The following is a 72,089-nucleotide window of genomic DNA, read 5'->3' on the forward strand; positions in this document are numbered from 1 at the left end:
TTAAGTAATTTTTAAACAAATACGTCACACGATATAATTTTTATAAAAACTGAGTATTACAAGTGAAAGCTACCATTTATACTACAAATTAATCTATTTAATTTAGGGGTCAGCAAACTGCGGCCCTCGAAGTGTAAATATGTGGCCCTCGAGCATGTAAATTTGGTCAACTAAACAAAACAAAATTTAAATTGAAATTTTCAAAAAAGAAAAAAAAAATATATAATAGTTTGTTTTTAAGTTTCTGAATATCATTTAAAAATCATTTATTATGCTTAAGCCTTAGATGTGAAAAAAGACAGATAGTAAATCTAGAAGTTTTTCTTTAAAGTTTAGACTTTACTTTTCCTTTTAAACAACAAAAGCTTACGTACTTGGATAAATTACTTATATAATATTGCAAAGTTTTTTTAATTCTTCTAAAATGTCAAAATTAGTAAAACCACCTGTAATAAAAATTCTAAAATTAGCAATATCTGTTGTATCGATACTCGCATCTTAACAGATTAATTTGAGTCTTAAATTGGTTAATGCGGCTTTATAATCTTCAGACATTTCCTAAACACGACTTCTTGTTGATATTGAAGAAATAAACTAAGATATTTTACTAACGCAAACACAAATTATCTAAATAAGTTTTCTATTCACAACGGTATCGATTTTTATTAAATAATTTTTCTACTTTATAACTTACCTAAACATATTTTTCTGATCATTCTGTAGTTACTGAAAATAATTATGTGCATTGTTGAAAATGACTTTAGCAATTTGAGTTTTTTCGTTTCTCGCAATAAATCCAAAATAACGTCTTATAGTTCTTATCGTTCGTCTTATAATTCACATTTACTCTTTTTAAATGCAATATTTTTCTTGCAGATAAAGAATTGCTTTAGTGCTCAATAAAAACAGGTTTTTCTACTTCATTGATAGCTTAATAAATTTTTATACATTTGATAAAAATGTTCAAAAACTTAATTGTCCATTAAAGCTGAATTACAATAATTTTTTAATTATAAAATTAATTCACTGTTAATAAACTTCGGTATTTCTTTATTTTTTTAACTTTATTTTAAACAGGGTTGCCAAACAAACAGGCTAGTTTATAAGTAAATAAAAAATTAGACTAGATTAAAGCTGTTTAAGAAATTTTTATAAAACTCAGGTGTATCTGAAACACTTTGAATAAACCCTCGAATTCTCAGAATAGTTTTTATGATTGTAGTGTAGTTTACTAATTGTATTTTTTTATTTATTTACATTATGTGTTTTTTATAATAATACTGTATTTAAGCTTAAAAACAGAAAGTTTTTAGCTATTTTAACTTTTAGTAAACTTTTAATATAATTTAGAAGTGTTTGCTTTTAAAGTGGCAACCGTGTTAAAGACTAATCAATTACTAATAAGGTATTTTATTAATGTATTCCAGCATTAATTATGCTAAAAAATTTGGTATAGCTTATTTACATTATAAAATGGTATTGAATTATTTAATTAACTAATTACTGAATTTTCTAAAAAGTGCAAACTATTTAAGGCGCAAAAAATATTTTTTAAGTTAACAGTTTTTAAAATATGAAAAGGTGATTCATAATATAAAAAATTAATAAAAGTTAGCCATAAATGTTTTTTAAATCTCGGTTTTTACTGAGAGTTAGGTTGTAAGTAAAATTATATAAGTATTTTATTAAGTTTAACGTGTTAAGTATTTAAGAAAGTACATATTTTATTAAGACCTATGTTTGTTAAACAATGTAAATTCTATTACTATAGATATTTATATATTAAATAGGCATTCTAAGTATAGCTAAAAGTCATGTAAAGTAATTAAGTGAATCAAAGTAAAACTATCTCTGGTGTGACGAAAACTATAGCCTAAATAATATTCAAATATCATTAAAATTAAAACTTTAAATTTTGCCCGCGCGCACCAACTGCCTGCCGACCCCTGATTGAAGCTATTTTTTTTGTAAATACTATACGAGTCACTTATTTCGTAATTAAGTTAAGTAAGTTTATAACTAAACTACATTTATGGTGGTATTACAACTCCTCGAAATAACACTACTACCGGAAATATTTTTTACAATGTTGATGACTAAATTAAACTGCAATTTACGTTTACTTGAGTTTAAGTTATTTAATATAATTAACTTAAAAAGAACTATTCTACATTAAAACGTTTAGACTTGCAATCGGTAGACATTAGAAATATCAGGAAAAGTAGAAAAATCAATTTTGTATTTATAAGCATCATTTTAACAAATAACGAAACATTAACGTTATGATTTTTTTGTTTTTGTTTCTATAATAAATGTTTTTATAACTGTTTCGGTGATCATAAATTAAAGAAGTCAATTAATCTTAAACGTATACTAAAGATCTTATCATTTAATAAAACTATTCTATTCATCAGGTAAAGATCAAATTTTTAAAGATTGTTAAAATTGAGCTGTTGCCGCTATTGAATAAATAACTTTTTATTAAACTTTTCATTAAAAAAATTATATAAATATGTTATTTAAAGTTTAACTTACAATTTGATTTTTGATTTGTATATTTTTTGCGTATTATAGAGTAGGGTTTCACAAAATGAGCCAAGTGGCCCCCTTAGGGGCCATTAGGTCATAATTTAAAACTTACACTAGATACTCTGGAGTTGATGATTATAAGCAAAAAAAGAAAAAAGGTCTTAGGCGTTTCTAATGGCATGTTTTTGAGAAATCTTGTTGGAGAGTCCCATATATTTTTTTTATTTCTTTAAAGCGGACCTTTTTTTAAAGTTGGAAAGCCCTGCAATGAAGTGCTTCATTTACTTGCATTTTTAATTGTTTTGTATTTTAAGTACGTAGAGCCAGAAAACAATGACCATATATGGTAGTGACCTCTCAAAACACTCAACCATAACCTAATGAGCGAATCGGAACTAGGGTTATTGAGGCATGGAAATTACAAAAAAAAATCATAAAATGTATATAAAATACATTGATTAGTGCTATAGATTAAGTAATATAATATTTGCTACTTCTTGTGTAGCTGAGAGAAATATCAACTGAACCTTTATTTGATTTGTATGTTATTGTAATTAATGTTTAAATATAAAGTTAATATTTGAACTTTATGTTTAATTGCTTTCAATACTTGAATAAAATTTAAACGTTAAACTGTTTATTAAGTCGTTTATAGTCTATTGATCACTAAAAGTTTTTATTTAAGCTTTATTTAATAGTTTTAAGTACTTTGAAGTAGATTTAAATATTTGAAGATTCTTAAATTTTTCATGGTTACTGCACTAAAACTTGTTTTACTATTAAGTTTGCACGTTTTCCAAGTAAATAATAAAAGTTTTATAAGTAACTTATTACTTCGAAATAGAGATTTTGTAATAGATTTTGTAGCTCTACTGTAAAATAGACACATTGTTTAAACTGTCTGATTTATATACAGTAGTCTCAAATAGAATCTAGTATTTATAAGATATTCATTAAATAAGGTAGGATTTAGTTATGATGAGTATTATAAATATATTAATTGTACACAAATCCATAACTTACAACCTTGACTTAGAGTAAGATTTTTTGTGAAGCACTTTAAAGTTTAAGCTATATACTCTAACAACAGAAAACTATTTAGGTTAAACTAAAAATATGTCATAAAGTTTCAATTGTTTCCATAAGGTATTTTATCTGAATATACAACTTTAAACATACAAAACACAAAATAAACTCATTTATAGTAAATTTTTTTAGTTTATAGAAAGTGTTTGAAGATATACGCAAGTTTTTATACGAATATTAAAAACACTTCGCCGACTACTAGACAAAAACTTTTCGAATGATGAACAATTAACTATTTATATCTTTTACTGCATATCGTTTAACATTTTATTTAAGAAAATTTAGGGCATATGTTTGAAACATATTCAATTAACTGTTGAAGTAAGTATTTTAGTTTGATATTCAAATGCTGACTGTAAACTTAGCTTATATTTCATTTAAAGCACAAAAGAGAAGTTTAAAAATATTAACGTTTTAATTGATTTATCTAAGAACATCACTACTTTCGTGGTGAAATATGCATTCAGGAACTTTAACAAATGCTTTCATTTTGTTCTAAACATATGTTATGAAATTTTGATAAATGAATACTGTCGTTCAGGGACGTCGCGTGGGGTGTTGCACTGCCGCAACTGCACCACCTGGAAATTTTGTAAGGAAAAAATTAAGTATCTATAATATTTTCGTTATTTTTTAGAACGAAATCTCTTTTAGAACTCCAATTTAGAAAACGACCATTTTGCCCACTTCACCGCCGCAAACTTTTAGCTGACTGCCGCAAATGAACTCAAAAAAGCAAAATTCTTCAAGAATTACCGCAAAATCAATATCTTGCGGTAAGTAAGCTAAGTTGAAAATTCCCTAAAACAGGACATGCTTAAGTATCATCTACATTCTACAAGCTATTTTCAACATAAAATAAAAACAAAGCTAAGCTACTGCAAAGGATTAAACTTGAGTTTATGTACTCACATGATTTTTTAAATTTAAACTTGTCATAAATTAAATATTTTGAATAAAAAATATAAGAAACTTAAATCACCAAAGTCTAAGAAATTCGATTTTTTATTTTAATCTGCATACATAAACTTAACTATAACTGATTATTGTAATCATAAAGTTAATAAAATATTTAATTAAATAATATTTAAATGTACAATTTGAGTTGTGAAAAAAATGTTAAGCAGTTTATTTTAAACTTCTAGTTTACTCTTACAGAAAATAATTTAGATTTATTTTAAATAAAAATTATTATTATTGAAACAGTCACATATTTAAATAAAGTAAATAGCCTTAACTTAAAATATTGGTCTGACCCCCCAAGAAACTTTGATTACTTAGAGTAGTTTAACATTTTAGTCTACTTTATATGACTTTTGGTTTAATTTTTTCATAAACAAAGCAAAAATTTTAGATAGAATTGTTGAAACATGGTTGCCTTGCCTCATAATCAGGATAACTTAGAAATGTTAAAAAAACTCAAGATGACCCAAGATAAATTAAAACTGACCAAATTAGAAAATATTCAGGCTGACTAAAGCAGTTTTAGTTTTTTACTCTGAAATGACAAGTTTATTTAAAGTTAAAATATAAGTGTTTTACCCCTATGGCCACATGAAAATTAACTGTTATAATGTTATATATTTATTAATTATCTTTAAATTTCTTGAAAAGTTCTACAGCCTCACCAACTAAACTTTATAAAGTTGAGCTCCTGAGAAAAATGCTGTCATCAAAATGAAAAACAAATTAAATTTAAATACATAAAAGATACCCTTAAAAAACTATTGAATTTTAAACCTCCAACAGAAAAACATTAAGTTTAGAAAAAAAGTTAATTAAAATCTTAAAGTTTGTTGAAAAAAATTGTGCAAAATAGTGAGGGGAAAGGGGGGTGGGATGTATAGGCACTTTTTTACATGTTGTTCTTATTCTAAAATTTTCAGAAAGCTAATAGTTACTCTTTAATAAACTTGAATCTTCCAATTAAACTTTTAGATACAACCGGTCAGGCCAGAGATTACATTGATTTATTATACAAGGAGCAAACTAAAACAGCAAAAAAATACAATTTTAATGAAAACCTATATTCTCCATCATTTTTTAAGCAATTTTTATCAAACTTTTTCATCCTAATCTTTATGAAATTTTATACTTTTGTTGAAGAGAAGTGTTAAATTTTTAACTATCAATATATATTTTTATATATACAAAAAAATATTACTTTTGTTATAACTTTTTTTTCTTAGTGTTTTAAATATCTATTTTAGCAAATTGTTTTATTTTATAAAAGAAACATCTAAAGATTTTGAGGCCAACTTATAAAAAAAGATATGGTTTTAGTGATTTGATTTATTTGTTGTTTGAGTTTATATTATATTAATAAGGACTCTTTTGTATCTCTGACTGTGAATTCCCATATCTCAAAAATTAATATGATTTTTTATATTGATAAAGAATGCCTTGCAGTTAAATTAAAACTGTATAAAATAATTTCAGTAAAATAATTCTAAAGTATATGTAAGGGCATAAAAGGGGGGTAAAATACTTTTTTTTTAAACGCTGTTTTAGTTTGTGCCTCCTGTAAGGAACCTTTTGTTGCCTTCGACTTTGATCGGCTATATCTAAAAAAGTATTTTGAATTTTTAAAATCAGTAAAAAGCATCTTGTAGCTTAGTAAAACTTCATAAAATAAGATCAAATTGTGAAGAAAGTGTTTCATCCCCCAAAACCCTTAAAAGCAAAGCTTATCTTCAGGTGTAGCAAAAGTTCAGTTGTTTTCAAACTTGATAGTAAAAATATATTAAAAAAAATATTTTCATGTCCTTAAAGATTTTGATAAAATGAAACTCTTTGTTTTTAAACTTATTTTAATCTTTTTTTTAGCTATATTCAAGATTGCCACACACTCAGGGTACTCAGTGAAACTTAATGATATTTTAAGTTCTAAAAAATCTCAGGGAAACTCAGGGTATTTTGATTTTTTCTCAAAAACACATGGTGACTCAAGGCATTTCAAGGTCACTCAGGACAGTTTCTTTTGACTCAAAGAGTGGCAACCTTGCTTTTATTTAATTTTTTTTTAATATTGAAATTATTTATTAGTTTACTCTGTATAGTTAGAACAGTTTAAGAATTTCACAGTTATTGTTGGCAAAATATTTTACTGTTTATAATTCCTGTTTTCTTTTAGAACTTATAGAAACAGTGAAGAAGTGTTATCCTGTAGTTGAATGTAAATAGTTAGAAAGAGAACTGAAAACATTTTATTCACATGCATCAGGATGATTTAGTGAAAACACTGTTATATCTTGAAGAACATAACCTGACTAAAATATTTAACAAAACTACAAAGTTTCTTAGCACTTTGATAACTATTCCCATGAATAGTGTAGACGCTGAAAGAACATTTTCATCTTTGAAAAGTATAAAAACATTTTTGAGAAACACCATGGGTCAGTCAAGATTAAATTCTTTGAGTTTAATTTCGATTGGTAGGGACTTACTTAAAAACTGTACTAGTTTCAAAGAAGAGGTGATGGAGAAATTTATCAGCCAAAAGGAGAGAAGAATGAATTTTAGTTACAAAGGTGAAAAGTAAGAGTCTAAGTATTTATGTTTGCAAAGTTAGACTTTAGATTTAATTTTTCAGGTAGACATTCAGTGGTAACTATTTTCTGTACTAAGCAAGATTAGTTTTTCTTTAAAAAGTTGTAATTTGTAAATAAATTTTTCTTTGTTTGTAGACTTTTTAATTTACTTGCCAAGCTTCATTATGCATTCCTTTTTTTTGTTTAGTTAAAAATAAGTAAAAATATTATTTTTAGTTTGGTATTTAATCCAATATTTTTCAATTAAAGTTGTAGCTAAATTGAAATATTATTATAGTTGCTGTGTTTTTTATTATAATATAAGTTTCTTATATCTAAATTGTAAGCTACTTTTAGTTTTAACTTTAGAGCCTTTGTAAAACTTAATATTATTTAGTTTGCTTGTTTACTTTTGAGTTTTTTACTTATTTAATTTTTTTTTTATCATAAATGAATTTTAAATTTCTTTACTGAGTAATGTAAGTTGTTCTTTAAAAAAATTTCAATTTCTACACAATATTTTATTTGTTTGTAGACTTTTTCATTTACTTGCCAAGTATAATTAGACTTTTTTATTATTAAATATTAGTAAAACAATTATTAGTAGTTTGATATTTAATTAATCCAATATTTTTAAACTAAAGTTGAGGCTAAAAAAATATTATTGCAGTTGCTGTATTTTCTTATTATAATATTAATCTGTTTAATCTAAATTGTAAGTTAGAGATTTCGTAAAATTTGATAGTTATGAGCTTGCTTATTTTACTTTTGTGTTTTTAACTTAGTAGTCAAGCTGTTTTTTTTTTTCAAACATAAATATTTTAATTAGTTATAAGTTGATACTCGTTTATTTTTTTTTCATTTTTCATCAGTAAATAAGCAATTATTTTCTACTGAGTTTTAATAAATTGTACTTAAAATAAACTTGCAGTTTGTACATACATTTTTTTGTTTGTTTGTAAACTTTTTAATGTTCTTGCCAAGTCTAATAAGAAATTTCTTTTTTTTTTGTTAAGTTAAGTATTAGTAAAATAACCATTCTTAGTATTATGTTTAATCAAATATTTTTTAAATTAAGTTGAGGCAATAAAAAAACTATTGAAGTTGCTGTGTTTTTCAATATAATAAAAATTTGTTTTGTCCAATTTTTTTTCTACTGTTAGTTTAAATTTTAAACCCTTCTTAAAAATAAATACTCATAAGTAAGCTAACATTTTTTGAGTCTTGTAAATTACTTAAAGTAATTTTTTTCTTATATTCTTATATTTACTTAAAATTTCAAAGTATTTACCTTTTTTTTAAAGTTATTTTCTTACATAATTTTTTTTTGAAAAAATAAATGTTTTATTTCTAAACAAAATTTCCCAGGTTACATTAGCAATTTAATGTAATTGTTGTAGAAAAAAGTCTTTATTTAAGATAAAAAAGAGTTTTAAAGTAGGGGATTTTTTTTCTAAATTCTGCACCACCTAAAAAAAATACCAGGCGACGCCACTGCTGTCGTTATAGTAAAAGCTATTCCGACAGTAAGTTTTCTTTATTGAAATGATAAATGCTTCTCTGTGTTAAACAAGTTAATACAGTTGCACGAAGTTCTGTAAAAAAAATATAAGTACTGCAAAAAAAATAGAAGATAAGTAGGCGGATTTGTGCAGTTAATAAAGATAAGCCACAGTTAATAAAGTTAAATACTTAATATTAGATACAATATATGTTATATAATCCGAATGTTATAAATTAAAAAACAAAAGTAAATAACTTAGAACTAGTTTATAATTTTGTTTTTTACTACAATCAAATTTAAATTAAAATACTACGTAATGCGTTCAATTGCAGTTTAAGATGTTTACTATAAATCTGTATAAAATAGGAGTATTACAAAATCTATTTTATTTTAGTGATGATTAACATTGAATTACATTAAAAGTAGAATAACATAAAAATAAAATACAAATTACTTAAATTAAGTCTTCCAGCTCCATGCACATGACTTGAACCGTGTCTTGAGAGCGCGGTTGGAACACGGTTTTAATTGGAGTTATGTTTTTCACCTGAACTCCGCACTTTTGATTGTTTAATTAGTTCCTTAAAAGTTTGTGCAGTTCAAAAGTTAAAACTAAAAGTTTCCTAGCTTTAAAAATTACACTTAAGTCATTGAAACACTTTTTAATTGAAGAGTTTTAATATATATACATATCGTAAGTAATCATTCAACTTAATTCTTATAGTAACAAAGTTATGGGTAACTGTCAAATTTGCATGAGAGCACAAAATTGCACGAATATACTTTTACATTAAAGTTTATTGCAAACAAACAAAATATAAAATAGAAGTACTTTTCGGACACGCTCTTAAGTATTTTTTCGTGTCAAAACAAGCTGAAATAATGATTAACTGATAAAACTAAGTATTTAAGCAAACAAATTAAATTTAACACAATAGTAAAAATTAACAAATTAAGGCAATCGTTTAATCAGAATATATATATACTTTTGCACGAAGACACTTTTGCACGAAGACATTTTTGAATGAATAGACAATTTTGCACGGAAACGTTTTTGATTGGGTTAGTTTGTTTTTGTTTTTCATTTAATTTTACTATTAATTTCTTTTTTTTATTAATTTAAATTATTTATTTCTTTTTTACCATCACTGTTACCCCTATTCTCGGTCGTAACTATTTTTATAAATATTTTTATTTCTTTTAATATTTTTCTATCACTGTTACCCCTAACCCTTACTTTTCCTCGGTCGGTAGCTTTTTTTTAGTTTTTTTATTAATTTATCTTTTTGTTTTTTAATTTTCTTATTTTATATTTATACTTTTTTCTCTTAGTTTTTTACTCCGATGCAGAAATGTAACCCTTTCAAAATTTGTTTTTGGTGCAAAATTGTCTTCGTGCAATTTTGTTTCCTTGTGCAATTCCGGCCTTCGTGTAAATTTGACTTCGTGCAAAAGTATCTTCGTTCAATTTTGTTCTAGTGCAATTTAGTAACCTTGTGTAATTTTGTATTCGTGCAACTTTGACCCGTTCCCTAAAATTAAACATTTAGTATTTAAGCATAGAATTTTTTTAAGACAATTAGTTTAGAACAAAAGAAAACTAAATGAACCTATTAATCAAAAACTATTTAGTACGAAAACATATTTAAAATCTATGTAATGGTATGTAGAAAAATTTTAGTAATTAAGTTTTTTATTTAATTTAAATAGTTTAATGTTTTAAGAATTTAAAATAACGTACTTTTATTATATTTAAAACATGTGGTAAAAATTCAATAGTTATGTTAATAGTTTATAAACAGTTGTCAAATTGGCTATTTTTTTTTTTGAAACAAATGTTTTAAAAAGAAAAGCATAGAAAATATCAAAATCAATATGTTAATCATTTTATTGAAAGATGTATACAATTTGACGGTATGAAATATAAATGAAAAAAAAAATCCTTTCAGAATCAAGATTATGTATTGAACGCTTTTTTATTGGAGCTGATATAGTAGGCAGAAACTAATTGTCCTAAAATTTGTCGTCATGTTCCTCGCTTTCGTGAGTGGCTGCACTTCTTGCTGTTTCAAAACTGCCATTAAACGACAAAAAACCATTGGGAACACCATTTGTGGTTAGTTAGTTAGTTGAGTTTAAGGATTATTTGGTGGTACTTGAGACAAGTGACCATATTGACAGTCTCACAACAACTGTGCTTTTTAAAATTTAAAACTGTGCTAATTTTTAAATTTAAGCAGCTTATTTAATCCCTTGCTAGAGATTAGGAGAGAACAATTAATGTCGATACCGTGGATCAACAGTTGTTGTGACTAACAACAAGCTGTTATCATAAAGATTTAGGTGTTAGCTGCTATTTGTAATATACAAAAAACCCTCTTCTATATTTTCTGCCAAGGTTGCTAAAGTTGAACCCTTTTGAAATATTGGGCTATTCGCTAAAATATTAAAATAATCATGCGGAAATTTCCGCTACTGCGTAACTACGCTACTGCGTAACTATGTAAAAAGGTTTAAGAAGTTAAAAAATGAAATAGATGGAGTCAAATAGTTAGCTACGTAGTACTGGATCTTTTTTTTAATTTTTATACTCCTTACAAAACTTTTCTTTTTTTACTTAAATTTTAAATATATTTCTTTTTTCATCTTTCTAATATAATCAGTAGTAAGAAAAAATTATATTTTTTATTTAATTAATAGTCTTTATTCTATACGTTATTTTCTTTTATTGACGCAAATCTTATAAAAATATTTTTATTCTAGACATGAAGAAATAAATGCTTTAAAAGCTACTATAATAAAATTATTTGCTTTTATTTTTATAAATTTTCTAAAACTCTCAACCAAAGGTAAAATTACATTACACAAAAGTAAAGACTTGTAAAATAAGCAATAATTATAAAGTTTCACAGCAAGCAAAGCAACACAATTCAAAAGGTAAATTCGGACCACTTCTCCATTCATTCTTCTCAATGTCGTATACCTCAACTTCATTTGTTAAATTTAAGCAGTTTTCAGTGTAGTTACAATCCTTAAATCCTCCAATCGCATATACTTTCGAATTGATGACGCAGCAACCAAAACAATGGCGCGCAATGTTCATCGGAGCAACGAAAGTGAACTCATTCGTGACGCTCGAGTAAACTTCAACCGAAGAAATGTTGTACAGTATGTTTTTGCCTCCGATAACAAAGAGTTTTTTGCGGTGAGCAACAGTGCTGTGCCCGCAACGTTCTGTTATCAGCTTCAAATTGCTTGTCGTCCATTTGTTTGTTTTCAGGTCAAATGTCTCTATCGAGTCATAGCATGTTAATATGGAGTTTGAGGAGTCCAAACCGCCGACGGCCCAGATTTTTCCTTGAAAATAAGTCAGAGTGAATAGGCATCTTCTCTTGTTCATGCTAGAAACTTCAGTCCATTCGCGAGATTCAAAGCTGTAAACTTCGCATTTGTTCAAGGCTTTAAAGTTTATTTGATCACCCCCGCCGACAAAAACACAATCTGCAAAAGAACATATTCCGAAACTTTGCCTTTTGTTGTGCATGGAAGGAAATGTGTGAGTGGGTAGTTGCTCCCCAACAGGCAATATATCAGTGTCGACTAACTCCCGCCTGTTATGGCCGCCTAACAAGTACATTTGATTTCCTTTTACAATGCATTGATGTTCACGTCTAGCTGTTTTCTCATTTTTAAAACAAGCCTGTTTGCATAGTTTATTGTCCATTTGCAAAACACATTCATTGAGAGCATATTTAGCTGTAATTCCTCCGCTAATGTATATATAACTATTAACTTCATTGCTTTCTGCATCTGTAAAACTTCAAGCGTTAATAACAGTTAAACAAAATTATACTAAACATTATAGAAATAAAAAGTCATCGAAATGTCATCATATCCTAAACTTTGATGTGTCCTGACACAAGCTCGATATTTGTTAAAACAAGACAATTGGATCAAATACTAAGACCCGAATATCGTTTTCTTGTTAAAATATGTCAGTTAGTCGTAACCGTTGGATTTTGAACTTTCTTGCAGCGCATACAAAAGTTCAGTCTATAATTCCGATATCTTTCGTTGATGTTTTCTTTTTGATCTGATCACAAACGAGCAAATCAACCAACTTGGTAAAATGTGTTTAATTAGACAAGTTGTCGTCACTTGATTATACCAGCAAACAGTAGCTTCGTGGTAAGACATCAAAACTATTTTTAGACTTAGGAATAGAGACTATTTCGTTTAAAAAAATTAAAAATTTTGAATGAAAACAAATAAGTTATTATTACTTACTAATGCAATAAAACATCTTTACAAAGTATTCTTAAATTAAAAAAAAAAGTAATTTAAGCATATTAGTTTCAATACTAGTATACAGTAAAATGTATAATACTTTAATATAAAATAATACCTTCGTCATGAGTGTTATCAAATGATGTTTTTCTCTTCTTTGTTACCGGACTTGAAACTACTTCTTTTACTTTGTTTGTTACTTCAAGATGGTCCAACAATTCTTCATTTTTCAACTGCAAATTTTGGTAACTTTCTTTCATGCACTCTGCCTTGTTTTGAGTTGCTTTCAAAGAATTTTGTAAAATTTTTAGTTGAATATTTAGTTCATCGTAATTTTCTTTTAACGCCTTGTTGTCAGTACGGAGCTTTACAATTTTACTCAACATCAAATCATTTACTTTTACATCGTGCTCATGAAGTTCTTTCATATTTTTTTCAACTTCTTCAAAAAGTCCTTCGTGAAGTAATTTTCTGTTCAAGCTTGTGTTCACGTTGTACTCGAGGATTTTGTTTTTTCCATCTTCATTGTTAGTCCCTTCAAAAGTGTCTGAATTTCATGCAAAAAAGTAGTTAATTTGACATTGAAAAATAAGTATTAAGAATTCTTAATTTATTACTTCCTTTTTTAAGACGTAGGCCAAGTTATTTTGTATGGTAAAAAAATACTGATCTACAGGATTCACAAGTTAGAATCATACTCGGGTTTTCCTAAATTGAAACCAAGGCGGTTCTAGATTATTATACTTTAGATCCAGCCGGTTGCAGTTGTTTTAAACTCATTAAGTAAACTTTGCTAATTTAAAGAAGTAATTATGTATATATTTTATCAACTGTACTTTTGTTGTAACTTATTAAGTAATTAGCAATTTTAATAAATGTTTTACAGAACTTTGAATCAAATGAGTTAAGTTTAGTTGTTTTAAGAACGAAAAAAAACATATTAGAAATAGAAAATAAAAGTTTTTTGAATATAAATAAAATAAGGCAAACTTACTAAAAATCATTGAATTAAATATTTTAGAATTTAATTACATTTTATATTTTTGTAAATTTTACAACAACGAGAAAATATATATTTTTTTATTTTTAGTTATTTTTTATAAAAGTTTCTAAAACAGTGAAGCTATTAATGTACTGAGCTTATGTTTAACAGAGGTAGTTTTATATTAATGTTAGAGTATTATAAATTCAGTAATTTTGTTCTAACAAAGTATAAAACATTAATCTTGATCTTTTTATATAATTTCATCTGGACCTTATTGTGAATTCAAAATCTGGATCGAGTAAATCACTAGTACTAACAAATAAAAAATTTAACAAAAGTAAAAAAACCTTTATTTATTATTGCTTCAATGTTGTTGATAGCATCTTCTCCATTTCTTTCATCAATTTCTTCACGTTCGACTTTGTTTGACTCTTCTTCTTCATTCACGTCTTCTTTTTCATTCAACAATCTTCTTATCTTAGCCAACAACAAATTGTTTGTTTGTTTTAGCTTACCGATCTTTTCAGGCAGGTCTTTGATTTCTTTCTTGAAACCTTTTAAAAAGTGCTTGCACGTCCTGTAGCTTTCTTGTATGTTTTTGAATGCTGCCTTAAGACTAGTGTTTTCTTTGTCTAGCTTTGTGATGATTTTTATCATCGTTATCTTCTTTTCTTCTTCATGATAACGTATTTCTTCAAAGAAGTTTACAGTTTCGCTTGAACAGTCACTGTAGTCAAGATCTTGATATACATCGAAGTAAACTTTCTTCAGTTCATTTTCCCTACATTCAGCTCTACATTTGGGACATTTATTATCATTATCTCTTTTTAATTTTGATATGCAGTTTTTGTGAAAGGCATGACAACACGGTGTGACAGAAACTTCTACGTTTGCTGTGAGCAATCTATCGAGACATATACAGCACTGGTACTCCATTTAGTAGAACGGTTTGTTTTTAATTTCTAAACTGTAAAATATGTTTTATATAATTTAGTGTAAAATTAAACTCTTTAAATTGTCTCAAACATGTTTGAGATCAATGATAACGCAAAACATAGAAGATATAGTTAGATTTTTTTAATAAACAAAGCTAGTTAAAGATAGAGTGATTGAGATAAAGCATGCTGTAAAAGAATAGCTTTTAAGGTCATAGATAAGTGTACAACCAATATTATTAATTAAAACTATATTTTAAATTTAATTTAACTAAATGCTAATATTTAATAAAATTTAAGGCTACTTCGTATAAAACTAGGCATCACACGAATGAACATAGTGTATTAAAATAATTTGCAAATACTGATAAATACAGAAAGAACATCTTAATTAAAAAATCACTTTAAATGAGGTCAAAACTCTTATACATGATTTAATCTAAAAGGAATATTGTTTAATAATGTATGAAATGGAATAAAATTTAACTATTAAGAAAAAAAAAGAAATAACAAAAATTATAAATACAAAAAAGTACTTTATATAAACATCTATTATGGAACAAATATTTATTGAGTATGCTGTGGCTATAATGCCCCCCATTACTCTCTGTAGCTGTTTTATATTACATTGTTTATTGAAAGACAAAAACGCTTGGTCTAAGGACCTGGTGCACGAGATAACCTTTCGGTTATCGAGTCATACACCAGAACAGTTTTATGTCATGTCCAGGACATATGAAGCAGTGTTCTTAATTTTATCAGTATAATATCATAATTTTTTACATTCTCTTTAATTTATCATTATCTTAAATTGTATGAGTATAATACCTTGCGAGTTTTCTTTTAAACGCTTGGATGAACAAGAAAATAAACTCAAAACATTCCATTAAACTTAAACAGTTATCAAATACAGCTTGATATCCCTGCATACTACCTTTTCTTCTACTATTAAAAAAGAATATATACTCTACTCCTTTTTAGCTTTTTTCTTTGAAAAAAAAACACTACCCTACCTGGGAACGGGTGTAAATTGCACGAAGACTATATTGCACGAGAACCCTAAATTGAATCATGTGCACAAAATTAAACAAAGCCAAATTTGCACGAAGCCAAATATGCACGAGTTAAAAAATTGCACTGAGACGATTTTGCACCAAGGGTTAAATTTGCAATAGTTACATTTTTGCACGACAGTAAAAAATTACAGAAAAATTAAATAAATAAAATAAAAATCAGAGAAAAATAACCGAAAACTAATTAACAAAAAAAGTTAATGACCCAGGGTAAGGGTTAGGAGTAAAAGAGATAGTAAATATAAAAATAAAGAAATAACTAATAAATATTTTATTACTTAAAACATTATTAGCTAATTCATATTTAATGCAAAAACAAATAAATAAAACACTTTCAAGTTTTTTCTGTGATAGTTTAAACGTATTACACTACTTTTCGTCAGAACTTAACAGTAGAACAAATTTAAAACTATGAATAAGTTTTTAAACAAAAACACAAAAAGTTAAAACTAACACAGTAATAAGCACAATAAATAATCAGTGTAAAGTAATAAATAATTAAACTCGAATACTACTAACGGATAAAAAATAGATAATTTAACTAAATAAAGACACTTTGTAATCAAATTCCTTCTGTTTACACAGTTCTGGTTTCTCCAAAAATATAGAGATAGCCTCCAACTTCACGAGATCAAACACACTATTGCAATGATGGATTATTCTAAATCTGGATATGTCATATTTCCTAACAACAATCTCTATTATTTATTAGATGTTCTGCAACTGAAGATCTTTTTGCTGCGTTTTTTGTTGCTATTGTCTTAATTTCAGGTTCTTGTTCAATGAATTTCAATACACAAGCAGGTAGATGTTCTTTTATCCTGGTTTTTAAGTGCCTAGAGGTCTGACCGATATAGCTCTTTTCGCAAGAGCAATTAAACTTGTATACTACACAACTTTTGTCTTGGTCTGGTATCAGGTCTTTCAACTGCACTTTTAACAAAGATTTTGAAAGAAATATAACTCTTGGAAGCACTTGATTGTAAGATGTTTTTGTTAAGTCTTTTAGATTGCTCTCAAATACTCGTGATTTTTCTCCAATATAAGGTAGTTTTAATATTGCTGGGAACTTCTCCGGTCCAAATAGCCTAGGTTGATTTATGTTATTGTCGTGTGATTTTATCACCTTCTTAATCAAATCTGGTGGGTAACCATTTTTTATTAAAATTTCTTTTATTCTCTCAACCTCTGAATGAAGTAATTCTTTCGAACAGATACTGTATGCTCTATGGTACAGCGTTTTGATTAGGTTTACTTTTCGTTTCTTACTACAAAACGATTGGTAGTGTAAGTATTGCCCAGTGAAAGTTGTTTTTCTATAGACATTCGTTAAGAAGCTTGTTTTATCTTTTATTATTAATATATCTAGAAATGGCAGCTGGTTGTTCTCTTCTACTTCTTTAGTAAAAGAAATCTTTTCATGTAAACAGTTTAATTTTTGAAAAATAGCTTCGTTTTCACTTTCTGTTTTGGATATAACCAAACAATCTTCAACGTATCTTATGTAGACAACCTGTGAAGACAAGTCGTCAGCAATTTTGGATTCTAAATATCCGATAAAAATATTCGCTAGAGTAGGACACAAAGGTGACCCCATGGCTACGCCAAGGTGACATGAAAAGATTTCTTTTACTTTTAAATTTGTCAGTTCTATTTTGACTTTGTGGACTTTAAATTTTGTTAGTTTTACTTTGTCTTTTTGGACTAAATTTTGTCATTTTTAATTACATGTTTTAAACTAAAATTAGGACAATGCCCATTTAGACTTATTTAAACTTTGTCACCGACTTTCTGTGACTAAAGGACTTAAATTGTGTTTTTGTACCTTTCTGCTTTAATTTGATTTAAATAATGTAACTACTTTTTGTGACCTTAAAACTTGAGTTGTGTAAAAATCCTTTGTGGTTTACTTTTTAATGTCCCTGTGGTATTTAACTCTATGAACCCTTTTGCCTGATGGTTTTTTCAACCACCTATGTTATTCTGGTCATGCCTAAAGGGCTTTAAAAGGGCAGATATTAAAGGTAAGTATTGGTACTTTAAAATTAAATGCAGGCTTTAATGTAAAGTTTTTCTAAACTTACTTTTTAAAAAAATGCACTATCAAATGAAAATAACACAAACACAAAAAAGGTGACATAAAAATGTGATAAACACTACCTTAAAAATAAAAGGTTTATTTATATCAAAATTTAGAGTATACTTTAAAATAAAATATATTTGTAAATTTTGTTTATTGTAAAATACTTTTTTGGTCTTAGTTAAATGTCACCTATAACTCTTGTTATTCTTTAACTGAAGTACGCAATGTAGGGTTATAGTAAAGTGTAGAAACACATTTAACAAATATATTTTAGACTTAACTTTTCTGGTACTAAAGGCTGATATTAAATAATACTTAAGACTACTCTGTATAAAAATAGGCGAGATAAACATAATAAACATTTAAGAAGAACATTTAAAAAACACTAACAAATAAATAAGAATATCATACTTGAAAAAAAAACTATAAAATGTTGTCAAATATATTACACAAGAGTTTATTTAACAGGACAATGGTTCAAAAATAAATAAAATTAAATATAACTACTTAGAATGTAAATAAAGAGACTCAAATAAAATAACATTACAAGAAAATACTTTATACAACACAAGAAACCAATATAAACGTCTATTCTCTAATGACATGTTTACTGCAGCAGGCTGTGGCTATAATGCCCCCCCCCCCACTCTCTGTAGCTGGTTTATATAACAATGTTTTTAACTTATATCAGTATAACACGTAGTCTGTCGAGCTCTTAAACGCTTGGATGAGCAAGAAACTTAATCAAAATTTTCCATTAAATATAAAAAGTTATCAAATGCTGTCTTGGTCTTTTCAAAAGCTAATATTTTATTTTTGTTATTCAAAAAATGAGTCTTTGAAGATTAGTTGACATGACAGTATAGGTAGAGTTGAAAGTTTAAGCGTATTCTAACAGTTAAATAATGTATTTATTACCCAGATTTATAAAATCAACAATAGCTAAATTGTACAACAAAAATTTAAACTCGCAGGGTTAACTCAAAATTTTCCAAAAAACTTAATTTAGAGAAGTTCATGAAGTAATAGCAAAATTCTAAATAAAATTGTTTAAAAAAAATGTTTGTTACATGGTGTCACAAAACAACTATGCTAAGCTACTTATTCATTATCATTTTTAACTTGGTATAACTAGATCAACTTAATTTCAATGAAGATTAACAAAAACTGTCCTAATTTTTTTATAAAACAACAAAAATATCTAAATCAGACTCAATTGAAAAATATTTCACAACATCCGAAGTAATACTGAGTTATTCTGAGTCATACTAAGAGTATAAAAAAATGAAAATATTCTGAGTTATCCTGAGTGTTTGGCAACCCTTAAGTACACATAGACTTTAAAAAACTAATAAAAATTTATAAAACAAACTCTATAAAAAAATTATTCTTTTGATTATTTTTATCAGAAAAAACCTTGAACTAAAACGTAAATTAAAACAATAGTTATTAGAATTTTAAGAAAAACTAATAAATAGTAATATATTTAGATATATTACTAATAAATTACTTTCTTTTCAGTTTATATGTTCAGCTAATTCTGATGTTTTGTAGCTACTATACAGTATCTAGGACTTTTATTCTTTCAATTCCTTATGGCTTTAAATAACATAGAAAAATAGGAGCCCTGACTGTAGTGAAAAAAACGTATTTTAAAGAGAGATTAAGTTAAAATGATTGAGAACAAGAAGGTGTTACGACTAAATTATTATTCAGAAAATTAGATTAATTTTTATACTTATAATTTTGTTTTTTAGTTTGGTTTCTTCAAAAGAGCTTTTTTACCTGTGGTATGTATGAATTTACTATCACCTTTTATTGTCTAAGACCTTTTTTGTCTTATTATAAGAAACAAAGTATGTGGGCTACTAAAATAGTAAACTTACAAGGTTCTTTCAATGGTTACAACATATTATATCTATACAAATAACCATAACTAACAGGGTTGCCACATGTATTTCAAATAATTTACCAAGTTTCCTTAAATTCTTCTAGGTTTTTTTAAGTACACATTTTGAGTATATATTTAATTTAAAGTAAAGTTTAAGGTAAGAAACTGTATTAATTAGTATAAAAATATTGAAAAGATACTGTAAAGCTACTTAAAATATGTTTTCGAATAAAAAAAAATTATGAGGACAAACTTTTTTATTTATATTATAAGTTTTATTGGGTCAAATTGAAAGTTTACTACTGAACATGTGAAAGTTGTTTACATTTCAGGTTTTTACAGGTTTTTTTGCCAAAATTTTCAAAATTTAAGTTAGTCAAGGTTTCCAGGTTAAGTGGCAACCCAGAATTAAACTTAAACTGAACTTATACTAAATGCCACTCTGTTTGCTACTTATACAAACTAATGATGACAACTAGTGGTTGTATTTTATACTAAAGAACAAATACACGATCTGATAATCATATAAAGAACATCAAACTCTAAAAAAAAACTTTGAAGGAGGAGAAAACCATAACACATATTTTAAGAAAAGGAAAACCTAGAATAAAAATTAAATACTTTAAATTTAAAACTTAAAAGTTTTCAAAAAAATAAAGTTATTTAAAAACGAACTTAATAAAACAATATAATTAAAACTTCTTGATCTACATGTTAGCAGCAGCAGGGTTGAGGCTAGAATCTCTGTCCCTGCCCAAACTTAGTATCTATATAGCTGACCATACCCTACGAAGACTTACATTAGGATCATTTTGTCTTTATTTTATCTTAATTGTTAAACCCCTCACATAAAATTTCTCAAAAAAATTATGTTAAAAAGTTTTTTTTTGTGTTGCTTTTTATCATCACCTCCTGATCATCTAATTTTAGCATTATAAATTTAATAATAAAAGTTGAAATAAATTGAGATGAAAAAAAAAATTAAATAATTTTATGTAACCATGTTAGTTAACTATTTATATGATAGAAAACGGTTTAATTGTTTTTTAAGATTCAATTGAACAATTTAAATCTAACCAAAAAAGGTACTCATTTGTATTAATGAATTAAAATCATGATAATTATTAACTTGATATGTACAAAAAAAATTATAATGCTGTTTCTAAGTAAAGTAAAGTACTAACCACCAGGCAAAAACTTTTATGACATGAATTTCAAAGTCAATAAAAGTTATGTTCCTTAACAAAATAAGTTATATAAAGTGATAAATATTGAAAATGGATCAGCTACATCTCAAAATATCCTGAGTTATTAAAATTTACCTTGAATCTCCCAGAGTATTTCTAGAATTTCAAAATATCCTGACTTTCGTTGAGTACCGTATCCTGTGTGTGGCAACCCTGTATCAATATTGTGGCATATTATTTGTTTAAGTTGGAATTCGACTTAAAATGTGTTTTGATTTTTTATTAAAAAAGAACTTAATCAATACTAATGCTATAGCCAATAAACTTATCTTAGTTACAAATTTAGTTTTATCACTTTTTAATAAAATAATTTTAGTTAACAATTTTAATCCAAAAATTGCAATTAATTAACATTTATATACCTTATTTTTAATTTTTCAAACTTATAACTTATTGTGCTTTATAATTAAATGTTAGCTAATAGTCATTAATCTATTAACATAATCTAATTAACTCAACTGAATGATTAAATTTTTATTCATAAACTCATTGAGGGGTACACTGTACATGAAACAATAGACTAAAAAAAATTAATTAAAATTGTGGAACATTAAATAAAAAAGTATTAATAACTAAATATTATGCCATGAATATTTGCTTATATCATAATAAATATTTAAACTTTTGATTAACTCTTACACTATTTTAAAAAGTTTTGTCATTTAACAGAAATTAGAATTTGCTACCCCACTTTAAAAAGCCTAGGCAGAAGACATAAATTAAGTTTTTGGTGAATTGTAAAAATTAAAACTAAAAATATATAAAAAAATATATAAGTTATGCAAAAATAAAAAGGCGTGAACCTGCTTTAATAACATTAAGTTAATTATTAATACATATTAAAATAAATTAGTAATTTGCTGCACATAAATTTATCTTTACTTAAAGGACAACTTAAATTAAAAATTTTAACATATCATTGATAACTTTTAAATAAAGTTTTAGTACCTAGTAGTTAAAAATTAGTGTACCTTCTTAAAAAATATATACATATAAGCTTTTCAAATTAAAAAAACTGTTTTTCATTCTAGTGCAGGTTTACTTTTTCAGTTAAATTTATAAGTTTATTATAATACTGTAGTAAACTTATAAATCAAAACTAGTTTCAGCTTTTTTTAGTTTATCTCATCTTAAGGTTGCGGTTTGAGGCAAAATATCTAATTATAACTGGCCTTAGTTGTTTTAAGCTCAAAGGGAAGTAAAATGGAAAATAGTATGAACTAGATAGTGAAGAAAAACTTTTATAAAAGTAAAAATACAAAAAAATAGCAAACAAATATAATTTAACTATTAGAAAAAACATTAAAACTTAACTTACTTTTTCAAAAACTTTCCAAAAATGCCTGAGTCACCTGAAGTTAGCCTAGGATAATTTGAATTTTTCAAAAATTTCAAGTTAGTCTGTATTTTTCTGAATAATAATTGTGACAAACCTTTTACCAATTAAGTTTCACTTCAACCTGTTACAAACCTTTCACCATTTGGATGATACTTATTATAAAATGTAGAGGTCTTGTAAATTCGTTATTCAACATTTAAAAAAACTATCAGGAAACTAAAAGCTTTAAAGTATGTAATGCTTCTGTATTCAAAAACATTTTTATTACCTCTTTTTGTTTTTTAAAGTCTAGCATAGCAAGTACATTAGTAAACCAGTTTAGAGCTGTATTTTTTATTAAGCATTAAGCACTAAAAACAACATAAAAAATAAACTTATCGAGAGTTTTAAGTATAAATTTATTTTTTATTTTATTCAAAACTCACTATTAGATAAAAGTAAGTTGAAATAGATAATTAAAAACTTTATATTTTAGATTAATTTTAAATACACGCCAAAAATTACCACTAAATCGTATAAAAGACCAATTTTTAACTAATAATAAAGAGTGTTGTTGTAACGCTTAGGTGTTTCCCCTATTATTTACTCAGTCAGCACAATAAAAAAAATTTTTCATGTGTCTTTTATATATTTAATTATTTAAGAATAATTTTTTGATTAACTTTTAAAATGTTTGGGTAGGTTAGGTACATGGGTATAAATTAAAAGAAACAATTAAAAAAGGCTTTTTTAAAGTTTGTTTACTGAGCAAATATTAGGGGAAACACCTTTATATTACAATCGGACCAACTAACCATAACTACTATAACGAATATAAATATCTCAGTAGAAACATCAAGCTGTTTTTTAAACTGAAAATAATTCAAACTCTTTGCTTTGCAATTCTGCTACGTGGACTAGTTACGTCACCGGTTTCCTTCGGATTCGCCTCTGCCCCAGATATGACAGCTTCGTCAGAGCCAAGATTGGTAGTAGTCTCAGAGTAACTTACATCGGTCCTAGATCGAGTACAGGTTGTTTTTATCGCTTAAATCTTTTTATTGGTTTCAACAAAATATTTTAGCAATAGGCAAATTTAAGAACATATTGTATAGTAAGTGAATAAGTTATGTTTAATTTTAGTAAAAACAAATCTATTTTTAAAAAACTTTAAGTCAATTAAACAAGGAAAATAAACATATCCTAGATTTCCTTTTTTTTCTGCTACTGGTAGCTCAAGTTTCTTGTATTAGATGACGAAGTTACTGACTCGTCTCATGGAAGGGAAAGTAGCAACGGAGGCTTAGTTATTGATTGGTTTCGTCCGTAGTCGGTAAGTTGAAGTAAATTACAATACTGAAATAAAAAACAAAGAATGCTCTGACAAAAGAATTAAATTTAGAAACAATTTGTTTTTTTATAAATAGCTGAAGTTGATGTTTATGGTCTTGTTCGTCAGAATTAAATATCCAAATTGTATATTGTATATATATTGACTTAATCGTGAAGTTGGTGATTCAGCTTCGTAAAATTGGGGTAAACTAAAATTTGAGAGCTACAAAAGGGTGCTCGCAGTTGTTGCTGAGGTGTTGTCTTGTTTATAAAAATTTTATAGAAAATAATTCAATATACGTGTTGGCAACAGGTTTAATGTTTACAACATGAAGGGATAACAATTACCGATTTGAAGAACCATAGTTTTTTTTATATGTTAAAAAGTATAACTTTGTTAAAGATCCTTTTGATTAAGTCAGTTAATTTAAGTAATCAACACGTAACACAATAGATTTATATTATTTGCAACTTTTGTAGCACAAAGATCACATGTGCTACACATTAAAGTAGACTGTAACCCAAAACTTTTAATTTTAAGATAAAAGATGTACGATAAAAAACGACCAGAACATTTTTTGTCGTTAGTACATTTTTGTTTGTGAATCGGTTTCCAAATTAATTTGACGTACATATTTTTTTTTGTTGTTACTTTTAGTTTTGTTTAACTAATTAGACTATTAATTAATTTTATAAATGTAAGAGATTAAAAAAACAAGATTTAAAAAAAAATTGATCAAAATAAAGACAAAACCGCAAATTGATGCAACACAAGTTTATCCATTTAACATCATTGAAAAGTCAAATTTTAATTTAACAAATATACTTCCGGTGATCATAAACGATCTAGTTAAGCATTATATGGAAAAAATAAATTATATAGTAGTACAACTTTCAAATAAAAAGTGTTCAAACAGTGTCTATACACAGAAAACTACTGACATTCGTTAAAAAATATACTTTAACCTTAAATTGAAGTTTTAAATAGTAAAGATTTCGATAGATAATTTAAAAACTAGTTGAAACTATATAAGTTAAGCTTTAAAACCGTAGAAAAAAGTTATCTTAACGAATTGAAGTGTGTTTTATCTTTTTTATAAGTTCGAACTTATATTGTTTATTTTTTTCTCATTACTTTCAACAAAATACATACTGCATATATAAATTGTAAGTATTATATTATGTACAAAAAGAGTATATAAAGATTCTATTAATTGCTATTGTATGCTGAGATAAGGTTATATAATGATTTGTTTGGTAAAAATGACTTATTTTGTAATAAAAGGTTAAATTTTATTAAAACTGGTAACTAAAAACAGCTAAAAATTTTTAGTACATATTCTCAAATTAAAAAACAAATGTTACACATTTACTGAGTTTAATTTGCAAGTAGTTCTTTTGCTAGCAATTAAAGTATATATTTGTGTTCAATGTATTATACCTCTGATAACTTTTAATCAATTAATTCTGTTTAAAACTTTTTTTCAATATTTACCTTGATTTCAAACTTACATTATATTCAATACATGCTTCATACTTATTAGTCACGTGTATATGACGTGTGTGTTTGACAAAAGTTTTAAGGAAACGGTGACAAATATTTTTGCATTAAGCTGACAATCAGTTGCATCAACTTAAAAATTTTTAATTTAACTTATTTGTAGTTTTAAACGAGTAAAAGCATTTTAGTTAGCGTTTAAATTGGTTAAAACAAAAACCATGGGTCAATTTTTTTAATTCTAGAATAGTTAAGAAAGTTTGAACAAGTTGACTCGAGAGTGGTAGTAAATAACACTTTTTTACTTTAGAAATGTTATTAACATGCTTATAGTTTAGTTATAAATTACAAGAAAAAACAGCTTTATTTATATTTTGTACGAGTATGGTAATTATTAAAAAAAGATGGTTGAAAATTAATTAAAATTCACAAATCTAACTGCTCTAAAAGCCGTGTACAATTACTTACATACAAATTCAATAGATTTTTTAAAGATAATTATTTGATTACTAAAATGAATAATAGAAAAGAAAGATTGTAGTAAAATATTTATGTAGTTATCTATGGCAGGAAAATAATAATTTATAGTTGTTAGTTACCTTATACTAAGCTTTATTACTTTAGATTGTTTGTAGATACATATATCAAAATACATTTATAAAAAGGAGCATCTTTAAGTTATTTCATAAGCATGAAATTTTTATTAATTTTTATGGTTCTTTTAGTTTCTGTGGAGAGTAAAATTATTAAAGGTGAGTCTCTAAATTAGGTTTGAAAGTTTATAGTTCTAAAGAATTTTTTATCTACTAATCAATGAATTGTAAAACTAAATTAAATTTATCAAAAATAGTTTAGTTTATATTATTTTAAAACATTTATAAATTTCCTTACGTAGAATAAATATTAAGGTATATATATTTATATTTTTAAGTTTAACTTAGGAAAACGTTTAAATTATCAAATATATAGTTAAGTACTTCTAATTATTATATTTACCGTAATGAAAATATATATTTAAATTATGTAAGATCATAAGTTTTTATTCATTTAAATAGTTTATTTTTTGATATTTAGCATATCTTCTACAAAAGCATAACTGAGTTAAAAAGCAAAGTTGTACTTTGTTTGTAAGTTTATTAAAAATTGTTAATTCATTTCACAAAAAATATATTAGTGCTTGAACAAAATACTTTATGTCTTTAACCAAAAGCTAGTGTAACTAAAAGTATATTTCTAACTTGTGAAAAATAATTTTATTATCTAAATAATTGTTGTTTTTTCTACAGATGGCTCACAAATAGCCGAAATAAACAACGCTTACATAAAATGCACTGAAGAAAACAAAATGGGAAAAATGTACAAACCATTGTAACAAAAGTGTGAAGCTTTTTTAAATTTTAAACTAGTTTTTATGTATTTGAGCTTTTCAAACAAAATTGTCGCTATCCCCTAAGGGCTTCTACTTATACACTATTATTGGCCTGGTTTACAACGCAACGTGCGCTCTAACTTGTATAGTAGATGCCCCCAAGATAACGCTTAAATTATAGTCGACTTAAATAAACTAATATGAATTACTTACTATTTACTAAAGGTTTAATAAATCAGTTACTTATACTAATTTAAACTTAGTTCGAATTTGTGATAATGATTATATTTACAATGAATTTGCGAAACGAAAACATGATAAAATACTGCACAACATTACACTAATAAACCAAATTATCAATTCTTTTAAAAGACGACAATACTCGAATAACAGAAACTAAAAACAAAATGTTTAAACCAAACTCAAAAAGTGTTCTAAAATCGAAATCAACTCGACAACAAGATTGAAACCATTAAAACTTAAGTGCAGCGAAAAGCTGCACTGACTTCAGTCCGCCGCAATGCAGTAGAAACGAAAAGAAGTCTAAATTACTCGAGATTGTTGAATTTATACTCGCTTGAGAAAAAAGAGGAAAGTAAAAAAGAGACAATTACCGCGTAAGCGGCACAAAATATTGGATTTAGAAAGAGTTTTACTTTTACATTATGTCGTATCTTCTAGAAAAAAAAAAACAAATATTATTTTTTAGCTAGCATAATAAATAGCTCAAGTAAATTAATAGACAGTTTTCTTTTCATTTTATACATTTACTGGAAATATTTTATATCTTATTTTAATTATAAAATATAATATCTTATTTTTGGATTTGAATTCAACTATTCCAACAGCTTCTTTTGTTTTAATTATCAGCTAGATTTGGGAAAATAACTCAATAAAATATTTTAAACAATATAATATCCATAGATTAATCTATAGCGGTCTTTTTTAGTTAATATACTTGTAGGAACAAAATTAATGTTAAAAAAATTAAAGTGAAGCGTTTTCTAATATTAAATACTTTACAGCAGGTTATGAAATAGGCGATGCTTGTTTAAAGCAAACACGTGTATTGACGACGGCTTTGGTGAAGGCATCATGTGGAAATTGATCGCACCTAGATGCACTTTTGGTTAATATTTTAATACTTTGCTTGCATAAGAAGCTTTTAAACATATAATGGTATGTGTTCAAACACAACTAAATTATTTTTTGTTAATTATTATATTAGTTTAAATATCAATTCTTAATACCTAATAGTAATATTTTTATACTTTAGTCTTCAAGTATTACCTTACTTTTTATAGCGTTAGTTTAAAAACTGCTACAGTAATTTTTTATACTACTTATAAGTCAAATTTAAAGCCGCTCCTATAAGCCGCGTTATATACTATTTTAAATAATTAAATATCATCGAAAGTTCTATTCGATTTAATTATTTTTTTCTTTATACCTTTACAAGTATTTTTTTCAAGATATTTAGCTAACTGCAAAAAGTAGTTCATTTTATATATAATAAATACAGTAACCTGCCGCCTTGGTAGGTAATTTGAACACAGCGCAAAAGTGTTTACCCAACCGGCAGTGCGTACTTTAAAAAAGTGGCTCTATAATTACCTACATTAAGCCTAATACATTTTCATTTTTATTCATAACGTTTTTTATACGCTTTTTTCCATTTATGTTTTAACCATGCAGTATGTAAATTTCAATTGAAATGTCCTTATTTTCATTGATATCGCTTTTTAATACAATTTTTACATTTATACTTTAATAATTGGGTATGTAAATTTCAATTAAACTGTTTATTATTTTCGTTTATAAAAATTTTGTTTGTAGTTTTAAATAGTTTTTATTCCTCGTCAAAATTATAATGCAAAATTATATTTTAATCTATGTTACATTTGTTAAGTAAAACATAGCTTGTTTATTATATATATAACAATTGATATACATTTTATAATTTGTAACTTTTGTTTAGGTTCTTTCAGCTTTAAATTTTTTTAATTAAATGTAGTAAAATTTGTTTTTCAGTATAATATTTATGTTTTACTAATCGAAGGTTTGTTGTTTTTTTTAATTCTAAGTAAAAAAAAACGTTTTTTGAAAACATCATTCATCGGCGTACATAAGAAATGCGTACCTAAACGGTAGGTTACTATAGTTTGACAACTAAAAGTTACAAACTAAACCTAAAGCTTAAAATATATAGAAAATTATTCTTTAACTATAATCTGTACCTTCTTTCTTACAATTTCATCTTTTTTAATTTAAAAAGCTCACTTAAGTTGTCAACTTTTTAAATTTCCTTAAAAGACATTATAAATATATTTTAGCTTTTTATACAAGTAAATAAATTTGTTTTAATTATTAAAAACAACAAATGTAATCATAAATATTAGATTATTGCAAAATAAAACAATTTTTGTTTAAACGGTGGATAATGTCGTGGAAATGGAAGTTCATACTTATTTGATTTATATATCTATTTTGTTTGCTACGTTTTGAATGTTTGATACTACCGTTTACAGTAAATAAATTATTGTACACCTGAATTGAAGAACATTTTTTTTTGGAAAAAACCAAACAAACAGTGCAACTGTTGTAAATAATTTACAAATAAAATATCTTAGTTTTATTAAAACCACATCTAATGAAATAATTACAGTTTATCTTATCACAAAGTTTTTCTTTAGTTAAAATAAATGTTTTAAAGAATTTATTTTTGGCTCTAAAGAGTGCATGATAAAAATGAAAAAGTTATATATATAGTTGCATTGTTTAACAGAAAACTGTTTTCGGTTTGAAATATCTACAACACAACAAAACTACTTTGATTCCATAACATTTTGTCATAATAAGGGTGGAGAAAGTGTTTCAAGTTTATTTGGAAATGACGGTCAGCAATATCATTCGTTAGTTTGAAAAATTATTTAAAATTATGGAAGTATTAAAGTTCTTGTTAGGCTTAAGAAGCATTTCGAACTTCACTCATACATACTTTTAGGTTCACAAATTTAATTTTTTTCACAGACCAAATAAAGACAAGCTTACCTTTTATAACTTTCTGTTCTATAAAGACAACAGTGCCGTGTTTTAAACATATAATGCTAAAGTACTATATTAAAAACAATTAATTGAAACATACCTCCTGCAAATCAACGCACATTGCACCAAAGCCAAAAAGCGTAAGTAAACGAGAGAACGTAATTAAAGGAGAGGTAGCAAATACGCCTGTTACATATACTGGCTATTTTTTGATAATGCATTTGGTTTGAAACATAATAAATATTTCAAACAATTAGATATGTTATTAATTCAATACATACAACAAGATCAATTTATACTATATTATAGATTTTCAAATAATTTTATTTTGTATTTTTAAGAACTCTAAAATTCGTTACTAAACGAATGCGTAGATTCGCGAGAGGTTACTGTAATTAAAATGAATTCGAGCGAGAAAGATTTTTTTTTGTTTTGTCGTACAAAACATATCTTTGGTTTCACCAGGACACTCGAGTATTACTGGGTCGGCATCACTGATGTGGGAGAGGAAGGAAAGTGGAAGTACACCAACGGCAAGTTAGCTGACGACATAACCCTCACGTGGTGCAATCAGAAACCTGATAATTCGGGAGGAGAAGAGGATTGCGTTTACAAACACCCGTGCGGCATGAGCGATCAAAACTGCAAAAATTCAAAACTTTACGCTCTGTGCTAGTTTCAGAACGGAAACTGCTAATCTTGATGCTTGACGTCTAAGTTGTATATTATTTTGTGAAGATGTTTAGCTGTGTTTGCATTAATGTTTTTATTATAATTTATTTCAACATAAGAAGTAACTGAAAATGTTTAATTTATATGCTATTCCGTTTATATGCATTTTAAATTAGTTATATAACACTTTTGTGAATTTCCATTGAATATGATGATTTTCTTTAATTTTATGTAGTCTATAAATCATAACACCAAAATAAATTCTGATCATAAGCTTTAAATAAAACTATTAAGCTCTTTTTTGTTTCAAAATAAAATTTTACTAAACATGCTTCATTTAATGAATCTTAATCAAGTTTATATAAAATTTTAACAATTTTTAATCTATTATAGAATATGAAGAATGGTATTTATTATATTTAGTCTGTATTTAAAATATTTGAATAGTACAGATCTTTAGCTTTAAATTTTAACAAAAATATCAAAAATAACCGAAAAACTTACAAATAAGTTAGCTTACTTGTTTTGAATACTGAAAAGATGATAAATATGTTTTACAAACACCTGTACATTACTTAACGAAAAAAAAAATTTTACTTGTATAATTAATTTGTCTAATGATAATGTTATATATATTTGTTTTTCTCCTGAAAATTTTAGTTTAAATTGCAGAATGGTTATTTTTATGTTTATGGTAACTTTAAAAAAAGTTTAGAAAAAAAAATAATTGTGTTAATAATTGTTTTATAATGATGATGTTTATTTTCACAGGATGAAAGCTTTGTTTTAAATTTACAGTTCAGTTTTTAAACAATTTTTGTATAACAAGTGCAGTTGCGCGACAGAAATTTTAACAATAAAAATAAACTATGATCCTATCTGCCCAAAATAATAGTGTTTTTTTAGCAGAAAAAAGAGGTCTTAGGCGTTTTTAATGGGAACAATTTACTACATATTCTTGAAATGTTAAAGAAACTTACGGGACCACAAGCCGTAAAAGGTGGAAACCCAATGACATCATTTCATACTTACACTAGATATTCTGGAGTTGATGATGAAGAGCAAAAAAAAACAGTTTTAAACGGTTTTAATGGTAGTTTATTTAGAAATACTTTTGGAGGGGACTAGAGACTTTTTTGTTTCTTTAAAGGAGGCCTTCTGTAAAACGTTTTGGAAACCCTGCTTTACTTTAACAAACTGTTACTTTTACCTAGCAATAGATAAGTTGAACTTAAACCATAAGACAAAGTATTTTTTTTTGTATTAATGTAATAAACTAACTTTAAATTTAAACTTTAATAGTAGGATTCTACAGTAAAACTGTTTATTATACTGTAATTATGACAAGGGTTTTTATCAACGTTGTGTTAACCAAGCTTTGTAGTTTGAATTGAAGTTTGATAAAAGATCCTTATTGTAATTTATAATAGTTGCATAAGTTTAAAATAAATCTTGTTAAGTCATTCAAAAGTTTTGCAACTAAGTTTAACAAACTTAACTTAAACAAAGGTTCCTACTGTTTGAAGAATTTTTTTTTAATAGTCGTAAGTGACAATAAACAAAGGTATTTTAATTTCATAGTGCTAACATATGTACTAACTACATATATACTAACAATAGATTCAGAGCAATTTGATATAAAAAAACACTTACATTAACTATGTGCCCATAGTTAAAATTCTTAATAAGTCACAAAGAGTTTTCAAAACATATACGTCAAAAAAGTAACAAAGGTTTAAACTAAATGTGAGTCCAAGTAGTCTTAACAGATATCCGTAACATTACGGAATCTACAACTATCACATCACAGTTGTTCGCAACATTACGCAGTCTACAACTTAGTACCACAGTTGTTTTAAAATTTAAGGAATCAACCTTTGAATCAAAAATTTCAGTATATCTAATATTCAGATAGTAACTATCTTTTGTTAAAAAGACTCATTACTTTCTTAAGCTGTTTTGCGTTTACATATACTACTCCTAAAGTTGGTCGATCTTAGACGATTTGAAGGTACCGTAAAAAAGCCTAAATTCTAAGAAACATTTGGCAATAATTTTTATTTTATAAGACAAAAAAAACAATGTTATGTTTTTGTAAAATTTTAATAAATTATGTAACATATTTTTTAACAGTATCCAACATAAAAATTAAAAAAAAATTGATATATTGCAAACAAAAATGTAACTGTTTAATAAGTATTTAACAAATTGTGAATTTTTTATTTAGTACTAAAACTTTAACTATTTTTTTTTCAAACCTATTTAGAAAACCAATTTTTTTTTGTATAGTCAAGAACATATTATAAATAACTGTTTTATCAAAACCTTAAACTTATAAATGTTTTAAAACTATGCATATACCTACTTCTTTGCCTACTAGGTGGGTTGGCCGACTACTTGACATACTATTTGCTTTACTATTAGTCCAGTGTGTTTTTAAAGTAATTACGGACTTTATTAATAAATATGTAAATTGAAGTAAAAAGTTTTTTTATATTAGACTGCTATTGTAACTGTATTTGAATTTCTGTATAAAAACTACTCAGCTTTAACAAAAAATTAAATATCAAAAATTTGTAAAGTTAGTAACCAAAGAAAATAAAATAATCTTAAATTTAAATACATTTTGAAGATCGAAAATGTTTAAAGAATGCATAAATTAACAAACATCAACTGTTTAGTGTACTTTCACTACTTATAACGATCTGATAACCGGTCAAATAATCCTTGCTGTAATAACTAACCAAAGGAACTTACAACTATCACATCACAGTAGACTGCGACATTACAACTATCAAATTGCAGTAGATCTTAATGAAACAACTATCATATCATAGTAGGTTGCAACAATAAAACTATCACATCACAATAGGTAGCAACAATACAACTATCATACCACAGTAGATCACAACACTGCAACTATCACATCACAGTAGACCGCAACACCACAACTATCACATCACAGTAGATCACGACACTGCAACTATCACATCACACTTGATTGCAACTATCACATTACAGTAGAACGCAACGATACAATAATCAACATCACAGTAGATCGCAAAACTACATTTATCACATCACAGTAGATTGCAACGGTGCAACTATCACATTAAGTAGAATGCAACAATACGACTACCATATAACAGTAGATCGCAACAATACAACTATCACATCACATTAGATTGCAACCATACAAAAACGTAGAAAAGATTATTGGAAAATCCAACTTGAAGTTTTAGCATTCAAACCGTTACTTCAAATTGAGCAACATATTTAAGAAAAACTTTTATGTGAACGCAAGACAACTCTAAAAAGAAAAAAAGGGTTGCGTGAAAGGTTGATTACAAAAGTAATTAAACTACAAAGATGTAATAATTGTAGTTCTATAGCGTTGGGGACAACTGTGATGTGATTGTCGTTGCGGATAGCAGTTATAAATATTTGTTGACTAAAAGTTGGTCTATTCTATGCAGAATTTTGAAAATTTTGTAAGTTCTAGGTAATGATTATTCCGATTCATGTAATATGTTTAAAACTACATGAGGAAAAACAAGGTTTTTTGAATAGTTTTTAAATTAAATTTAATTATTATTGATTAAAATTAACATTTAATGTTTGTCAAAAACTAGTTAAACTGTTCGATTTTTCTTTTTGCAGTAATTTTTTTAAATTTTATTTTGGAGGTTGTAAGAATACTTGTTAAGTTATAAATTAATGGTACGACTTTTTCAGAACTTCGTCAAAAATTGATTTTAATTATAAAACACCTGTAATGTGATAGTTGCAGTGTCGTGATCTACTGTGATGTGATAGTTGTGGTGTTGCGGGCTACTGTGATGTGATAGTTGCAGTGTTGTGATCTACTGTGATGTAATAGTTGTATTTTTAAGGTCAAAATTTGCAACTAATGAAATTTACATTAGATGTTCTGAAGTTGATGATGAACAGCAAAAAAAAAGTTGTCAGGTTGTTTAATGATAGTTTTTTGTAACTTCGTGTCAGAGGGACCGTAGCTTATTTATTTTTTTAAAGGGGCCTTTTTTCAAAAGACCCGGAAATGCCTGCATTAAATAATTTTTTTCATAATCACTCGTTGTTTCGCTTAGTTTTTGAATTCTGGTTGCTTTGTTAGTTTGCATATAGACGTAGTTAGCTCGTGTAATGAGAATTATGTATATTTTACTGCTAAGTAAATTGAAATGAAAAAGTGACTACAAATGGACTTTTAGAAATAATACTTTAGGGTTAATAATTTTTAATTATAAATCTATAAATTAAAAATTCTAATTAAATTGTGAAAAATAATTTAAAAATAATGAATCACATACAGTATTACAGGTGGTTCAGTTATAACTATAAGTGTATTTTAAGACAGTTTTGATACAAAAATGTAGTTAATGCTAAGTACTAATGTAAAATTACTATATATTTACACTACTTTAAACTGCCGATTGTATATTTTGATCGAGTTATATGAGGATTAGTTTGGAACAATTTTCTCAATTAAATCAAAACTATCGTGTCATCATAAATAACATTTTGTTGTTAGATATTACTTAAATTTAGGTCTTATTGTTGTAAATCGAAAATAAACAATTTTATTTGTATATTTTCAAACTAATAATAGTAAAACTACTAAACAAGTCAAAAACTGAAATAACAACTAAGCAATCAGCAACAAGTGAAGGTTATACTAACAAGCTCAATAATTTAAATAAAAAAAGTCACAGCTTTAAAATGTCACAGTTCAAAGTCTTGTAAATTTATTGCGCTTTGTACTATAAGAAAACTTCAAGGGTATCATACATTTTACTAAAAAAAGTATCATGTTTTATACATTGTGTACAAAATTATATTTTTGTATTGTTTAACGTTTGTAAGTTTTGTGCTTCACTTTAGAAAGAAAAGTTTTTTATGACTATCGAGTACAAATTTTGTAAGTAAATATATAACTTAGTTAACTTTAATTAAATGTTCTTTCTTTTTTTAAAATTTGTTTTAAATTTTAAAATTAAAAACTTCATATTTAAAATATCAATTTTTATTGACTTATAAACGATTGTAAAAGCATCTGATGTACGAATCTGTAACCGAAAGGTTCTTTCGTACATTAGGTCCTTAGAGAAAATATTTTTGAGCATTTTTCTTTTAAAACTCGCTAAGTAATAATTGAAAAAAATAAACTTTATTTAAAAAGCTAAAGCTTGTTTGAAATTTAGTGCATAACTCAGGTACTATATTCATATTTGGTGCATATATTCATATTTTAACACTTACTAAAAGAGTTCAAAAAGTTTCAGACATATGTATTTTTAAACCAATTTTTGCAACTTTAATTAATGATGATAAAAAAGTTTTAAAGTTATCAAAAAGTATTAAGTGTTTTTAACTGTCTTAAGTTAATTATATACTTTGATCAGAAGTTATCAGAAATTGAAGCTGTACTTAACAGAATGCATGCAATAAAATCAGTTGAAACCACAATTGCTAGTAGTAGCACCTTAAGATGTAATTATGGTTTTGTTTTTCTAGTTTTTGTAACAAAATTCAGTTTGTATCGGATATTTTTAAGTTTAGTAGTAGTTTCGAAAACATATTCGAAAAAAGTTAATCTATATACCAAATATACTTTTAATTGTTTGCATTTTTTTTTTGTTTTTTTTATACTTTTCAACAGTTTATAAACTTTTTTAGAACCTACTGTAAAAAACAAAAAATCAAACAGTAAATTTTATGCTTTAAAACGTGGACATTTTGGTGTAATATGTAGAATAAATTATAATACTGCTCTAAGCAGTATTTGGTATCTTTGATTTTTTGTTATTGGAGTTAATTAGAAACTGTAATCAGGAATTATCTAAAAGGAACTTTATTTCGGTAGATAGCCTACAACACAATCATTTTAAGTTAAAAGAGATAGGAGTAAGAGCTTAAGATAGAAATCTTAAATAGTTTACTTGGTAATTATGAGCAAAACTCAAGTTATGTTTTTAAAAACTCTTGCTAATTTTAAGGTTTTTTTTTTATTAGTTAGTAGTAATAATTATGTATTTTTTTGTTATTCAAGGTTTTTTAGTATTCAAACATGTTGAATAGTTATCAAAACATTACCAATCACTACATAAATTAGAAAACAATGTAAATTTATTTCTTTTTGCCTCATTCTTTTTAATAAAGCATGCTATTAAACATTATAAAACTATTAAGTATTGTAGTAAGCGTTTCCGGTTATTTTTAATTAAGAGCTTTAGTTAGGAATGTTTTGAAAATAAAAACTTTGGGTACAAAATATTCCTTTGTATCTAAAATAAAACGGTGTAATAGCTTAAGGTGTAAAAATTAATTTGTTCGTTTAAAACTTTTATTAACATGAAGTTTTAATAACGTTTATAACAGTTTAACATTAAAAACAAAGTTAAATGGTATTCTGGAATACAATTACCATCTAACATGATTATGCTTATTGTAACTATTTACAGAACCCTGTTTGTAAATCACGCTAAACAGACAAAATGCCCTCGCGTAAAGACCTCTCTAACACCGGCAAATCTTCCGACTACGACTTCACTGGTTGGTGGGTAGAACAACATGTCAATGAGCCTGCTGATATGACCAGTTTGAAAACTAAGAAACACGACGGTTGGTGGTTTGACGTAGGTGAAAGTATAGTCCCAGGAGCAGCTCTTACAGAACCATCTCGAACCGTGGAAACAAAAAAAGCTACCGAACCGGAAATTTCTCAACTCGAAAAGTATCAAGCTGTATTGAGACAGAAGTTTGCTAAAACTTACAAAGCTCAAGAGAAAGTTGCAGTGAAAGAAGGGGAATCTGACCCCGATGAATCTGACGATTACGACTCGGATGCGTCTTTTCAGGACTTGTCATCTGACAGTGATGGAGAAGATTAAATTTATAAGTTGCACGAATGTAGATAGAACTTTACTCACTTTTTTTGTATATAATTTGTGGGATGTTTTTTGTTGTCAATAAATTTAGTTTATAAGGTTAAAGGTCGTTTTACTGTTATAGAATTTAAACTTAGTCATCATAATTTATGTCTGAATAGTATTTTAAGAACCATAATAAAAACTTTACATGTTTGTGGTAAAGTGATAATATTATCATATCAAACGAAAAATAAATCGTAAGTAAGTTTCATGAGTTATATTTAAAATTATAAAATGTTATTTAGCAAGTAATAACTAATTTAAAATGTTGTAATTAGTCCGTTTAGTAATAAGAAATTAATATTTATTTAGCTAATATAAGCTTATTTTTAAAGCAGGTTTGTAATGGCATACTGAAAAATATGTCACAGCTGAACAAAATCTAAAACATGTCCAAGATATGTAGAAATTGCAAATTTAAACATATTTTTTTGCATCACAATGCAATTCTAGTTTTAGAAAATGTTTAAAAACATGTAACATGGTTAATATCAAGATTAATCATAAGCTTAATATATAATATTGTTTTTAGGCAGTATGATCTAAATTTAAAGCTTTTAGAAAAGCAAATCTTTTGATTTTAAAAGGAAATAAATTTCTAGTATCCGGGTACTTTAAATTTATGATGTTTAAAAAAAGGTAACTACATGCAGCTAAATAGTTTTTTTTATCAAAGTTAATTGAAATTTGCAAGTTATCATAAATGTTAATGTCAAAGCAAATAACAATAATAATCTTCACTATTAAAGTTATTAAAGTTATTGAAGATATTAAAAAAAAAACTTTTAATTTGTTTTTATAAAATTATTAATAGTTAAAAGCTCAAAAAGCGTTAATACTAAACTGAACAATACAAAAGGACTATTAAAACTTTAAACAATTAAGTATTACTTTTTTATATTAACATTAATCTAGAATTTCTGACATATTGACACGTTGTGTTATTCTAGAATGCTTTAAAAGTTAAAAGAGAATAAAAATGTTACTTTAGAATAAATAAAAGTATCTTCAGTATACATACATACGTTTTGTATAAATACTAACTACCTAACCCTGGTAAACAAACAAATTATTAAAATCAAATATACGAACGTTTAAAATAACACGCGAACAGCAGAATTGCTATTAGCGACTCAAAATATAACGTTGATTGTGCACAGGTTTCGATCAGATCTGCATCCGGCGAAAATTTGATTGCAAAACTAATGTACATAGTTACTTATACTTATAACATATATATGATTAACTAATAGAAACATAAAAATTATTGATTGGTGTTCTGTAAGTTATCAATACTCAACAACAAATACAAATATTCAACTTTATAATTGTTTTATGTCATTGTTTGATTACAGATAATTAAACCGACTAAATAATTATACTTTAAAGTTATGAATAAATAACAAAAAAATTATTAATTGATGGTGCTGATTAGTGGAAAAGCAGTTAACAACTAATTCAAGACAGGATTAAAAATGATTAAATAGTTAATACTTAGTTAAGTAATACACAGATTTTGAACTTTTTTCATTTAGAAATGTCTATAATAAACAAGCTTGACAATTTTTTTTTGTAAAACGAATTAACTAAATAAAAATACTGTACTTTGTATTTAGCTTATTGTTACTATTTAAAATTTTTGAAACGGTAATAAAGTAAGCTAAACTCTTTACCAATTAACAGTATTAAGATATTGTTAAATTCCAGACAAAAGCAGTTATTAAAAAAAGGGAAAGTAAGCAAAACCGCATCCAAGTTTATTGAAAAGCGAAAAATAACAATAAAAAGAATTAGTTTGACGTTTATTGATCTATAGATAGTTATAAACTGTTGAGTGATATAAAGAAATGTATTATGAATTAGAAAAAAAAAATACAATTGCAAACTTGAGCTTTAATATTAAAAAAAGTTGACGATTTTTCAAAACGCAGTATAATAACTATACTGTTAAATATAAAACCAGGCTACTAAATTAAATATAAATTGATTATAGTAGCAGTTGTTTCGTTATTGCTTTAATAAGTCTTTTAAGTTTGTTTAAGGTTTTCTCTTAAATATCAATTTTTATTGCAATAAAAATGCACGTTTCATTCTTAAAAATTTTAGTTTATAAACTAAAAATATGAAGGTCGTAGATAGTTAAAACAAACACAAAATTAATGTTAAAAGTCATCACTAAACTAAAAAAAGTTTAGAATATCAAAATATATTGTTTTATAGTTATTGTAAAAAGAGTTATTAGATAAAAAATAATTTTAGTTATTAAAAAGTTAATTTTTTTAAAGTTTCACAGTAAAAATACGTACGTTTTTTGAAAATAAATAAAATATCTGGATTTAAAAAAAGTATATTCAACATTTTCAACCTTATCTACAAATACATAAAGAATAAGTTTTGTGTAAAAACATTTTTTATAGTATGCTTTTTATCTTGATTTAAATAAAGGTTTTTGTTTTATTTACGTATAAACGCTAAACACTGCAATAGTTGTTATCAAAAATAAATTTTTGAAGGATTTAAAAAAGTACCTTAATTTTAAAAGTATTTATTTGTTTGTCATGTTTTCTTTATCTAAGAAAAATTAAATCTTTTGAACCACACTTAACATTTTAAATTCTAGATGGTTTAATTCAAAACATGTTTATGAAAAGCTTATCGGTATACTTATGTTTTTAACAGACGAAAATGGCTTAAAAAATGTCTTCTAGAACAATGATAAGAACATATCTTTGTCTCAGCATATAAGACTAAGAATTTTTCAAAGTAATGATGAAAAAAATGCAGTGTAGATTGAGTTTGTTCTTACGTAGCTCTTCTAAGCGAAAGTGAAATATGTTTAAGGCAAGAACCGATAGAAAATAACTACTATTTCTGCTTAAAGATTAGATACAATAAAAATATATATATTTGTTCTTTCGGATTGTTATTACCAAGAACAGCTAGAGAAACCTTTATCTGCAAATGGAATACTTTCACATCGGTACAGTCTTTCACTCTGGAGGTTGAAAACTTCTACCGAATCAGTAAACTTGTTAGTATTCGGTTTTATTTTACCTCCAATGATAAAGACGGATTCTTCAAGTTTCGTCAGCGCGAAATGACACCGCGGAACGCGCAGTTTACTTTTGATGACATCAACTCTACCCGTGATGGTGTCAAACTTCTCAATGCAGTTTGTTATCTTAAAGTCGCGCTGCATTCCGCCGACGACGAAAATAATGTTCTTGTGAGCAACAGCGCAATGATAAAATCTCGGGATGACCAACTCGGATGAGGTTTTCCTCCACAACTTGGTACTTTTATCGAACACTTCGATCGTCTTCAAACAGTCGTCGTTGTTGGCGCCCCCTATGGCGTAAATCTTGTTCATGCAGTTCACGAGGACATGACCGTGCCTCCTACTGTTCAAGTTTCCGACTGGCTTGAACTCATTGGTTGTGACGTCATAAATAAAAGAAGTTCTCGTCGTGTAGTAGTTGTCTTCTCCGCCGGCAATTATGAAATTATGATCGTCGTATTTGCAGATTCCGAAGTTGCATCGGCCCGTCTTCAGGGAGTTGATCGTTTCGAAGGTCCCGCTCTTGGGATCGTACCTGTCCAAGTTTTTGTTGTCCCACCCTCCGACCACGTAAATGTCCTCCATCTCGACCGTGCCGTGGTAGTACCTTCCGGTGGGCAGGTCCGGAAGCGGCGTCCACTGTCGGTTTAAGGGGGAGAAAGAGTAGAGCTTCTTCTCGTGGTACCTTCCGCCGAGCAGCAAAACATCTGTGTTTTTTTAATAAAGAAAATAAGAGGGTAAACTCTAATCTTTTTTAGTGTAATTTGTTAAAGTTTTTTAACATACAATCTTTAAAAAGTTTCAAACAGTTAACGTTGAACATATGTTATTAAGTAATTTTCAACAAATATTGGTTTTTTTTTTTTTGCAATCTGTACTTTAATGTTTTACTTAAAATTTTAAATGTCTTTATTTCGTTTTTTGACATCTTTCTTTTATATACGATAACTAAACTAGCATTTCTAGTGTTTTTTCAGCACGATGTTCTACAATATCATGGTTTGTATTTGTCAGTTAATTAACTACTTTATAGATTACTCACTTTTAGTTTTTTGAAAATTTTAAATATAGCTTTTATAATCATTTAAAAATAACATTATAAACTTAGTTTTGTTTTTAAAACAGCAAGTAATTGTAACACCTATCTTTTTATAAACAAAACACATTAATTAAAACAAATTAAGTAGTCTTCGAAATACAAATGGAATTACTTTTGTGAAGTTCAGATTCAGAAAAATTGTACTCAGATGATACAACAGAGCTTTCAGACACGTCCACATCTACAACAATGTGTAAAGAAATGACTAGTAGCTAAATTGGTTTACTAAATTCAGTAATCTTTAATGAAACTGAATAAAACCGCTTTTCTTAATGAAATATTTATTTTCAAAGTAGTTTTTAAAGTATGTTTAAAATTTTCCAAAAAATTACGGAGTATGAAAGATAAAATTATGTCTCCAAATCTAAAAAAAACACTTTATATCATTAAAGTACATAATTCTATAAAATTACAGTTTAACTACAGCATTATTAGTATTAATAATGCAATTTACAAAAAAAAAGTTAAACTTTTTTTAAGTTTGAATAAAAAGTTCATATAAAAGTTATAAAACGCCATAAGTTACCAAATATACCATGTTTGTATGAAATTAACAATAATGATTTTTTTCATAAGTAATTTACATACCTGAGTTTACTTCGTTGTCTGACAATTGTAAATGTTTTTGAGATTTTTCTTTACTTTCAGCGTTTTCAGGATCTGAAAGTTAATTAAAACTTCGATTAAAACGATACTTTTGCACTGTAAATTAAACTTAAAATTTTTAAATCCCCATAATCATTTTATTTTGACACTAAATTAACTTTGAAAACAACCTTTAGGTTTATCTTCTTATTTTTTTATAATTTTTTTGGAATACTTTGAAACTTTGAAAGTTAAAATGTACTTGTTTAATTTTACTTATTTTGATTAAAAACTTAACTAAGCGTAAGATAGAATTTAATTTAATTAGAGAGATTATATAGAAATTTCTCTGATAGTTAGATATTATAAAAAAAAAATTACCCACTTGTTGAATTCTCATTAAGTTCTTTTGAACTTTCGTAAGCGTTTTTAGCAGTTTGGTTCAATGAATTTTCTTGGTCTTTTGTCATTTCAACTTTACTAGCTTTGTCTCTGATTTCACTATTTTCCACACCTTAATATATGTTTCTATGTTTAGAGCAAACATTGCTATTGTATGCTGCAATTTAGTTTTTTAAAGCATTTTAGTCTTAACTACAATAATGTAGTTAAACCTAGATTTTAAACGTTATAAAAATAAAGTAACAAACATTTTTGTGTATCTTTTCTTTTTCACTAGTTTTATACATGTTTTAAACCAATAATATTTAGATAGATTTTCGTTAACTTTTGTTTTTGAATTAATAAGATTCAAAAAAGTATACAGGATTTGCTTATTATTCTTTTAAACTAAATGTTTAAGAGCTTTAGAACCTAAAGATTTTTTAAAATAATTTTGAACTAATGAATAATAATGAACTAGATATCAAACGTTATAAAAACAAAATAAAAACTTTATTTTTGTATATTTTAGTTATATATAAGTATTCAGTAGTGTATATTTCATCAACTTTTATACATGTTTTGAACTAATAATATTTATGTACTTTTTTGTCAACTTTTGCTTTTCAATTATTGATTTCAAATAAGTATACAAAATTTGTTTTTTTTAATTAAACGTTTTAAAGCTTTAAAACTCGAAGATTTTTTAAAAGGATCCTTGACGTTTAAACACTTCTAAATCTAAATAGAAATTGTAGATTATTTCCAAACTTTTCAGTTGCTTTTTATTATACGATGTCGGTATTAAGTAATGTTTTTAAATCGTAGATTACAAAAATTTTAGTTTCAGTTTTAATAAAATAACTTTGAGTTAAATCGTTGATTTGCTCTGGTTTTTTATCGAAACTAATAGTAGACACTTTTTTATCGACTTCATTAATAAGTTGTTCTTGATTGTTTGCTTTGTCAAACTTCTTGTTTTTGTATATTTCTTCCAGATCTAAAGTCAATATTCAGAGTTTATAAAAAAATCTTTTTTTATAAGAATACTTTTACAATGATATAGATCATTACATTAACATATATTAGCTTATTATTTTATTGCTATAACAAAAATTATAATTTTTAATGCTCTCAGCAAATAAATAAATATTGTTTAATTAAACACTTTTGTAATATTTTTTTGTAGACGAATTAGTTCATAGTCTGTTTGATATGTTTTATACTTTAAAATAATTATACAAATAGTTAGAAATTAATAAAAACAATTTTGGAATAAAAACAGTTTGTCATACATTTTGAAACATAAAAAAAAAGGATACAATATGTTTATAATTGTTTTTTTCTTGTTTAAAGGTAAATTAAACCTTTAATTTTTTCTTCTATTTTAGAGCTCAGTTGAGAAAGTTTTTTCGAGTTTTCCGGAATTTCAGGTCCTCCAGAACCTAAGTGTAAGTTGTGAAAAAGTTTTAAAATATTGTATAAAGACTACCTAAAATAACATTATGATATATATTAAGTTTATTTGAGTTTGAAATAAAGTTAAAATCACTTAATAAGTTTTTGTCTGGTTTTTCCAAACTTTCTTTAATATTTTCTGGAGTATCGTTCAATATTTTATCTTGATCATTTTCTAGCTCAGCGTTATTTTCTATCTCTTTATTTTGTTGGCTTTTGGCTTCTACAATTACTTTTTAATGTTTATTAGCAAGTATTAATTACAAGATATTTTAAGCATTTTTTAAAGTATAGATAAACTTTTTGGTATAATATCAGTATAAAAAAAAGTAGGTTTAAATTAATCTGAAGTACACTGTGTCTACATTTACTCTATATGTAAAATAATAAAAAAATAATTAAATTTATTAAAACTTTATTCTCATCGTCTAAGTCAGTAGTCTTCAAAGTGTGCACCAGTGCACACTATTGAACACGAAACTTATTTTCATGTGCTCGAAACTTTTGGGTGCACGAAATTTATTTTTGGGTTCATGAATCGTAACTTGAAAAAAAACTTGAAACTTTTACAATATATTCTGGCGTTGATAAAAAAAAATTAATTAGCTTGAAGACCTCTGGTCTAAATATAAAAAGCGTAGGTGTTGATAGTTTAGTAATGGACAAATTTACAAGCTAATTGATAAATCTTATGCCACTTGTTTCAAAGGAAATTTAAGTATACTTTTAAAAATAATCTATTTTTTTTTACTGATAATGCATTATTTTATTCAAAAAAAAAAGTTTTAACATTAGTTTAAACCTATTTTGGACTTTCCTTCATTTACGTTTTTAGATGACTTTTCTTTCTTCGCTTTTTTAACCGTTTTATCTTTATTTGTCTTTTCAAAGTTTTCGTTTTCAGAATCTATAGTTTAAAACTTAATTTACAACAGTTATAAGTGTTTAAAAAACTACAAAAAAAATATTACTATTGTACCAAAAATACAGGTAAATGTTTTAAAAAAAAGTTAATTCACTTTAGAAACCTTTTTGTACTTTCGAACTAATTAACTGATCATGAATTATTTCTGATTCGTGTTTAATATCGATTGTTTGTTCTTGTTTACTGCTGTTTTCCCCTTCTGATACTTCTAAAAAAATATAAAAAAGCTAGTATTACGTAGAGCTTGTGAAGTAACTATTTATTCTAATGAAGCTTTAATAAAGTTAATTAAACTAGTTATTTGTACACTTTAATTCAACGTATGCTTCAACAAAACAGATAACTAAACTTTTTTAAAGTAAGTTAATAAATTTATTCACAGCTAGTATACAATAAATATCCTACTCTTTTTACATAAGTTTTCCGTAGTTGGCGATTGATTAATAAAGGGGCTATAACTATGAAAGAAGCTTCTTTTTTTTAATTTTTTACCGTGGGCGCGTCTATGAAAATTAATTTAAAAGAAACCTGATCTAAACTATAATAACATGGATCATCAGTCTAAAAAGTAAATCAGAATTTTTATCACCGCTAAGTTTATCCGTAAACAATTTGTTTAAAATTTGTATTTAAAGTACTACATTTAAGTACTACTTCAAGTACAAAAACCTAACAACAAGGTACGCAAGTTGAACGCAGCTCAGAGATGCGTACCTAACCTGCAGTGTGAACTTAAGAAATTTTGGTTTTTAATTACCTACATTAAGCTTAACTAAAGCCATTAAGACACTTTAATTTAAAAATAACTACTAAAGCAAAACACCCCAAACAAAAACTTTCATGGTAAAAACAAAACATATTTTTTGATAGTATTAACAGAAGTCTTGGGTTTTTTTTCTAAATATATGTTTTTATTTGTGAGTATTTACATTCAATCCACAAAGTTTTTTTACCTATGTTTTATTTATTTTTACTTTAAAAATGAAGATAATACATACAATTATTAACTAGTTAAAAGTAAATAAAAATTTGTATAAACTTTGATCATGTTTTTATTCTATAGTTTTATTCAAAAAAGCTTAGGGTTATACAGTTGTACTCCTGCTTACTTGTTATTTAGAATATTTTTAGTACTACTTCAAGTTCAAAACTTTTCAAGAAACCCAAGCAAACGAATAAATCAAAGTTAGAATGAGTTATACTTTTTTTAATGTTAATTTTTTTTTATTTACCACTTAGTTTTTATATTTATATTTCCTTGCATCACTGCGTAGCGTATTTTGTACGTGATAGATTTTTGAATACTAGCATAGCCAAAATAAATAGATCAATATCTCTTCGTATCATATAAAGTACTACATTGTATGTTATATAGATATGATACTTTGTTATTTTATTAATAGTCACAAGTTAAAGTCCGTTTTTAAAGTTAAATTAAGTTTTTGTATTTAAAAGTTTTCGTTTGAGAGTTTATCGTTAACTAGTAGCTTTAAAATAGCTTTTGTTATATCGTAAACTTTTTAAATGTATAAATGGTATAACAAAGCATGCAGCAAACAGTTCATACAGACCTTTTTGTCTTTCCAAATTAATTGTCTGATCATGAGTTATTTCTGTTTCGTCTTTAACACTTGTTGTTTTTTCTTGTTTAACAGTATTTTCATCATCTGATATTTTTATAAACATTTATTTAAAAACTGTTTATACAAAAGACTTCTGAAATACAAATTTAAAATAAGGATACTGAACCTAGCCAATACAATTTTGTTTATTGTTCAACTAAGTTTACACTGTTATCCAAAAACCAGATCATTAAGCCTTAAAATTGAAATTATTTAAGTTATACAGTTTTATGTATACATTTAATAACTTACTACCTAAGTAAAAAAAGACAAGTTTTATCAGTCTATAAAAAATTAATCAAAACAGTTCTACAGAATATTTGTCTGAGCTAATCTTATCTGTAAAAAAAAATAGTTACAAAAAAATTTTTATGCTCTACGTTGTATGTCATATATATATATATTTAATTGTTTTATACAGCTTATTGCTGAAATTTTTAGTAGTCTTTCGAAATGGCTTGATTGTACATGTAAATAATATTAATTTATTTTTATTAATATGTATTTATATATGATACTTTGCTACTTACAAAAAAAAGTTTTTTTAGTTAACTATGTCATAGAGGTTTTTTTTAAAACTACAAGTTAAAAAGGCTGAAATGCAATCCAACTAATTTATTTAAGTTAAAGTTGCTTTATTTTAATCTTTATACCTAGCTAAAATCTTATGCAATACATTTATATTTGCTTGATTGTTAATTATACTTTAAGAAACATAAGAAGATATTTATGTTGTTGAACACTACAATTATATTAATTTTTTACAAAAGTTGAACTAATTTGTTATACATTTAATATTTAATCTAAAAAATTTTACTGTTTGCATTTTCGATTGCTTATCAGTTGATTCTGTTAATAGTGTTTTCTTTCAAAATTTATGTTTATAACTAAAACTTAAGTTTTATCTAGATTAAAAGTATACTATTTATTGACACAAAAATTGCAAACAATAAAGTCTTGTATTAACAAACTATAAATAGAACATTTTGAAAGTTAAAAAAATAACAACCTGTTTTATCATTTTTTTCTGAGTCTTGTTTGGTTGAAGACACTTCATTTTTATTCATTTTATCGACCTTTTTGATATTAACAGTCTCATTTTTAATTTTATTTACAGAAGTAGACTCTTCCAAACTATTCGATTCTTGTTTTTTAGACTTACTTGAAGTCGTTTTATTTATGGTGTTTGATTTTGAGTCAGTAGTGTTTGTCGAAGCTTTTAAAAGAGCTTTAGAGTTGCTAGGTTTATTTTTCTTAACTTCCAGATTTTTACCTAATGCTAGTTTTAGTTTATCTCCTAGTTTTTTGTCGCTGTTGTCGTTTTCAAAAACTTGTAACAAAAGAGTTTCAACTTGTTTTCTTAGTTTTTTGTCTTTTTTAGCTAACTTTCGGTCCATTTTAGCTAGTTTTTTATCTTTTTTAGCCAATTCTTTAACATGAGCTTTTTCTGTTTTTTCTTTTTCTTTTCTAAGCTCTTCTATTTCTTTACCCAAGCAAACGACTTCATCATCGAAAGCTTGTTTTAAGCTTGCGACATCTCTAACAAAAACGTTAATATTACTTTTCAAGTATTCCAACATTGATACAATTTGGTCATTAAAATCTTCCATTTCGTTAATTTTCTCTTGATACTCTTTTATTTCTACTTCCAAGCTTGCTTTTGTCGCTTTGTATTTTCCAATTTTAACAAGAAACGATTCTTTTTGCATACCAGAGCGTTGGTACTTCTTTTCCAGATTGCGTAGAGCTTTGTTTGCAGTCTCGAGTTCTTTTTTCACAGTCTTTATCTTGTTTGTGTATTCTTTCACAACGTTGTTGACATATTTATTTACAGACAGAGTTATTTCGTCATGGTGCTTGATTATTCTGTTACCTGAAAAACTTTTATGCATATTTGATGTGTTCGACTTCGTAATGAAACTAACATTTCATTTTGATAGTTTAAAGCTCGTGAATAAATATGTAATTTTTTGTGACAATAAAAGCTTTTCCAAAACATTTTAAATTGTTCTCAAAACAAGCTTTTCCAAATTTATTTAAAAGCGGATGTTGTAAACTGTTTTACGCAGATTTCGTGACGTGCTTCTAGTATTAAAAAAACAAACATTTTTTATTATTAGGAGTTACACTTGTTTTAGTGCTTATAAAACGGAATTTGACTTGCATTTACTTGCAGTAGCAGTAGCAGTATCATTAGTGTGTGGTAAAGCTCGAAATGTTGTGTTATAAAATGTTTAAGATTAAGTCTGAAATACTTCGTTTTCTTTAGTTTAAGATACTTCTTGTTACTTGTGTTCAACTGTAGTTTTAGTTAGTGCGTCGTGTGACTATTTTATATTTGTAAATAAACTTTTGTTGACTTTTAAGTATCTTAGATGTATTTATCTTATCTAAAAATATATATCCCTATTTAATTACCCTTATTACATAGATTGGTTACATTAGACATCACGTCGTGTACTTTTATCAAGACAACTTTTTTATAATGCAAAATTTTAGTCTCTAACATTTTAAATTTTCACTACGAACTAAATGAGTTTATTGATTTTGAACCTGTGAAAAATTAACTCTTCTTAAAGTATTATTGTTTCTAGCTATTTTTCCAAGATTATTTGTTTATAGTATATAGTGTACACAAATAGTTAAAGTAAAGCTATAGAAAATATTAAACTAATTTCTTAAATGCCTTTTCAAAAACCAACGCAAGCAATAATAATTGTCGAAAATGCGCATTTACACTATTTTATTTTTATAAATTATGTAACAATTTTTTATACATATACAAAAAATATTTTTATATTTTTATATATACTATAAAAATAAATACATTTTAAATATTTAAGAATGAAAATGGCATTTATAAGCGATAATTAAATAATTTTGCTGTAATATTTCAAAAATTTCTTTAAACTCATAATTTTATAAAATAAATGATTTTTTCAGCTAAATTTTTAATATTACGAAATGACTTTTGAATTTAAAAAGTAGTATTTTACAAGTTAAGGAGAAAGTTAATAGTATAAAAATTGTTATACAATTAAATCAAATCAAGCGTCTTGCTTTTGCAATTTAATGTTATTTACGAATAATTCATAGTAATCTAAAATTTTTAACTTTCAGGTAAGTGAAACAAATGAGGCTTTTGACTTAAAGTTGTGTTGTGTTTAAAGTGGCTTTTCCGTTTAACTTATTACCAAGTGCTATATAAATAATGTAAGCACCGTAAGCATTTTTGTCATCGCACAAGTTCTTATAAAGTATCATTTAAGTCTACCCATTGCAAATTTATAAAGTCATTTTGAAACTAGTCTAAATTTTAACATTTTGCATAATTTTTAACATAATTATAAAAACCTAAACTTTTTATAATTATTATTTTGTATGGCAACAACCTTAAGATTTCTTACATTTGTTTATAAGTAGAGCTATTTTGTCTTTTAATTTTTTAAGTTAGCTCACATAAGCAGGGGTTATAAGGGGAGTGTGATACTGACCTGTTGTAAAATTCTTGCAATGTGTAAATTAGTTTCAGGGTCTTGATTAAAGAAAAATTTTAAATTATGTTTTACAATTTTACCTTTGAAACAAAACTAAATTATTCGAACATTTTGTATTATCTGAAAACTTAATTGAATAAGCTTATTTTTTTAGTTAGGAAATCTGTTTACTTATAAAATACTTTTATGAATTAATTTTTTCCGGTTTTTTAATAAAGTTTAACCGAACAGTTTTTCTAACTAAAAATGCATTAATAAAAATAAAATTTTATCTTAGTATATTAATTCTAATTTTTGTGCTATTTTGAGTTTGAAACTTTAATATAATTGTTTATGTTTGTAAATGTATAAAACATATTATAAAAAACCTGGAGCATCGTTACTGATAGAAATGTTTTCTGCTTGGCTGAGACCTTGTTGTATCAAAGAACCTTGAAAGATGTTGTCCGCGTAAATAACTGTTCTAGTTTGTCTGGTGTTAAAAAAAGGATCTTTACAACAAAATGCAATTAGTTGTATTCAATTATTATAAATACAACTATTTTAAAAACATTTTTTCTTTTTAGCTTAAAGTTCCTTAATACCTATTTAAGATATAATTAAAAGATATATCAATAAGTTTTATGCTTGTTTTTAATAAAAAAAATTATTATAGAATAATGCTATATTTTTGCTTAGCTTTACAGTATTAGAATTACTAACTTATCTTATTTCGTCGATAAATAAATTTTTGAATTACATATCTACTTAAAAAAGTTGTTTAAAAGCTGCTAAAAATGTAACAACTACACTTGAAAAAATAATAAATATACGAAATAAACAAGAAAACATTTCTGTTTGTCTTAAATTTAATTAAGTTTATAGTTCAACAAAAATAAAAATATTAGTATCTATAAACTATTTTTACGTTTTTTCGTTTGTTTTTATCTCTTCTGAATGTGACATCTTGTTTTAGTTTAAAACAAAAGATCTGAAAAAAGTAACTTAACTACTAGAAGTTTACAATACATAAATATGTGCGTTTAACATACGTGCTATTTTTAAAGCATATATTTCTCAGATGTCTTGTAAACGAACTAGAATATAATCTGTTTTTAAATTGTTTGTACTTAAACTTAAAATGGTTGGTTGGTTACAAAATTAAAGAAAAGTTCACATTGTAACAAAATATTTACTTTAGTCTCGTTAACTCATTCTTGCATAGTTATAACATACATGAAAGTTTGACCATAACTTAAGAGTAAACAGTAGTAATCTAATTAAAACTCTAACTCTTATATCTTGTAATAGTTATCCTAATAAACTTTATTGTATTTATTTACGTAAGAATTGAAGATGTAATTATTTTTCGTTAAAGTTAAAACTGATGAATTTTACTGAAAAATATAAAAAAACTTTATTAGTTTTAAATATATTAATCTACTGCATTTAATTTTACACCTTACCGTATAAATTTGTACTTGTATAGAATTTAAATTTACTTCATAGACTGTAAATTTATGAATAAAACGGTTAAACTTTTTCAAATCTAGTCCAAAAAAAAAAAAAAACTTTAATACTAATTCAACAAAATGTACACTTTATATCTAGAATTTTGTTAACTTTATTGCAGATTCATCAATCAGAGTATGATTCAACAAACTGATGAGTTATTACAACTAAAAATTCTAAAATATCTTTACTGTTTAACTAGTTTAAAAGTATTTCTTATTTGAACTTATATATTAAACTGTTTGTATTTGACTTTTTTTTTCGATATAATAAATTCTATGATAAAAAGATTCCTATAAAATGTCTAGCAAGTGAACTAAGAAATTGGTATCACTAACTTAGGAAAGCAACTTAACACTACTAGCACAACTTGCTGCCATAACTAGCAAAGTGTGTCAATAGAAACCAAGGTATGACTAAATTTACCTTTTGTCCATACAGGGGTGCGCTGACTAATAAAACAAACATTTTGGTCATTGTTAAGTTCATGATCGATAATTAATTACTTGATAAGCTATTACAAAGTTTCTTTAGAATAGTTAAAGGGGATATAATAAAAGACGTTTTGTTCATATTGTTGTAATTAAGCTATGATAGTTGTTTTAACAGCAAAACCCAGTTTAGAATGTTTTATGTGTGTTTGTATTTATTTTTTTAACTGTTTATTATAAGTTTGTAACTTAGAAGTTTATTAGACTATATTTAATTTCGATAACTTTAAACACATTTTCCTAAAAAAAGGTCTTCTACGTTTTTATACTTTTTTACATATTTATAGTTATAAAATACTCCATTTGTTAGGTATAGTAGAGGAATGATAAATCTAATCGTCTAGGATTTGTTTAATACTGTTCCGTTTAACAATTTTTATAATTTTTTTACTATTTTTTTTAGTTTTACTTTTAAGTTTATCAAAATTAAACAGTAGTTCATTATTAGCTAATTTATTTTTTTTCCGAAAATAAAACTAAGTATACTTTTTATGCAGTAAAAAGAATAAACTATATTAATTTTAATGATATACATAGGATTACAACAAGGTGGTATAATTGGTTCCCTTTTTTTATTTAATTTACATTAAAGCTAATTTAAACAATGATGTTCAAAGTGATATCAGTTTATTTGCAGATGGTACAAACATTTTTAGTGAGTCAAATATCTCTTTACAATTTACTCTAAATAATATCTAAAAATGGCTAAAAATAAGAAAACTTGATTTAAATCTTAACAAATGTAAAATTCTAACCGTTAAGAAAAACAAACCGTGCCCGATTGACCTATTAATCAAAAACACTAAGACACCAAAAGTCAACGTTTTTAAGGATTTAGGAATTTATATCTCTGAAAGTTTTTAATGGAATGAACATATAAATTATTTATATAAAGTTGCACAACTTTCATCTTATCAAAAAGTTTTAGAAGTAATTTAGCTAATGTTTGGAGTAATTAAAAAATACATTCATCATAAGCTTGAATACGATACCTAAAATTAGTCTCTCTTTAAAAAAAAGACATTAATAAAATTAAGTCTTTGCAAAGAAATTTTACCTATTTTGTATGTAATCGTTGTAACATATCCAAAACATCATATATTTATAGATTGGTTAAACTTGGAATGACGTCTTTAGAATATAGAAGATGGGAACTTGATTTATTTACTCTACATAATGGCAAATATAAGGTATTTTCAGTCAATTCTTCAGTTTTTTCCATAATAGATACCACTTGAGAGGGATGATAAAACCATAAAATGCATACATAATTTTAACAACAGTCAGCGGCAGCGTTCATTTTTTCAAAGACCAAAGGTTATATTGAAGAAGTTACCACGGGATGTGATCACGTATGAGAGTATGGAACATTTTCGCTTAAAACTAAAAAACTTATATACTATAAGTATCAGTAAATTTCAATAACTTTCCATTAAATACAATAGAAAAAAAAAATATTTATAACAATTATCTCATCTAAATAAACTACTGGTTCTTTCATTTTTATTTTTATAGTATTAACTATTTTTATTTCCCTACTCCGCCCCACTAACAGACTATTAATTCACTTCGGTAATTTTGTACAAATGTTTTATGTTTTAAAACAATGATTCCGGAAGGTCATCTATTTGGTTATACTTTTTTATGGATGTGCATTTACTACTTATTTTTTGTATGTACTAAGTTAACGCCTTTTGTATTAAACAAAAACGTTGTAACTTGTTAATGAGCGCTTTATAAATTTAAGTTTGTTTAACTTTTTGTTTATGTTATTTTTTATGTTTATTTTTTTATCTTAAAGTATGTAATATATATATATATATTTTTCTTTTATGTCTTGTTCAAGTGGCTCAGGTTTTGATGCCTGAGTCCAACATATTGAATACAATATCATTAATTTTTCACTAGAAGTTGAGATCTTTTTTCAAAAAATCAATACATAAAACAGCTTGATTTTATACTTTAGTAAACAAATTACGCATTTTTTAGTACCTCTTTAATATGTGTTTTTGTATTTGTATTTTTACCTTACTCACCTACTATTTTAAATTGTAAATTTCGAAAACACGGTAACAGATTAAGTAGTTTTGAAAAGTTTGGGCCTTTACTTATAAACCGGCCGATGCTAAAATACGTTTGCAATAAATTTCCTCAATTGCAAAGTAAACTATAATGTTTGCGTTGATTTTTTTTTTTGTATAAAACAAATAAATATTATCAAAAAAATCTTATGCAAACAAATAGTGATAAATATAATTTTTTAGCTTTATTGTGCAGTGCATATCAACCGCAGTTAAATTCATTCAGCATGCTGTTTAACATTAGGACTTTTAAATAGAACTATTAAAAATAATAAAATGTTTAAAAGCAACAGAACAAAAAAGTTATAAAAAAACCTACTGCTAGATTTTGAATAACATTAAACCATATCTTATTTAAACAACTTCAAAATTAAACAAAATTAAGCATATGTGGTTTTTTGAAGGTTTTGTACAAGTTTAATTGTTTTCAAAAATATTTAAGGTGCTTCTTTTAATTTATAGATTGTCAGGCTTTTGGTATTAGTAGGCAAACTTTGAAAATAAAATTCTTTGCGGTCCGCAGTTTTAGTAACAACGTTCTTCATTCTTACTTTACTTATTACATCAAAATACAATGCAACATAGTAAACAAAAATATACAAACTTGAAGTACATTTAAGCTTTTTCTTTAGTGTGCACAGATTTTTACCACCATGTGGACTGATTATATGAAAAGGAATATAAGTACTTTAGACGAGAATACTAGAATCACCAATGTTTTTAAATCATTTATGCGCTTTTTCGAAAAAAATACTTTTTCATGATATTTTTGATTTTTGCTATTTGCATTTAAAATGAAAAATATGAAAAAATGTCGACCATCACAGACAGTCATAACAGAGTCTGGACACTAGACATGAAATACTTCACATCTCTTCTTACAACAACTGTAAAAAAAAATGGTGATTTTAAATTCATTTCCTAATCAATAAAGAACGTTTTTTATGAGAATATTTATGAAAATGAATTTTTTTGTTCGCTTTTGTTTCAGTTTTTCTAAATATTATAATTGTTTTTAGATATTAAGTAATTAATCTGGTGCTTTGTTATTTAACTCAACAAATAATAAGTACATTAATAACATATAACAAAGTAACAGCTATTTTTTTTGCTAAAAGTCTTGTTTATGTTTTTAGTTTTTTGTTTCTTTTTTATTGTGATAAACACCTATTTCTCTATAACCAAATTTGTTCGTAGTAGATAAATTACTTTATAATAAACATAAATAAATCTTAAACAAAAAAGTGCTTTTGTTATTTTTCTTTTTAGGTAAGTATTTTTAAGGTAAAATTTTTGTTTTAACGCTCAAAATTTCGTACGCAATTGTGTTACAAATTAATATTATATTAATTTAGTGTTTTTTAATATTTCTATGAAAACAAAACAACTATTTAGCATTTTTATTAAATTCAGGTCAATTTTTGAGTAAATTTTTGAATTTGTTTCTTAGGTTATACCCGCGTCCGATAGTTTACTGTGCAACTGAGAAATTTTATTGAGTATGTATTAAAGCAGCAATCAGTTTATAAGTAACAACAAAACTTTTTTAAGCTATTTAGCCTGATGTCGTGTTTTCGTAAACTTATAATTTATAACAGTACATAAACGAGGCAATAGTAGTAAAAAAACACATTAATCTTTTAAAGTACTAAAAAATGCACAAATTTATTGTCTGAAGCACAAGATTTTAAACAAAGTTTATTTTTGAAAAATTAGCTTTAGTTAAAAACAAATAGCAGGCCAAAAGTTTGATTCATGGGCTGTAGTTTTCCGACAGCAGTGTTTAAATGCTTTTCTATTCTATTTGCTTTTCTTTATTTCTTTTATTTGTTGTTCGTCTAAAACAAATTTACTTAGTGATATGCTAAGTGTAACAAAAGGTATAAACAGTTCAGTTTAATATTTGAACAATAGTTTAGTCTCGTTTAATACTTTATGAGTATTAGTAAGTTTCGGGCTTTAGATATTTTTAATTATCACCAGAAGCCTGACTTGGTTATTAAAACTTAGTACTTTAGTCAAAGTATACTGGTGAGGTACTAATTTAAAACACGACAACCCAAAATCAGTAAAATCACTCGTTATGTTTTTAAACAAGAGCTAGTAAAAACACTTGTTCTTTGGTTTTTTTTCATAACAAGTTAATAAACTTACTTAAATCTTTAAAATACTAACAAAGAATTTTATAAAAATCTCAGATAGAGTTTTTAAGCAATCTACACCCTTAAAATTACTATCATTTTGTTTTACTTCAAAATTAGAGTACTTTACAAATTTTAACACTTTAAAGTGTAATAAAACTTGAAAATAAAAAGCGTTTAAGGGTAAAACACTTTTTTTTTTCATCCAGGAAAATAGCGTTTTTGTGATTAAGCTTTATTCAAATAACAAACTAAATTGCGAATCTTTAAAAGTGTTATTTTTTGTAAGTTTAGTATAGATTTACATAAAACTATTTTAACTAAACATAGCAGTTAAAACAACTGTTATAGCTTAGCGGCAGCAATATCAAGAAAAGTTATTCTACTTTATCACTTTAATTTAAAGCAAATTTATAATAGTTTATTCAGCAATCATATGCCGATCATGAACTTAACAATGAGCAAAATGTTTGTTTTATTTGTCAGCTAACCCATTATGAATAAAATCTAAATATATCACGCCTTTATTTCTATTTACACACTCTGCTAGTTACAGCAGCAAGTTGTGATAATAGTGTAAAGCTTTTTCTTAGATAGTGCTGATACTCAAAATTACATGCTAGATAAATTTCAGGTTTTTTTCTTTAAAAAACTTATTACTTTTGTAAAAGTATTTAATACCAAAAAAGTTTCATTTGCTAGTTTATAACAAAATTAGTTTTAAACTGGTTAAAAAAGTTTTTGTTGAGAAAAAGTTTTAACTTAACAAGTTTTTATTTTATATTAAAGTGTTACATTTATTTATTTTTTTTAACTGCGCTTTCAGTAGAAAATAAAGTGCTACTGCCAAACTTATAATTTAAAAGTTAAAAAAAAATTAAATAAAAAGTTTCATCATTTGAACATCATTATTTTTTCTAACTTATTAGTTCTTTTAGACTAGTCTTAATAAAATTTTATCGATAAATTTATAAATCTACATTAAATGAAAAAGTCTGTAAAACTACTTTTAGTGTTTAAAAAATATAATAATGTACTTTAAAATGTAAATTTAATGCATTAAATATTATGATATACAAAAACTATTAAAAGTTATGTTATAGTTAAAAAATATCTTTTAGAAAAGTTTAATCTAAAAAAAGGCACCACAATCAGTTTTCTAATAAATAAAATTAAAATTAAAAGATAATTTCTACTGTATAAAAGAGTAAAGTTTAATGCTAGACTATTAATTTTTAGTACAAAGTTATGGTCAACTTTTAACGTACACAACAAATAAGCTGAATTATTTAGGCAAAATGTTCAGGCTAATTCTACTACAGTACTTGCTTCATTATTTAATAATTTGTTACTTTTTCAAAGTATGGTTTTCCTAAAATTAAGTTATAACAAGCAAAGTCCTTCAAAGAAAACGTAACAACTATTTAACAACACATTTGGAAAGGTCTCTAACACAATATACAAACTCTGTTTTATACAAGTACATATTTATTGTATTAGAAACTTCAAATACAAGAGCTACTTTTTTATAGATGTTTTCTTACAGACTAAAATAAGATGTCGGAATCAGAAGAGAAGAAAACAAACGAGAAAACGTAAAAAAAATATTCTATACAATTTTATGCTAAACTATTAATTGGAATGATTTAAGTTTTAGTGTAAATATCTAATTTTTTACATATGTATGTATTTACGTTAAATTTTTTTTTACTTAAACTACTTTATTTAAAAGCATTGAAACATCGTTTTAGGTTGATGTTAGATTTATAAAACAAGTTATTGATGAAATTAAATTAGTTTGTAATTTGTTACTTAAAAAGTAAACAAAAGCTGATCATTATTTCATTTGGAAATTTGAGCTAGAATTAAGCGTTTAACTTGTTTAGTTAACCTTAAATGATATCCAAAATAGGTATTAAAAGCTTTAAACTGACAAAGAATTTTAGTTTCTAACACTTTTATTTATAATGATTGATATACGTCAGTTGTACTATGTTGTTAACATCCTTTTTTAATAAAACACCAGAACTGCTGGAGCCGTTCACATATATGCGAAAAATGTCTACAGTGGTTCTTACATAGATAAAGGTCACAGCAAAGCAGCTAAAATTTCTATTGAGGCTACAGGTTTGTTAAAACTGTTTTAGAACTTTTATGAACTATACAAATTGACTTATAAATTAAAAATTTTGGCTATTGAAAGACAAAAAAAGCGCTCAAAATTTGGTCCTAGGACCTGGCGCCCACAAAAACTTCGTTATGCACAACTCTAGGAAACAGTTTCCTGTTTTTTCCCAGACCAAAACAGAAGAACAAGATATAAGACTTTATACAGTGAACTTAAATAAAAATAATATCTTAAGATAGTTTTTTAGTTTAAAAAATTAGGTTTTACATTTTTTGTTAAATATACTTTTTAGTTTAACTTCACTTTTAAAACCGAAAGAGTTTTACTTTAAAAAATTTAATTTATAAGTAAATAAAGTTGCTAATTTAAAAATAGACTAATTCAGAACAGTAATAATTAATAAATTATTAACTTGGGTAATATAAAACATTGATGAAAAATAAATGGAAACAATTTTGTTATGGTTTAAAGGTGAAGTTGTACAAAAATTTAAAAATTGTAAGATCCTAAAATTATTTAAAAGAGGTATATTTAAAGATAACTAATTTTTGTTCAGTTACTTAAATCATTACTAAAAAAATTCAAAAAATTGATTGTTAAAGTTTAAAATGGAAGCAGTTTAAGCTTTTTATTTCTTTAGAAGTTGTTGATTTTTACAAAATACTTTAAACATTTATATATAGTTACTTTTTGGCCCCTTTACTGTTTTTTCCCCCAAGGGAGACATATGGCCCACTTGAAGTAACCCTGTTTTAAAGACTTAACGTTTTAAATTGTTAATATCAAAAACTATTTACTTATTTATCTTTAAATTAAATCATTAAATTTGATAGATATTAATATTTTGAAAACACTTTATAAAAGGTGTTATGTTAATTATAAAAGTGAAATAGTTTAAAATGCACACTGTGGTCTTTTAATATATTCACATTATTTTTTTGATAAAAACATTTAGGATAATATTTTTAAATAGTCTTCATAAGTTTACTTAAGCAAATACTTATACTTAAAACTTAAAATAAATAGGCGGTGTAAAAAATTAAAGCTAGCAAGAATATTAATTTGAAAAGATTAAACTTTTTCGACTTTTTTAAAATCAACGAATGCTTGTAGTATGTAAAATAAATTTCAATTTTAATTTTGGAAAGAAAATATTTGTCACGTCAAAGTTAGATATTATTTTTAGGTAAGACAATAATCAAGCAACATGATGAAATAACTTCATCTGTAAACAAGCATGTCAAAAACGTGGAGAAAGAATACACAAAGCTGATAAAGGCTGCAAATGAAGAGCTCGAAACAGCAAACAGTTCTCTAAAAAAGTTAGAAAAGAAGTATCAACGGTCTGGTATGCAGAATGCAGAGCTTCAATATCAAATAAGAAATTATAAAGAAACGAAAGCAAACTTGAAAAAGAATGTAAAAGAGTATGAAGCAAAACTTAACAAAATAAAAAAATTTAACGACGAAATTATGCCGATGTTGGAAAACTTAAAAAGTAATATTAAGAATTTTGTTAGAGGTGTAGCAAACTTAACAAAAGCTTTCGATGAAGAAAATTTACGATTAGGTAAAGAAAATGAAGAGCTTAAAAAAGAAAATAATGAACTAAAAAAAGCTCATTTTGAAGAGTTGGCTAAAAGAGACAAAATGATAGCTAAAAAAGACAGAATACTAAGTAAAAAAGTAGAAACGCTTTTATTAGAAATACTAGAAAACGACAATAGCTACAAAGAGCTAGGAGATACATTAAAACTAGCACTACTTAAAAGTCTGGAAATAGATCAAAAGTTAACTAGCGAGTCAAACAGTTCATCAACAATCACAGCAAAAGACTCTACGTGTTTTAAAGCGAATTCCGAAAACAAAAATACTTCAAAAGAACCTAACGAACACCAGTCGAACGGTTTAGAAGAGATTACTTCGATAAGAAAAACAAAAGGTCAGACTGTTAGTTTTAAAAAATTAGATTTAATGAAAAAATATAACTATTTAAACTAAACAAAACTCAGAAAACATTAACTAAATAAGTTTTATTTGAAATGTTGATTTACTGTTAGAAACTAATCTAATTTTGTTAACTATATTAAGACTCTTCTAAGTTAACTGTTTATAGTTTTTTAGACAAGAACCTATTGTCCGCAATTTTTGCAAAAATAGATCGTTTATTTACGAGAAAGATAAAAACTTGGTTTTAAAGATTAAAAATAAGTGTTAAAATATAACACTATTACAATAATCAATTGATAAGCAATCTAAAACACAAAGAAAAAAGAGTAAATAACAAATGTTTAACAACATAATTCAATATATGTGATATGATTTTATAACTGTAGTATTAAAACGTATAAAACGTTGTCAGTATGTTTAGTATAATACATTCAAAATATCACAAATAAATACAATTTGCAAGATTTCAGTTAGGTATAAAAGTCTAAACAGAGCAACTTTAATTTAAATTTCTATTATTTGGATTTTAAGAGATTTTGTAGTCTTCATTTGAAACTGTTTTTATTTTTTAGTTTATAAAAGAAACTCTATAGTGTAACAAATTTTTTAAAGTAGCACACTATCATGTGTGTATAATGTATTGTATATATATTATTCATATATAATGTATTACTTAAAGTATTTTTTTCATAATTAAGTTGTTCACAGGTAAAATTAGCGCAAACGAAAAGTATGTTTAATTTTACTGCTTATGTTTTTTAGACTGATAAACCTCGCACTTTCGTTTAGAAAATGAGATATCTGTCGCATACTAATCCGTTTTAGTTTATTTGTTTTAACTACAAGGCTTAACTGTCAATATTGTTTAATAGCAATTCAAGCTAACTTGAACAATAAACTAGTTTATATGAGCTAGGTTGAGTTTCCTCAGTACAAGTATTAACTTCACAAGTTTTACGTACTAGTAGCTTTTAGCTAAATTTATTTAAAATACTAGATGAAAATAATACGACTAACCAAGGAAAAGCAAAGAATGTTAAAGACGAATCAGAAACAACTCATGATCAACCTCTTAATTCGGAAGTACAAAAAGGTTTAAAAAAATCAATTACTTTTTTTACAAAACATTTCGGTGGTTTTTAACTAATGTCTATATCGATGTATTATACATATAATTTTTGGTAAAATGATAATAAATACCATAGTAAAGTAAATTTCAAAATTTAGGTTCCGAAAACAAAGACTTTCAAAAACCAAATAAGAATAAAACGATTGCAAAAGAGAAGACAGAAAAGTCATCGAACAAAGTAAATATAGGAAAGACTGAAATAGGTATAAACTGTTGTTACCTTATTATCACTAAAAACAGCTATTTAGAATTTACTGAAATATAAATAATTTGCTTAAGCCTCTCTCTATAGTAATTAATATAAGAAATAACGACTAGTTTTAAAATAATTTTCATTAGTAAATTATCAAAATCTATATAATTTATACTAAGTCAACGGAAAATGAAGCTTTAATGATTTACTGTACACAGTAAAACTTAAATTTAATTAATAATTCAGTTATTTAACTTAATTGCTATTAGAGCTAAAAAGTTTTACTTATTCTTGAATTGAGCTTTTATATATACTTTAAACATGTTTGCTTATAAACTTCAAAAAATAACTTTAGAAATAACAAACAAACAAAGCAAAGACACAAAAAATAAATTTGATGTAAAAAACGATCAAAAAAAGTTATTGATTGAAGCAACAGAAAGTAAAAAAGATAAATTAAAGAAACCAAATACAAATTTATCAAGTAATTTATTTTTTGCCTAAAACTAATTTTTACTTTATTAAGATGAAAATACTTTTATAAATTTTCTTCAGTTTGTTATAAAAAGTCGTCATACATTTTTCTAAAGTTGTTTTACAACTTATTAATAGGTTTTGGAGTATCTGAAAGTCCAGAAAATTGCAAAAAACTTTCTCAACTGATTTCTGCAGAGGAAGAAAAAATTAAAGGTTTTAATACAAGTTGATAAAGTCTTAAAATTTTGTCAAACTTTTATACATTATTCTACAATCTTAACTTATTTTTTATTAATTAAACAGCATTAACTTCAAGCTCTTTTTTAAGTTTTAGGTTAAATAAGTTCGTTCTTTTCAATAAATATGAACTAAATTTATACTTAGACCAAAATTACTTTTCTACCTAAAGTATATTTAATTTCAAATCTTACAACATTCCAAACATGTTACAAAAATATTCTGTCATAAAACAGTTTGTTTAATAACTTTGAAAAATACTTTTAGATCGGAAAGAAGTATACATAGATAAGAAAGCAGAAAATACAAAACGTCAAAAAGAACCGAGAAAAAAAACTTCTACTAGCGCTGGAGAAAATTCAGAGCATTTTAACGAACCATGTAAAGGTTGATTTATTAAATTTAAAACTAACACTTTCGTAATTTTTAAACTTAGTTTATTTAAGTATTTATACCCGAACCGCATGTATAAGAAAATAATTTAAGGTCTGTTTTATAATTCTAATTTCTACTTACATTCTGTCGTGTTTGATGGTTAAGGAGGCTAAGAAAATAATCTTTTTAGAAAAGTTCAAGCTCTTAATTATGTGTATCTATTATACAAAAGAACAACGCAACAATTTAAAAAAACTTCTTACTCGTAAAATATAAGCTGCTTTCAAAACTTTTGTAAATCACTAAGCAAATGTTTTTTAATTAAGTGTTTATCGTTGATTTCAAGCCTTATTTTTCATAACTGCAGCAAGCTCTAAATTTTCTCTTAATATTCAGATTTCAACAATGAATAATGAAAATAGTTGCAACAGTTCATTGCAATTTAATTAAGATTGTTAACCGATTTTTTACTTTTAGAACATTGTTTTAAAAATAAACATAAAAATTTTTGAAGTTATAACAAATATACCATAAATTAAAATCACCATTAAAAAAAAAATAATAAAATATTAACAAAAAATATTAAGATAAAAGTATTTAAGCATCTGCTTTAATGTTACATATTTAAGTTACATATTTTTTTGTTTAAATAATGCAGCAGTTCATAACAACAAGCAAATATAAAAAAAAACTAAACATATGATGAATAAATAAGAGCAGTTATCTTAAAAGCTGAGTTAAACGCCATAACTATTTACTTAATTTTATTTGATAGTCTAACAAAAACTATATATTTTAGTTTTTGAAATTTTCATTAGTAAATTATCAAAAACTGTATAATTTATACTAAGTCAACGAAAAATAAAGCTTTAATGATGTACTGTACACAGTAAAACTTGAACTTTATTAATAATTCGGTTATTTTATTCAATTATACTTGAATTGATTTTTTTTATATGCTGTAAACAATTTTTGCTTATAAACTTCAAAAAATAACTTTAGAAATAGCAAACAAAAAAAGCAAAGACACAAAAAATAAAGTTGATGTAAAAAACAATCAAAAAAAGTTATTGAATGAAACGACAGAAAGTAAAAAAGATAATTTAAAGAAACCAAATACAAATTTATTAAGTAATTCATTTTTTGCCTAAAATTAATTTCATTTTATTAAGATGAAATTACTTCTATAAACTTTCCTTAGTTTTTTATAAAAAGTCGTCATACATTTTTCTAAAATTGTTTTACAACTTATAAATAGGTTCTGGAGTATCTGAAAAATCAGAAAATTGCAAAAAAATTTCTCAACTGATTTCTGCAGAAGAAGAAAAAATTAAAGGTTTTAATACAAGTTGATAAAGTCTTAAAATTTTGTCAAACTTTTATACATTGCTCTACAATCTTAATTTATTTTTTATTAATTAAACAGCATTAACTTCAAGCTCTTTTTTAAGTTTTAGGTTAAATAAGTTCGTTCTTTTCAATAAATATGAACTAAATTTATACTTAGACCAAAATTACTTTTCTACCTAAAGTATATTTAATTTCAAATCTTACAACATTCCAAACATGTTACAAAAATATTAGTTATAAAACCAGTTTGTTAATAACTTTGAAAAATACTTTAAGATCGGAAAGAAGTAAACATAAATAAGAAAGCAGAAAATACAAAACGTCAAAAAGAACCGAGAAAAAAAACTTCTACTAGTGTTGGAGAAAATTCGGAGCATTTTAACGAACCATGTCAAGGTTGGTTTATTAAATTTGAAACTAACACTTTCGTAATTTTTAAACTTAGTTTATTTAAGTATTTATACTCGAACTGCATGTGTAAGAAAATACTTTAAGGTCTGTTTTATAATTGTAATTTCTACTTATATTCTGTAGTGTTTGATGGTCAAGGAGGCTAAGAAAAAAATAATTTCAGAAAATTTAAAGCTCTTAAGAATTTAAAGTTTTTTTAGTTTTAATATAAAATTAATAAAAAATTTTGAAAATTAAAATCTTGTTTGTTCAAAAGCAAAAATCAAAAAAACTATGAATAAAAAATACCACTTGTTGTTGTCATGTGTAATAAAAGATGGATGTATGAAACAGATACAATAAAGTTTTTTTATTAATATTATAACATTTAAACGTTTGAGGTTATTAAATTTAATTTATAAATTCACATACTCTGCGTATCAAAAAATTTGTTTTTGAAATTTTTGTTAACTACCTTTTTATAGTTTTGATTACAAAATTGTTGAATACAATAACTATGTTTGCTTTTAGTTAATTTACATACATAAAGGTGTGGGAAAGGAAAAAATTAGAGACAAAGCTAAGAAAGTTGAAATGACAGAAGACCAAGAAAATATAGTTAAAGATGATAAGGATGCTAATGAAAATATAAAACAAGGTCACGAGGATTCTACAAGTAGATAAGTTTATAAAAAAACGTACTGAATTATTAATATTAGATAGTTTTAAACTATTTTTATTACTAATTAGTTCATGCTTTACGCTATAGTAAATTTTTAACCGATATCAAGTAAGATTAACTAGGGTGATTTTAAGTTTTGTTTAATTAAAAATTTATGTCTTAATTGAAATTTTATTTTTTCTAATTCACATTAAACTGAATCAACTCATCACTTAACAAATTGTTTAACTAATACTTTGAACTTATTTATCAAAACAATTTCATATAATAACAGTTTCTATTTTTTTAAATTAATGAAAGTTTTCTAAAAAATGTTTCTAATATTATTTAAACTTTTTTTGGTTTGTTTTTGTTTGACAATTTAAAGGTTTATACATGTTGTATTAAAATTGTTTAAAAACATACTTTTACAACAATATATATTTTTCTTATTTTAGTAACACTTAAAATTTATATTAAAAAAGTATGATTAATTTATATAATTGTTTCAAAAGTTTTGAAATAACAACTTGAAGATTAAAACAAATATCGTAAAGACTAATAACTATATTAATCATAGCATAAAGATAAAACTTTAATTAGTATATACATTCCTTTAATATCTTAGTAGTTTTTCTTTTTACATTTTTTACTACAAAACTGCATTTTTTTATTGTCAAAATGTTTTACTAAAACTAAGTTTGAAACTGATACACAGGTTAAAACACTCGGATTGCTTTATTTCAAGTTATATAACTTTTATATTCTTATACACGGGCTAAATATAAAATTAAATATATAATTGACAAAACCGTAGAAGCAAAGTTGAAAGAACCAACTAAAATTAGATAGTTTTAGAAGAAAATACGAGAAAAACATAAAGTTTTAACGATTCAAAAGAATTAATTAAAAGTTAAAAAATGAACCAAAAAGTTGTTTACAATATTATTTTATGCATAAAAAGAGAATATGAATCTTCAAAACCACCAAGTTTACTTTAGTAACCAAAATTAAGTTGTGTTCATAATTTTAGTTACTTATTAGGTCGTTAACACACTAATTGTACAAAAATTTCTCCAAAGCATTTCCACTCGTTAATAAAAGAAGTAAATTAAACCTTATTAATTTTTTGGTGATACTTTTTCTTTCGTTTGCTTACATTTTATTTTATTTAGTTACCTAAAACAATTTTACTAATTATTTCATACACATATGGTGTAAAAACAGTAATTAAAGTAATCTTAAAACTTTTATAAAGTCATCTGATTTAAACTTTAAAACAGTTTATCTTTTTCTCAAAAATTTTTTATAATTATATAAGTATGCTATATTTAAAGATAACTTCATTAATAATGATTCATTATAAGGATATAAATGATTTTTTGTTCAAAGAAAGTTTAGAGCATGTCTACGAGCCATTTCAGAGTATTTTATTAAAGTTGAAGTAAAAAAATTGTCAATTTATAATTTCACAACAATACTTAGTATCAACACCGTATGATAAAAACAGCTGTGTAATTTTTTTTATAATCTACAATTTCTATTTAGATTCAGAAGTGTTTGAATGTCAAGAAGGGTCAGAAAAAGGTTATTATAAGAAATTTTCAAGTTCTGAAACATTAAAAGGTTTAAAATCTAAAAAAACAAATAAACAAATCCTCTATGTTACTTTAAATCTTAATAATTTAAAAGAATAGTTTAACAAAACTTTATAAAATATCATTAGTTAAAAAAGTGTATAAAAGTTGTTTGAATATATGCAACTAACTACTTTTATTTAATACAAAAAATACAAAAAGCTATTTCTTATTTCATTTTACAACGTTTAAAATCTATATAGTAACAGTTATTTTTTTCAATGTAGATATTAATGTGTCTAAAGTGTATTTTTATATAGGTTTAACTACATCATTGTAGTTACGACTAAAATGCTTTTAAAAACTAAACTGCAGCACACAATAGCGATGTTTGCTCTAAACATAGAAACATATTTGAAGGTGTGGAAAATAGAGAAATTAGCGACAAAGCTAGTAAAGTTGAAATGACAAAAGACCAAGTAAATATATTAAACCAAACTGCTGAAAACGCTCATGAAAATTCTATAAGTGAGTAGTTTTATTTTTTATGATATCTTACTATTAAATAAATTTATATTTAATCTTACTAATTAAATTAAATCGTATCTTGCGCTTAATCAAATTGTTTTTAAGTTAAGTGACGAAATATATGGTAGTTTAAAAAGTTTTTCTTTATTTAACAACACTTATGATATTAACAACATTTCAATTTCAAACAAACTTAACGGTTTATTACAACCTTAATTTAGTATTAAAATAAAATGATTATGGGTATTTAAAAGTTTTAAGTTTACTTTATAGTGCAAAAGTAACGTTTTAGTCAAAGTTTTAATTAATTTTCAGATCCTGAACACACTGAAAGTAAAAACAATTATTCAAAACTGTCAGAAAATAAAGTGAATTCAGGTATGAAAAATTATTTGATACTTTTTCTTTATTGGTTTAAAGTTGTATTTATGTTAATTAATTTACAATAACTAATTTTAGAACTAATTTTATTCAGTTATGGTATAGTTTGTAGTTTAAGCCTTTTAAAAGTTTTGTAGGAATATATTATTTAAGTAATACAACAGTTTAATTTTTAAAACGGTTTCATAATATTTTAAAATGCTGTACTTTAACTACAATTTCAATATAAGTTATGTGCTTTAATGGTTCAAATTTAATTTTTGTTTTAGAAGTAGTACATTATTTTTAAACAATTTCTAAATCTTTTAAACATTTTAAATACTACTTTAAGTAGTAAAATTTTATAAAGAATAACAAACTGTTCTATTCAGTTTTTTAAAGTTGACTGAGTTTAAAAAAACAATCTAGCTAATAATGACTATTTGCGAATACTTTTGTAGATGCTGACGAACCTGAAAACACTGTTGAATCTTCTGAGTACATTTTTTCTGAATCTGAACTTAAGAAAAGTAATTACATTTGTTTTTTGAAGTGTAGTTACAAAATTATTTTAGTAAATTTAATATATACTTTTTGAGTACTAATTGCTATTTCAGTTTGCAGTTTAAAACAAAATTTATTACTTTTTTTTCTTGACTTTAAATAATTAAAAACTTTTTTTTAAACTGCTAAAATGACATAATAAAACAAACCATGAATGTGGTTAATTTATGCAAGTACTAACAAAGTTAACCCATAAAATTGTACACTATCGTGCTAGAAAACATTTGAAACGCTACTTTAGTTATTAAAAAAAAAACTTAGTGACATTTAAGATTTCAGGTAAAAAAATAAAAACTAGTGTTGGAAAAATAAAACAATATAGTTCATACTTTACTTAGATTAATTCAAAACAGGATTATTTCAGAAATTTAGGGGTTCATAAGCTGCAAAGGTGCCAATATATATATATACACAAGATGTTCGGGAGTTGACGGTGAAGTGCAAAATAAATAAGTCACAGGCGCATTTAAGAATAGTTTTTAAACTTATACTAGATATTACTGATAAAATGTCAAAAAATTAGGGGTAATAAGGCCATAATTTGAAGCTTACACTAGATATTCTGGAGATGATGGTAAGAAGCAAAAAAAAGGTCTTAAGCGTGTTTAACATTAGATTTTTTAGAATTTTCTTTGAGGGGCAATAGCTATTTTAAATTTTTACAACGGTGCCTTATGAAAAAGAGTTCAGATAACGCTGCTTTATAGTAAATAAATGTTTTGATGATTGTGTGCTATAAAATTTTAACAACCTTAACTAGATTAAGTTAAAGATTTTACCGAAGTTATACTTGAGTTGATAATAAAACAGATGTTTTGCTGCTCGGCGGAAGGTACCACGAGAAGAAGCTCTACTCTTTCTCCCCCTCAACCCGACAGTGGACGCCGCTTCCGGACCTGCCCACCGGAAGGTACTACCACGGCACGGTCGAGATGGAGGACATTTACGTGGTCGGAGGGTGGGACAACAAAAACCTGGACAGGTACGATCCCAAGAACGGGACCTTCGAAACGATTAACTCCCTGAAAACGGGCCGATGCAACTTCGGAATCTGCAAATACGACGGTCATAATTTCATAATTGCCGGCGGAGAAGACAACTACTACACGACGAGAACTTCTTTTGTTTATGACGTCACAACCGACGAGTTCAAGCAAGTCGGAAACTTGGACACTAGGAGGCACGGTCACGTCCTCGTGAATTGCATGAACAAGATTTACGCCATAGGGGCCGCCAACAACGACGACTGTTTGAAGACGATCGAAGTGTTCGATAAAAGTACTAAGTTGTGGAGGAAAACCTCATCCGAGTTGGTCATCCCGAGATTTTATCATTGCGCTGTTGCTCACAAGAACTTTATTTTCGTCGTCGGCGGAATGCAGCGCGACTTTCAGATAACAAACTGCATTGAGAAGTTCGACACCAGCACGGGTAGAGTTGAAGTCATCAAAAGTAAACTGCGCGTTCCGCGGTGTCATTTCGCATTGGCGAAACTGGAAGAATCCGTCTTTATCATTGGAGGTAAAGTAGAACCGAACAAAGTAGGCTCGAATAAAAATGACTCGAATGAATTAGACTCGAATAAAAAACAATTGAATAAAAAAGACTCGAATAAAAAAGATTCGAACAAAAAAGACTCGAATAAAAACGACTCGAATAAAAACGACTCGAAAAAAAAAGACTCGAAAAAAAAAGACTCGAACAAAAGAGACTCGAATATATTAGTGTCGAATAAAAACGAATCAATTATGCCTGTTGATGAGTTCACTAACTCGGTAGAAATTTTCAACCTTGAGAGTGAAAAACTGTATCGGGGTAAAAGTATTCCGTTTAAAGATCAAAGCTTTTCCAGCTGTTCTATGTAAATAAAAGCCAAAATAGAACAACATCTAGTTTTTATACTACATCATATAAAGGCAGAAATTGTAGTTTAACATGTTATTGGTGCTTGCCTTAAATAAATTTCACTTTGACAAAGAAGACCTTTTATAAACGTCAACAGTTTTGATCTACAATGAACTTTTTTCACCGTTACTTTAGAACAGTCTTAGTCTGAAATACTCAAATAAAAATATTTTATAATGTTTTACCGAAAATATTTTTTAATGGTTTTGTATCTGTTAAAAACCAAAGCATACTGTTAAGCTTTTCTTAAAAGCATTTCAAACTAAAGCAACTAGAAGTTGATAAGCTGGTACAATTATCATTTTATTCTTTCTCAAAAAAAAAAACGAGACAAAGGAACAAACATTATGGATTAAATATTAACTGTAAAGACATCTAAAACTTATTTTTTGTCAGCAATGATTTTACTTTTTACTTTTTTCAAGTAAATCAAACACTTTTCAATTAAATTAAATTAAAAACTATAATAAAAAAATTCGTTACACAAGACTCATACTCTATGTATTGATGTTGTTCAAATAAAATTAGTAGTATGCTTAGTAAAAAGATGTTTAGTATTTTATATAAGTTAACATATTTACTGTTAAAAGATAAATTTATTAGATTTTACTTAACTATCTTTTAACTAAAATTCGTTTCTTATCTAAAACTTCTTCTGGAAACCTTCTTTTTAGTAAAATTGTAAATCTATTTTTCATGGTATTATAAACTGCTTTTTAGCTTAGCAATAACTTTTAACAAAAATTCTGTGTTTGCTTTAATTAACTCTAACGTTATACCTTTTTAGTTTATAACTAAAACGCCTATATGAAGTAAATATTTCTTAGTAAAACTTTTACGATGGTTTGAAGAGAAAACTTTTAATAACAATTAAAACATATTTAAATAATATTATAGCCATAGTGTTATATCTACACTATAATTAGTTTTTGTGTAATTTTCTAATTTGTTACAGTTTAGTTTTTTAAATTAACTTTTTACACTGAGTTTTAGAACATTTTTTTTTTAATTGTTAAATTTTAAATTCAAGCTTATAATAGTTTTTTTGTAATACTTTTTTAAATAGTAGTTAACATTTTGTAACTAACTATAGAGTAATAAAGGTCACAAAAACTTTTCTTTTTTGTTTTTTTCTTTTTGATTTATTTAGATGCGGTTTTGTTTACTTTCCTCTTTTTAAATGTTTTCTTTTGTTATAAATATTTTATTATTAAATAAGAAAGGGATTAACTTGTTTTATTACGTATAGTTTTAAAAATTATAAAGTTTATCTAAGTAATCTAAACATTTAGTATAAGTTTTTAAATTACTTCATTATTTTAATAATTTTTTAAAGTTTACTTTAACTAGACATTTGTCAGTAGGCGTTTATGTGTTGGTAGTTTACCATTGATGCAGAGAAATCTGTCATTTGATATCCCGGTTTTATAAAGTTCATGAAAAAATTTAAAAAAAACAAAGCAACAAACTGTTGTGTATACATCAAATGATATAAGTCTATTACTAAAGTTATAACTAATTAATAAGTTTGTTTGTTTCAGGTTTTAGACGTTGTTCCATTAAATTATGATTTGTAGCTTTTTTAGATATTTGTAAAATTGCAGTTATCAATACAGTTGTAACATTTAAAAAAGATTAAGTCTTTAACTTTTTTATAAATAATTGCTAGTATCTAAAAATCAGATCAACAAAGCAAAATATCTAATCAAATAAAAAGCAGCTTTTAATTCCTTTAGCCAAAATTTTTTAATAATGTAAATTTTAAAACAATAGTAAAATAAAGTAGAAAATAAAACAACTTAACTTAAAATTAAAAAAATATAATAACCATTTGAATAAAGTAAAATCAATTTTTAAACTGAAATTAGTTATACAAAAAAGGTATATTTATATATATTAAAAAAAAATGTTATAAATTAATTTAATAGGTCTAAAAAAATATCAGTTCAAAGTCAAGTCAATAAACTTATATTTTAAAAAATACTATACAAACTTTGTTTAAATGGTTTGTACTGAAAACACTGCAAAAATTACGGCATAAACTTACATAATTAAACAAACATAACAAATCAAATACTTTTGCCAACTACTCAAATAATTTC

The 72,089-nt window shown here is 25.5% G+C and overlaps 2 protein-coding genes across 2 annotated transcripts; one reads left to right on the forward strand and one right to left on the reverse strand.

The window, feature by feature from the left end:
* The first annotated feature begins 26,010 nt into the window (after nucleotides 1-26,010).
* LOC145833520 (CD209 antigen-like) lies at nucleotides 26,011-30,388 on the forward strand. Its single transcript, XM_082940692.1, has 3 exons — nucleotides 26,011-26,050; nucleotides 26,585-26,666; nucleotides 30,178-30,388. Exons 1-3 carry the CDS (start codon nucleotides 26,011-26,013, stop codon nucleotides 30,386-30,388), a joined length of 333 nt encoding a protein of 110 aa, XP_082796818.1.
* A 9,393-nt stretch (nucleotides 30,389-39,781) lies between these two features.
* On the reverse strand, nucleotides 39,782-46,552 carry LOC145833522 (uncharacterized). Its single transcript, XM_082940694.1, has 10 exons — nucleotides 46,412-46,552; nucleotides 44,944-45,048; nucleotides 44,718-44,822; nucleotides 44,010-44,138; nucleotides 43,825-43,902; nucleotides 43,323-43,457; nucleotides 42,462-42,590; nucleotides 42,080-42,151; nucleotides 41,604-41,672; nucleotides 39,782-41,099 (listed from the first exon to the last, which is right to left on the reverse strand). The coding sequence occupies exons 1-10, from the start codon at nucleotides 46,524-46,526 to the stop codon at nucleotides 40,261-40,263; spliced, it is 1,776 nt and encodes a 591-aa protein (XP_082796820.1). The 5' UTR covers nucleotides 46,527-46,552; the 3' UTR covers nucleotides 39,782-40,260.
* Between the last annotated feature and the right edge of the window lie 25,537 nt (nucleotides 46,553-72,089).

This window comes from Thalia democratica, chromosome 4, assembly GCF_965202585.1.
Source record: "Thalia democratica chromosome 4, ktThaDemo2.hap1.1, whole genome shotgun sequence".
NCBI lineage: Eukaryota > Metazoa > Chordata > Thaliacea > Salpida > Salpidae > Thalia > Thalia democratica.

Excerpts from the sequence above, each read along its gene's own strand:
- LOC145833520 (XM_082940692.1), top strand. The coding sequence starts at position 26,011 with ATGGTTCTTTTAGTTTCTGTGGAGAGTAAAATTATTAAAG. Across the intron at positions 26,051-26,584 it reads GGAGAGTAAAATTATTAAAG|ATGGCTCACAAATAGCCGAA; the intron begins GTGAGTCTCTAA and ends TTTTTTCTACAG. Across the intron at positions 26,667-30,177 it reads GGAAAAATGTACAAACCATT|GACACTCGAGTATTACTGGG; the intron begins GTAACAAAAGTG and ends TGGTTTCACCAG.
- LOC145833522 (XM_082940694.1), bottom strand. The coding sequence starts at position 46,526 with ATGTTTATAAAAATATCAGATGATGAAAATACTGTTAAACAAGAAAAA. Across the intron at positions 44,139-44,717 it reads TGAAGGAAAGTCCAAAATAG|AAGCCAAAAGCCAACAAAAT; the intron begins GTTTAAACTAAT and ends AAGTAATTGTAG. Across the intron at positions 43,903-44,009 it reads ACCAGACAAAAACTTATTAA|GTTCTGGAGGACCTGAAATT; the intron begins GTGATTTTAACT and ends ACTTACACTTAG.